The 72,089-nt window shown below is 42.9% G+C and overlaps 1 protein-coding gene across 2 annotated transcripts; it reads right to left on the bottom strand.

Moving 5' to 3' along the window:
- Positions 1–25,740: 25,740 nt before the first annotated feature.
- On the bottom strand, positions 25,741–68,519 carry GPR139 (G protein-coupled receptor 139). 2 transcript variants are annotated; one of them, XM_030823177.1, is made up of 3 exons: positions 68,095–68,380; positions 65,533–65,631; positions 25,741–26,926 (listed from the first exon to the last, which is right to left on the bottom strand). In XM_030823177.1, exon 3 carries the CDS (start codon positions 26,772–26,774, stop codon positions 25,992–25,994), a length of 783 nt encoding a protein of 260 aa, XP_030679037.1. In that variant the 5' UTR covers positions 26,775–26,926; positions 65,533–65,631; positions 68,095–68,380; the 3' UTR covers positions 25,741–25,991. The 2 variants fall into 2 exon arrangements, with proteins under 2 accessions (XP_030679037.1, XP_003261528.1); XM_003261480.2 differs by lacking the exon at positions 65,533–65,631 and having other exon boundaries at positions 68,095–68,519.
- Positions 68,520–72,089: the final 3,570 nt, after the last annotated feature.

Raw genomic sequence — 72,089 nt, 5'->3', positions numbered from 1 at the left:
AAAGAAATTCTCATTATCCACTTCCCTCTTACTCCCCACCCTTCACAGTCTCCAGTGTCTATTATTCTATTCCCCATGTCCATGTGTACACATTATTTAGCTTCCACTTGTAAGTGAGAACATGTGGTATTTGTCTGTTTTTGAGTTGTTTCGCTTAAGATAATGGCCTCTGGTTCCATCCTTGTTGCTGCAAAAGACATGATTTCATTCTTTTTTAATGGCTAAATGGTATTCCATTTTGCATATGTACCATATTTTCTTTATCTACTCATTGATCAATGGAAACATAGGTTGAGTCCAAATCTTTGCTATTGTGAATAGTGCTGCAATAAACATAAATGCAGGTATCTTTTTGATATAATGATTTCTTTCTCTTTGGGTAGGTATAATATTGTATCTTATATTTATATTATGAATAAAAAGCCTATTATCAATGGCTATAAATAGAAAACAGCCATGAAAATAAGTAGGAGGAAAACAAACCCATGACATTAAATTACATGCAGAGACTCTTTCCTGTTGGAAGGTCTGTCTGACTTGTTATATGGGAAAATGGCATGTTTTAGAGAGGTGTTACAGACATACCTGTGCCAGATGGAGACTTTTATGTGAGGCAATCAGAAAGGTAGAAAGAAAATGGAGAAGAAAGCACTGCCCCATTATGTGAATTGATATTATTTAATGTCATGTCTGGGTACCACATAAAAACCAATCTCAACTCTCATCAGTGATAGTCATTCCTTATTTTTGGAAGCCTTGATGATTCTAAGGTTTCTCCCTGCTCACACATTTCAGGGTTCTTAAACACCCTGGCGAACTGGCTTTATTTTCTCCACACTCACCACCGCCTGGTGAGCAGGTGGCTTTGTTTCCTTTTTAAAATGAGTTAATTAAAGCCTCAGTGAGGTTGGTCCCCATGCCTTCCATTGCTCAGCTTTCTTGCCTATTGTCCAAAAAGGCAATTTCAGTCCTTTTCCATTCTCGTGCCTCCTGCTATTTACCATTCTCTCAGCAGATGGTAACGGACACCATCAGTGAAATGTGTGCCATCTTTTCCAACCCAGCCTCTCATCATTCCCCTTCTGTGGCCCAAGGGACCTCTCACCTGTTCTTTGGAATCCCCCTCTTGGGATCTCAGGGTCTTTACTCCATCAATCATCCCCAATATCTCCAGCATTTTCAACTTCTCTCCTGTATTGGATCATTCCCACCTACATTTATCAGAGTATATAAACTTTTTTCACTATAAATGTACAGTTTATTGGGCAATAAACAAGACTCTAAGGAACCAAGGTTATTTGACAAAATACCTCCTACTTCTCTCTTGAGGACAGTTACCTATGTTTTGACAAATAGTTCAATCTGCCAGAGCAGGGGTCAGCAAAGTATAGTCTATGGCCCAAATCTGGCCCACTGTCTGTTTTTGTAAATAAAGGTTTATTGGAACACAGCCAGGCTCATTCAATTTATGCAGCATCCATGGCTACTTTTGTGCCACAATGACAGGGATTGAGCAGTTGCAATGGAAACAGTACAGCCTGCAAAGCCAAAATTATTTGTGGCTCTCTGCAGAAAGAATTTGCAGACCCTCATGCTAGAGAAGAACCAGTTGTGTATGTCAAGGTGAAGAATCCATCTGGGCTGCTCCAAATTTGTCACATGTCTAGAACTATCACCTCAATAGAAATGTGGCCACTGGTCAGAACAAACCATAGCTTGATGTTTCAAGAGTGGAATTGCACACTGGGTGAGACAACATTTGACCCATTCAACTCTTAGATTTTTGCCTGTGTTGAAGCAGTTTGGTGAGCTGAGCATTGTTATATTGGAGTAGCATGTGTTTTTGGAGGAGCAAAACTGGGTGGCGATGATGATATTTCATAAGAGCATACATCCACTCAACATGGCAATCACAGCACAGTTATGTGAAATGACATCCAAGTGAAAGCGCCTCGAAGTTTTACACACCATCACCTTCTCCCCCAGGAAATGCTTTGATGCTATCACTCCCTAGCCTGAGCTCACGTGTCCTTTTCATGTGACACATCTATCTACTCATGCTTTTTTTCCTGGAAGAAGCACATGCATTTAAATTACAATTTGGTTATCACGCATTCGGGATGCTGTAGTTAGTCAACACAAGATGAAATAGATATTTTAGGATGTTAAAACTAGAGTATTCTTGTCTTAGAATTTTGGATAAGTCCCCAGACCTGTGAGTAATAGAGGCCAAGGATTCCCATATTCTAAATGGAGGTGCTAGACTGTTTTGGTAACTTTTGTAGGCCCCCAAATTGCATTTTTCAGCATTAGCCCATCCCCAGTCTCCAGACTATGGGGGAGAAGGCTAAAGATTCATTTGTGAGTAAAAGCGTCTTTAGAAGTGTGTGTGTGTGTGTGTGTGTGTGTGTGTGTGTGTTTGTTGGACTTAAAGATATCTGCTTGAAAGGTTGAATTCTATCCCTTGAAACTTGAGGAATAGAGTAACTGTTATCTGTTGCACACCTAAACATTCAAAGCCAAGATGCTGGCTAGAAGTAAATGATGAAACAAGGTTGCCTGAAAGCAGTTTCCATTCGGCAAGGTTGCCTCAGAGTTACCCATGGGAGGGGGATGGCTGCGGTTAATCTTCAAATGTATGCCACACACGGGGATCATCTAGAGAATTAAGGCTATGCTAGGGTGAACTGCCAGGAGCCAGGACCGAGGGACAAATGAGTTGACAAAAGTTTGTTTCATGGGGCAATGGTGAAAAAAAAGTTTTCCATTAATTCCTATTCCCACCTTCAATCCCAGGTAACCATTAATCTACTTTCTGTTTCTATATAATTGCTTTGTAAAAAATATTTCATATAAATGGAACAACATAGTAGTGGCCTTTTGCACCTGGATTCTTTCGCTGAGCATATTTTTGGGGCTTATCCATGTGGTAGCATGTGTTGGTATTTTTGTTTTTGTTTTTTTTCTAGAGCATGATAGTTTTATTTATTTTTAAAATTTTTTGAAGTTTTAATTTTTGTGGATACATAGTAGGTGTATACATTTATGGAGTACATGAGATGTTTTGATACAGGCATGCAATGTGAAATAATCAAATCACGGAGAGTGGGGTATCCATCCCCTCAAACATTTATCCTTTGAGTTAAAATCAATCCAAATGCACTCTTTTATTTTATTTTATTTTATTTTAAAATGTAGACTTAAGTTATTATTGACTATAGTCACTTTGTTGGGCTATCAAGTAGTAGGTCTTATTAATTTTTTCTAACTATTTTTTGCACCCCTTAACTATCCCATATCCCTGTCAGGCCCCCCAACTACTCTTCCCAGCCTCTGGTAACCATCCTTCTACTCTTGATGTCCATGAGTTCAATTGTTTTGATTTTTAGATCCCACAAATAAGTGAGAACATATGATGTTTGTCTTTCTTTGCCTGGCTTATTTCACCTTACATAACGATCTCTAGTTCCATCCCTGTTATTATAAAGGTACTACATTTGTACTGGTATTTTATTTCTTTTTATTGCTGAATAGTTTTCAATTGCATGGATATGCTGTGTATGGGGACTATTTGAAAGATCCTCAGGTGATTATAATGTGCAGACTGGGTCGAGAGCCATTGAACTAAACCATTCTGTTATGAATAAGAACATTTGAGACACCCAAGCAAACATGTTTAAGTTTCTCCTGGTTTATAAAAAAAATCAGCGAAACTCCCCCAGCCTTATACCTCCATGCAGTGAGTGGCTTTTTCCTTGAACCTTCTGTCTTGATAAACTTCTTGGCCAGTGTCCCCAGTTTCTCTCTCCTACTTACTTCTCAGCCTTCTAGCAGCAAGCTTCTGATATGCCCACTGCTTGAAAACTGCTAAAGCTGAAGGAGATATCTCTCTGTCAACCTTGGTCTTAGCCTTGGGAGCATTTATTCCAGGAATTGCTTCCTCCTTCTTGAAACTTGGACACCATGTCATCAACATTTTATGTTTTTCCTCTGAACTCCTGTTTCTTTTCATAAATATTTTATTTGTATTAGTTTTCTACTATTGTGTAACAAATTACCACACAGTGACTTAAAACAACACACCTTTATGATCTCAGTTTCTGTGGATCAGGAGTGCAGGCACAGCTTACCCTGGTCGTCTGCTAGCATCTGTGAAGGCTGGAATTAAAGGGTTGTCCGTATTTGGGCTGTGTTCTCATCTGGAGTCTTGACTGGGGAAAAATAACATCCCAAACTCAGTCAGGTTGCTGCCAGAATTCATTTCCTTGTAGCTATATGACTGAGGGTGAGGCTTCTTGTTGAGTGTCAGCTGCGGGTGGCTCTTAGGTCTTAGAGGGTCACTCATGGCTTTCTGCCATCTGGCCTTTTCACAACAAGGCAGTTTATTTCTCCAAGCCTGTAAGAGTTTCTCACTCTAGTCAGTTAAGGCAGAAAATTATATAATGTAAAGTAATCACAAGAGTGGTGTCCATCGCCTTTGCCGTATTCTATTGGTTTGAATCAAGTTACAGGTTCTACCTGCACTCAAGGGAGGGAATTATGTAAGAACATGGCTTTCTTTGGGGTTACTTTATGGTGTATCTGCCACATCATTATAAAATATTTTAAGGCACAGAAACCCATAGGAGATAACAGGAAGGATACTCATCTTTAAAATATCTTGACACTTTGCCTTGTGTGTTTCAGAATTTTCTAAAGTAATAAAACCCATCAGATACAGTTGCAGTCCCTTGTGTTTGTCCCCTTCTTATTTCTCCCTCTTGTCCAAGAAGTAACCACTATAAAAAATTTGGAATTGCATATTTTTGTTCATGTTTTTATACTAGTTCTATAAATGTTTGTATGCCTGGAAACTATATATATGTATAGTATGGAACTATATATATAGTATAGTGTATATATATATATATATATATAGTATAGTATGTATAGTATGGAAACTATATAAATGGAATCATACTGTACATGGGCTTCAACTTTCAATATTCCCTTTTTGAGGTTCATCCGTGGTGACACATGTGGCTTTAGTCTGTTGATTTGCTTTGTGTCCTAGTATTCTGTCTCTCTCTCTCTCTTTTTGGGACGGAGTCTTGCTCTGTCACCCAGGCAGGAGTGGTACGATGTTGGCTCACTGCAGCCTCTGCCTCCTGGTTCAAGTGATTCTCTTGCCTCAGCCTCCCAAGTAGCTGGGCCTACAGGCACCCGCCGCCACACCCTTCTACTTTTTTTTTTTTTTTGTACTTTTAGTAGAGATGGCATTTCGCCACATTGGCCAGGCTGGTCTTGCACTCCTGACCTCAAGTGATCCGCTGCTCTGGCCTCCCAAAGTGCTGGGATTACAGGCATGAGCCATGATGCCTGGCCATATTCCATTTATTTATTCATTCTCCTATTGATGGACATATAGATTGCTTCCAATTTCTTTTTGCTGATGCATAAATCATGCAAGAAACATTGTCATACCCATCTCTTTGAGCATGTGTGTGAGAATTTTTTTCCTAAAGGACACACCTGGAAGTAGAATCGTTTGGTTGTGAGGTAATGCATCAGCAATTTTAGAATATATTTCCCAGTTTCTCTTCATAGTAGGTATAATCATTTTCACTCCCACCAATCGCCCTTGTCTTTTTCATATCTGCCCAAGACTTGAGGTTGTCTGTTTCAGTCACATTCCTGATTTTTAGTGAACTAGAACATGATTTTTATTTTTATTCACCATCCAGGTTTCCTCTTCTAGGAATTGCCTATTCATAGACATAAAATTTATCCTTCTTTTTCCAAACATCTGTCAAGGTGACCCGACCTGGAAGAGGGACCTGTTTCTACCTGTGGTTAGAATGTGGCACTGCTTTAGCCCCTCACTGGCCTTTTCATGGTGGCTTTTGTCAGGAATGGCAGCAATGAGATCCTCTGAAGTTCTTCATAATCAGGAAATGTCAACAAGGAAGACCTGGGACAAGAGGGGAGGAATGGGGAGGACTCCACGTGGAGATGATAGCTGGGCAGCTGAGGATGCATGAAATGTACGCAGAGACTCCCAGAAATATTGAACAGGGGACCTGCGTGAATACATGGAGGCAAGCCATGGAAAATGTAAGACACTGGGATGAATGGAACATTTTCAAGATAGCTCTTTCTGTGTTCATAGGATGATGAGGCAGGGGTATATTTGGATTATTACACAGTTTAGCCTTTTCTGGACTTGGGCATACTATTGGCATCAGTTAATTCATTTTATAACTTTAGCAGCATATGTGTAAACCAAAAAGAAAAGTTAATCTTCCAAAAACAATATTGCTTCCCCAGGCATGATCTCTCATATCATAAGGTCTCCTTCTGTCTCCTTGATTCATTTCTGCATTTCCTTCATGTCTTCAGGAATAAATCACAGAAGCCTGGCTCTGGGATCATCACTTAGGGATTATTTGGAACCCATGTATGGGAGAGTTTTGTCTTAAGCTAAGCAGAGCTCTTGTAAGCCTTGTCCATCCACATCATCTGGATCCCTCCTCAGGTGTTTGTGCATAAGGACCAGACTCCAAAAGCCATGGTAGCCAATAATCCTGACATTTTTGGAGGACCAGCTACTTCAGAGTGACTTTCAATCTTGGATTATTTAGGTCACTAATTAAAACAACAACAACAACAAAATGCCTTTGTTACCTCAATATCCATCCATCCATCTATCCATCCATCCATTGATTTATTTATCTATTCATCCCCAAACTATTTAATGAGTACAACTACTAAGTACTGGGCTTAAGGTTTGCAGAAGAAAATATTTTGTATTCTCCTGAGTAATGTGAACTTATTCCAGGATTCAATACCCTCCTTTTCATACTTATGCATAAATCATCTAGAAGAAAACCCTTTTGTTTTATTTTATGAAGTGTAAATGTTGTTTTCTGATCATAAAATTGATGTATAATTGTATTAGTTCATCCTTGCACTGCTATAAAGAAATACCTGAGACTGGGTAATTTATAAATAAAAGAGGTTTAATCGGTTCACGGTATAGGAAGCACAGTGGCTTCTGCTTCTGGGGAGGCCTCAGGAAACTTACAATCACAGCAGAAGATGAAGTGGAAGCAGGGATGTCTTACATGGCTGGAGGAAGCAGGAGGAAGAGAGAGAGTGGGGAGGTGCCACATGCTCTTAAACAGATCTCGTATTAACTCACTCACTCACTATCATGAGAACAGCACCAAGGGGATGGTGCTAAACCATTCATGAAAGTTCCAGTCACCTCCCACCAGGCCCCACCTTCAACATTGAGGATTACAACTGACTATGATATTGGAGTGGGAACACAGATCCAAACCATGGCAATAATCATTGAAAAACCTTCATTAAATCAGATATTTACAACTTAGATAGTGAAAATTCTTTTAAAACAAGATGGAATTATACTATACATGCTATTTTCACTTAAAAATCTAAGGTAGATATCTTAGCCATGAATCCATACAGATCTAACTCATTATTTTCAAATAGCTTCATAATATTCCATTTTATGGAGGTACAATAACTTATTTAACACATTTCTTATTGATGAGCATTTAGAACAGTTCCAATAATTTACTGTTATCAAACAAGGCTGCATACCTTTGTTCAAATATATTTGTATGGTTTGTCAACAATTCAAAACATGATAAATGCCTAGAACTAGGATTGTTGAGTCAAATGGTAGGTGTATTAATAGCTATTGCTAACTTTCCTTCTAAAAAGTTTATATGAATTTAAACTACTACTAGCAGTATGTATGAGTGTACACATTTCCCCACACGCTCACTCACACTATGTGTCAGTGACATCTGGCAAGATAGAATAACCTCATGTTGTTTAGTTTGCATCTCTTTAAGTAATAGTAAGCTTTAATATGTTTTCAGATGTTTATTATCATTGGTGGTTCTTATTTTATAAATTTCCTCTTCAAATTCTTTGCAAATTTTTACAGGGGTGTTCTTCTTTTTCTTTTTTATTTTTAACTACTCTTTATAGATTGAGTATGGATATGGTTTGGCTGTATCCCCACCCAAATCTCATCTTGAATTGTAGTTCCCATAATCCTCATGTGTGTGGGAGGGACCCGGTGGGAGGTAATTGAATCATGGGGGCAGTTTCCCTCTTGCTATTCTTGTGATAGTGAGTTCTCATGAGATCTGATAGATTTATAAGGGGCTTTTCCCCCCTTTTGCTTGCACTTCTTTTTGCTGCTGCCATGTAAATAAGGATGTATTTGCTTCCCCTTCCACCATGCTTGTAAGTTACCTGAGGTATCCCCAGCCATGCTGAACTGTGAGTCAATTAAACCTCTTTCCTTTATAAATTACCCACTATTGGGTATTTCTCTATAGCAGCATGAGAATGGGCTAATACAGGGCATGAACTCAGTATTTTGTATATGTGTTCATGTTTTTTACAGTACACTTGCTTTAAATATATTGACAATGTCTTTTATCATGAAAGAGTTTAAACTGTTTATATGATTAGGTCTGTTAGTCTTTTCATTCCTTTTCCTCCCTGGTTTTTGGTGTTATGCCAAGGAAAGCTACTGTTAAAGTAAATTAAAATGAAAACCAAGTGGGAAGAATCTCTGAGCAAACAAAGCCAGTTTGGTCTCAATAAGTGACCTTAACCTTGTTTGATTTGCAAACATAAGTGAAACTTGAGCTATTTCTTACAAAAGAATTACTGTATTAAAGAATAACAGAGCTGAAGCTCAGCCAAACAGAAGCAGCCAACAAACTTATAATTATATAACTAGAGACTTTTCAACAGTATAGACTAAATAAGACAACTGTGTACTGTAACCAATCAAATATTTCTTTGCTTTACTTTTATGTTTGTCCTATAAAAATTCCCCCTTCCATTCCCTTGGCAGAGCTTCCAAACCTCTTTTGGTTTGGAGTTGTCTAATTCATGAACTGCTGTTTGCTCAAATAAACTCTTCTAAAAATTTTGATTGTGACTCAGTTTACCATACCTACACTCAAGATAATAAACAGTGTCCCTTCTCCTTTTCTACAAAGGAAAATATCCCTTTGGCATATTTTCCTTCTTATGTTTAAATAAATTTATCATGGATTTGTAATCCATTTTGATCATGTCCTAAATTCCTACGTATACATGAATCTATCTAGATTCAACCTCCTCATTTTATAGATGGAGAAACTCAACAGAGGAAGGATTTAGTGACTTCACTCAGGCAGTTAATGGCAGGGCTACAATTAGAACCCAGGACTTTCCCTTTCTTAACCAGGGCTTTTTTCAACTTTTCCCCTTTGCCATTAACTGATTTATATCATAAATGCCTTCTTATTTCTAGGACATTTATAGCAATATCTAACCCAGTGGTTTTCAGCTGGTATGCCAAAGAAAACTTCTTAGATCTTCCCTCAAACTGGAAGCAATAAATATAATTTTATTTCAGCTACAGTTGAAGATGCATACTGTAAATCAGTGTCTATCAGGCTGGGCACAGTGGCTCATGGCTGTAATCCCAGCACTTTGGGAGGCCGAGGCAGGTGGATCACTTGAGGTCAGGAGTTTGAGACCAGCCTAGCTAACATGGTGAAACCCTGTCTTTATTAAAAATACAAAAATTAGCCAGGCATGGTGGCACACACTTGTAGTCCCAGCTACTGGGGAGGCTGAGGCAGGAGAATCGTTTGAACCCAGGAGGCGGAGGTTGCACTGAGCCAAGATTGCGCCACTGCACTCCAGCCTGGGTGATAGAGCGAGACTCTGTCTCAAAATAATAATAATAATAATAATAATAAATAAAAAATCAATGTCTATCAGATGAGTGTGCATGGGACTTACTGTGGAGTAGGCATAACTTCCTGGAAGAAAGAAGTAAGACGTATAGTGTAACATCATGCTGGTGACAAAGAAAGACAATGCTTAAAATGGTGTTGTATTTTACACTATCTGGAATCACTTTATTACAAATTCATCCAGAAGATCATTAAGTGAATTGTTCATATTAAAACTCTCAAATAAGTAAAAGTTTTGTATGTTATGAATACAATATATCTTTAAGAAGAACTTAGTTTACTGTGGAGTCATTTACCTCAAATGGTAAAACTTAAAAAATATTGTTGATTTCCCACACTAGTCATTATTTTCTGAGTGGAGTAATTATCCGAACAATCTTTGAAAAGCTTTTTAAACAATCAGAGAAAAGGTGTTTAATGTCCATAATATAAAAGTAAAATGTGAAATCTATTAGTGTCAGGATAATTGCTATTTGTGTCAAGAAAACTGTTAGTAGCTCAATCGACAATACCTACTCTATCATGATGTTGGGAATATGTAAACATTTGAACTTATTTACCATCCTTAAAGGAGAAATTAGTGTTTCTGATTTAAATTCTGCATGAATTAAGAGGGACTTTAAAAATCTTCCCTTGATAGAGATAAGGTTCTAAAATTAACAAGTAAGGTGGAACTGAGTATAACAAAAATTGCCATTGAAAGTCCATCAAATCATTAATGAAATAGAGTGTGGTATAAAGCAGAAGCATCCTCTGGCATTGAAATGTCAGAGAGAAGCCCTCTAAAAGAAAATGATATTTATTCAGCGCACTGCCATGAGAATACACATGCCACAGTAAACTGGGTGTGTATTCAGGGAGGTAAAGGAAGGCAAAGAGTTTTAAAGGAAAACTGCAGGAGAACTATGTGATTGTTTTGAGATAATCATCCTTGGCTACAAGGGTCAATAACAAGGGTGATACTGGTCTGAGATTGGACAGACAGTTGCTGGGCAGATGTCCTCGCAGAAGTATTTTTTGTGTAAGGCTGCAATGGCGTTTGTGCAAGATTGCAGATTTTGTGGGGTCTTTTATCCTAGTTTCGTTGTCAGGAATACAAGCGTGAGAACCCTGTCTTCATAGCCTTCCCTGCCCTATTCGTCAGGATTTTTGTTTGTTTTTTTAAACACAAACGACTCCATTTTGATTCTTACAACTTTCACAAGAACAAATATTTATTCAACTGAGGACCAATTAAAGTAGTTGGCTTGTGTTTAGGGGTCAGTTACATGAAAAAACCCATGTTTTCAGGCACGAGATCACTCCAGGTCGACTGAGATGCTCACACTCTGAGAGGCATGTGGAAACAGAGACTGAATCAATTGTAGATTTGTGTGTCCCATCTCAAACTCATTCTCATGTTGCAGAATGCAGAGGGTGACTCTTACTATGTATATTGTTATGATTATCATTGCTATGTCTCATTTTATTTCTTCCTTTGGTTCAGTTAAATATCGGTTTGTTGAAATTCCACTAGCACAGATTTTATAAGAATTTTACTTTGAGAATAAGTAAGAAGGCACAGGTAGGCCAGTGAATGTTTCTAGTAAAACACAGCGAGTGCTGAAGGGCCACTAAACAGTGAGTTCAATAAATTCAAATGCTGTTTTAATTTTTATTTTGAGATGGAATCTCACTCTACTGCCCAGGCTGGAGTTCGGTTGCAGCATCATAACTCACTGCAGCCTAGAACTCTTGTGCTAAGGGATCCTCCCACTTCAGCCTCCTGAGTAGCTGGGACTACAGACATGCACCACCACACTCTGCTATTTAAAAATTTTTTTTTTTTTTGTAGAGATGGGGTCTCACTATGTTGTCTAGGCTGGTTTTAAGCTCCTGGCCTCAAGCAATCTTTCTGCTTCAGCCTCCCAAAGTGCTGGAATTGTAGGCATGAGCCACCACAACTGGCTAGATGCTTTTGTAAAAGGACCAAAATATGACTGTTTTGTAGCAACAATTGCATTGCAATTACCGTTGACTTTTAAAGACTTGGTTTGATTTTGTTAATCCCTTCAAGCATGTTCCTGAAAGTTTTGGTATTTCAAAGTGGGCTGTAAACAAAAAGAACCTGAAGAATCTCTGCTTTAGATTTATTTTAATTAATTTAAAATTATCTAAGTTAATCTGAAATTTTCCCCCTGATTAAATTGTCTTCCTCACTCAGAAAGAATAGATAAAAGAAACAGAGTACTAGCAATAAAGTTATCTGTGGGTGGTGGAGAGAGTATTGGTGCTTGCGGTATATTTGGAAAGAAGCACAATTGGAGAAAAAAAAATGCTAGAGGAAATGTAAGAGTTACTGAAGTCATTTAGATTAGAGAAGAACTCTGCAATTTAAGAACCCCCTGTAAGTTTAGGCCAGATGCGGTGGCTCACACCTGCAATCCCAGCACTTTGGGAGGCTGAGGTGGGTAGATCACTTGAGGTCAGGAGTTCGAGACCAGCCTGGCCAACATGGTAAAACCCCGCCTCTACTAAAAATATAAAAATTAGCCTGGTGTGCATCAGAGTGAACAGGCAACCTACAGAATGGGAGGAAATTTTTGCAATCTACCCATCTGACAAGGGGCTAATATCCAGAATCTACAAAAAACTTCAACAAATTTATAAGAAAAAAAAACCCCATCAAAAAGTGGGCAAAGGATATGAACAGACACTTCTCAAAAGAAGATATTTATCAGCCAACAGACACGTGAAAAAATGCTCATCACTGGTCATCAGAGAAATGCAAATCAAAACCACAATGAGATACCATCTCACGCCAGTTAGAATGGTGATCATTAAAAAGTCAGGAAACAACAGATGCTGGAGAGGATGTGGAGAAACAGGAATGCTTTTACACTGTTGGTGGGAGTGTAAACTAGTTCAACCATTATGGAAGACAGGGTGGCAATTCCTCAGGGATCTAGAACTAGAAATACCATTTGTCCCAGTGATCCCATTACTGAGTATATACCCAAAGGATTATAAATCATGCTACTATAAAGACACATGCACACATGCTTATTGTGGCAATATTCACAATAGCAAAGACTTGGAACCAATCCGAATGTCCATCAATGATAGACTGGATTAAGAAAATGTGGCACATATACACCATGGAATACTATGCAGCCATAAAAAAGGTTGAGTTCATGTCCTTTGCAGGGACATGGATGCAGCTGGAAACTATCATTCTGAGCAAACTATCACAAGGACAGAAAACCAAACACTACATGTTCTCATTCATAGGTGGGAATTGAACAATGAGAATACTTGGACACAGGGCATGGAACATCACACCCCAAGGCCTGTCATGGGGTGGAGGACAGGGGGAGGGATAGCATTAGGAGAAACACATAATGTAAATGATGAGTTGATGGGTGCAGCAAACCAACATGGCACGTGTATATCTATGTAACAAACCTACACGTTGTGCACATGTACCCTAGAACTTAAAGTATAATTTTAAAAAAATTAGCCTGGTGTGGTGGTGTGCGCCTGTAATCCCAGCTACTTGGGAGGCTGAGGCACGAGAATAGCTTGAACCTGAGAGGTGGAGGTTGTAGTGAGCCGAGATTGCGCCACTGCACTCCAGCCTGGGCAACAGAGCAAGACTCCGTCTCAAACAAACAAACAAACAAACAACGAAAACCAAAATAACTCCCTGCAAGTTTAAAGAGGATTCTGAAATAAAGAGCAAGACTGTTTGTTATTCTGTAGAAGAAATACAGAAGAAACAATTAGATGTTAATGGGTGAAGGTTGGTCTTGCTACTTGGAAGAATTTTTAAGTTCTCGTCCTATTCTTCTACTTTCTTTCCCAATACCATTCATTAGTCATAGCGTTGTTAAGTTTTCATGGGTATTTGTAAGCTAAAATATTGTTCCACAAGCTTTGGGAGAGAACTGACATTGGCTCTGAAGGATGTGTTCACATGTGGTTAGTTAGGGAAGGGCAATGGGAGGAGAGACATTTCTTCGGGGTCTTCTCCAGCCACTTAGGAAAGTGACACATGGCTAGTCAATCTTGAAATCCGATGACCAAGAGTCACTGGATAAATTTGGTAAAGCTTATCCATCTCAGAAGTATTTAAAAACTCTGTAAGATAATTCTGTCACTTTTGAGAGAGATAAGCCATTACATCAAAGAGTGCCCACAGATAGAATCTTTTGAGGAAAGAGTGATGGGACCGTGGGGTCTAACTCTGTGCTGGATTCACTTTCCCTTTTGGGGGGTTCCCACTTCAAGGTTGTGTTGGCTTTGGTTGGGGATACCCGCTTATTTAATATTTCAATTCAACCAGTACAAGATGGATTTTTTTTTTTTTGAGACAGGATCTTGCTCAGTCACCTAGGCTGGAGTACAGTGGAGCAATCACTGTGACCTCGACCTCCTGGGCTCAAGAGATCCTCCTGCCACTGCCTCTTGAGTAGCTGGGACTACAGGCATGCACCACCATGCCCAGCTATTTTTTTTTAAATTTTAATTTCTTTTTGTAGAGATAGGGTCTTGCTATGTTGCCCAGGCTGGTCTTGAACTCCTGAGCTTGAGCAATCCTCCTGCCTCTGCCTCCCAAAGCACTGGGACTACAGATGTGAGTCACCACACCTGGCCCAAGATGGAATGTTTAAACAGGACTTTACTAAAGCTCTGGGTCTATGGCAGAAAACCAACAAAGAGAACCTTAAGGAGACAGTCAAATTAAAAGTAGAGTTGACTCATCAGTAGGGTTTCAAGAAAAACAGCCAGTTTTCTTTCAGCCCCACCTTTGTCTTATCCTCCCTAGGAAAACTAAAAGAAGCAGAGCACTCTCTCCTACCTTCCAAGGCTCATTTGCCTTTCCCTGTTTGATGACCTGCCTTTTCTCTTGATGACAGATACTATGATGACCTCATTCTCTGGGAAAGACCCTGTACTTTCCCTCATGGAGATGGCCTTTCCCTTGCAGACCTGGCTGGGGCAGCCATGTCAGAGCATATCACCATGCCCCAGACAATCAAATACACTAAGAGGCACACACATTTAGCAACAGGGAGTCATTTCCTTACAGCGTCTTAGAAATCAGATATTTACAAGATTAATTTACAATAACAGGAAGCCCTTGTCTGCAGCTGCAGAATATTTGTGGCCTCTCTCAGAGCCCGGGAGACACACTTGACATAGTGAGGACAGGTCACCTGTATCAACCCTCCCCCACCATCAGGTTGCTATTAGTTGACTGCAGGGATATTACTTACCTCTATCTGATGAGATGGGCAAGTGACCTTTATGCAGCTGCCATCACATCACCCTGAAGGCTGAAGTTTAGCTCCAGAGACTAGCAGTGGATGAAAATGGAGAGAGAGAACTAAGGTAAAATAGGGAGCCACATTTCATGGTATTGAAATTGAATATGGAGGGACTGATGGTCTGCCTTCTTTCTTCCAAATTCTTGATGTTCTGTCTTTTTCAGGGACTCTCACTGGATGACTGAAATAAGTGATATGCTTTCTCTACTTTGGAAAAGAGAGACAGCTGGGAGCATGGCACTGCTAAACTCTTTCTTTCTGGGAGTGGCCTTGTCATCTCAAAGTGGATGCAATTTCTCAGAGAAGTCCCAGAAGAGGCAAAGTTCTTCTTGTCCCTATTAGAGAGAACTAAATAATAAGAGAGTTTATTAATAATGTTTCAGATACTTAAAATTATTATAAATAATTCCCACCATCCTATTTTGAAGTTGGTACTATTGTTATCTCCATTTTGCAGATGATGCAATAGTAGCTTAGAGACTGGAAGTGACTTGTCCAACATCACTCAGGTGAAAAGTGGTGGCATCAGGATTTGAACTCAGACCTGCATGACCCACATCCTTTTCACATCAGGAGCCGCAATGCTTTGAATGTGTAACTACTTTGATTTTGGCACCAATTTTTTCACTTTTAGAAGTGCTATTTGGTGTCCATATTGAGTCAATTACAATTATTATTATTATTTTTTATTTCAGAGCCTTTAGAGAACTGTGTGACAGCTGGGAGAGATGGGTAGGGCAGGGCTGAAAATCTCTGACCCTGAAGATAGAAATATGCTTTTACAGGCACCCAACAACCGTGCTTTGAGGACAGTGAGGTGCTGAGAGGACCAGGAGGATCTTTTCTTGCCTTGCTTCTTTAAGTATTTTAGTCATACAGCACACCTGACTGTTTGCCTCCATGCAGGTTATGGAATTCCCTGAGCCACTTTTATAAATTCCCTAGGTCATGAGGAGGTGAATGTAGGGGGAACCATATTCTCTTCCTAGTAGTTTTCCATTAGCCCATTACTTAGGAATTCTTGTTCTTAATCTTTCAGAAGCATTTGGAAGGTAACTTCTCTCAACATTCCTTTTTTACTGCACTCCCAATGGAGAATGAAGGTCTTGACTGATTTGTAGAATTGGGAGAAGGTACACAATATATGTGAATAAACCTCCCTCCCTCCCTATTTCTCAGGCCAGCCTGACCCTAGGAGGCAGGAATTCTTCCTATGCTCCCATCTTCCCTGTAGGACCCCCTAACTGGGTTGTGGTCTGTGCCTGAGGCTTGACTTGGAGGCAGAAAATCTGCTTGCAACAGTCTGCGTAACTGTTTTCTGTGCAGTCCCAGACTATCTCATGGGTGTCTGGCTGAAGACTGAAACTCACTGGGTGGGAAATCCGTTGGCCCTGGGTCCAGCTGAAGTTCTCCAATCCACCCTTACAGTAATAGAGCTTAAAATTGATATCAACCAGCCAATTCCTTCATTTTATTTCTCAACTTGTTCCAAAGCCAGAGTGGGGGATAGATGGCCGGGATTTATCAGCACCCTGAAACCTCAACAGTGAGATGTGCACACACTGTGGACTCTCAAGCGATTGTGAAGAGTCTGAATTTGTGAAATGGCCAAATGACGATTATTTGGAAGAGCTGTATGGTTTTTTCCCAGTTAACCAAGTGTTACCAAGTAGCCAAGTGGTTCTCAATCCTGGCTGCGTGTCAGAATCACCTGGGAATGTTTTTAAAAATTCTGATGACTTGGGCTCATTGCTGGAGGTTCTAACTTACTTCATCTGGGAATAGTGTTTGAATATAGGTTTTAATAAAAACTCCAGGTGCGTCTAAAGTGCAGATAAGAGCTGCTGAAGCCTCCTTATTTAACAGATCAGTGTTTCCCAAAGTATAATGCTTGTAACACTGAGTGTGTGAGTTGGCTTAGATAGCACAAAGTTTGGCTTTGATAACACTAAAACATTGTGAAAAAGTTTACCTTTCTAATTTTCTATTAATTCTTCTGATTAGATTAAAAAGAATGTCTCAATATGGTGGCAGTAGATGCCTAACATCTTTTAAAAGAGAGTAGATATCAAGTTCACACAATAGTATTTATTGAAAATTATTGATAGTCTTTAATCTTTTTTTACAATTTTTATCTATTTATGGTAGGTGATACTAGCTTTCCATTTATGGTGGGGATATGAAGTTTTCTTTAAAAAATCAGTGGCTCTCTATCTTGGCTTCACATTGAAATCATTTTAGGAGCTTTAAAAAATAATGATACCTGGATTTCATCTTAGGCATTGGGATTTTCAAAAGCTCCCCAAAGGTGTAAAACTGCGGTTTTAAAGTGCATCAGTTTAGTGCTCCTCAAACTTTGATAAGTGTATGAATCACCTGGAGATCTTGTTAAAATTCAGATTCTGGTTCAGCAGGCTGGGATGGGCACTATGATTCTACAGTTCTTGCAAGCTCCCAGGTGATGCTGCTGCTGCTGATAGGTGGGCCATGATTTGAGGAGCAAGGCCCTTGTGGAACTTGCTTCTGTACTTTAAATATTTTCATAAAGTAAACAATGCTGTCTCAATTTATTTTTTGTGGAAGGAGTGCAAATCTTCTTAAAATGGGTATTAGTCTTCTTGTTCAACAGTCATGGCCAAATAGTTTCAGCACCTTGGACAGAAGCACAGGCAATTATTTTAAAGGGCTAGTGCCTAAGCTGGAGAAGGAAAAAGAGTTAAAAATCTCTTGTGTATTAAAAGCATTTGTAAAATAATGATGTTGAAAATATTATTGAAGATTGTGAAAGAAAGTTTAAAAATAATTATGCTTCTTTTTAAATGCCTACCCTGCTGGTAGACCCTGTATTATTTTATCTGCCATCTTGTAGGGCTAATGCTCTGCCAGGTATCATCAGACACATGAGTTGGGTTATGAAATAGAACCATACAGTATTATGCGCTGATGATTTCTGACTCCTCATTAATTGAACTAGAAGATGACTTTAGCCTAAATATCAACCTTGGATGATGAAAAGGCTAATGGGACCAAACTGCAAATTCAGGAGAGAGAGTGTGGAATGTCAACAACAGCATGTCAAAGTGGCCTGAAGTGAAGTGGCTCTTGGAGTCAGATAGAACTGAACTTGAATGCCAACTCATGAATTACTCACTGTGACCTTGAGTATGTTTAATTTAATCCCCATGAGATTCAGTTTTCTCATCTGGATAATGGAGGTAACAACACGGTCTTTCAAGAATTGTGAAGATTAAGTGACGTAAGAAGATCACATCAGTTTCTTACTTCAAACTTTTCAATGGCTTCCCACCAAATTCCTTTTTAGGGACCACAAAGCTCTACATGTGATATGGTTTGACTCTGTGTCCCCACCCAAATCTCATCTTGTAGTTCCCATAATTCTCATGTGTTGTGGGAGGGACCCAGTGGGAGACAATTGAATTATGGGGGCAGATCTTTCCCATGCTGTTCTCATGATAGTGAATGGGTCCCACGAGATGGTTTTAAAAACGAGAGTTGCCCTGCACAAGCTCTCTTTTTGCCTGCCACCATCCATGTAAGATGTGACTTGCTCCTCCTTGCCTTCCGCCATGGTTGTGAGGCTTTCCCAGCTATGTGGAACTGTGAGTTCTCCATTAAACTTCTTTCCTTTGTACATTGCCCAGTCTTAGGTATGTCTTTATTGGCAGCATGAAAACTGACTAACACAACATGATTCAGCTCCTCCCTATCCCTTCCTTCTTTTGTTCCATACCACTCTACCCCTGGGTCACTAGGTTTCAGCAATATTAATCTTCTAATTGTTCCATGAGCACCCAAGGTTATTCCAATCTCAAGGCTTTTGTACTCTCTGACCCCTTTGCCTAGCATGCTCTTTTTATGACTGTCTGCTTTTAATTTGGATTCCAGTTCTATTGTCACCTTCTCAAATAGACCTTCCTTGACTCATTTATCTATCTAGTGTTATTTCTGCCTGACCTTAGTCACTTACAATTATTTATTTCCAGCACTTATCACTACTTGAAATTATCTTATTTGCTTTCTTATGTACTGTCTTTCTCATTACAGTGTAAGCGCCAAAAGGTCCGGGGTCTTATCTATCTTGTTCATTAATGAATCGCTATGCCTAGAATAGATCTTGACACTTAGTGTATTTCAATAAATATTAGTCAAATAAATAAATGACTAGAGAAGTGCCTGGGACTTGTTAAATGAGTGCCTACTCTCTTGACTCTTTTCATCTCCATCTCTAAAGGTGTTCAAAGTGACAACCTGGTCATTGGAGATGCTAAGGAATAATATAAGAAACTTCTGGCCAGGCACAGTGGCTCATGCCTGTAACCCTAGCACTTTGGGAGGCCAAGATGGTTGGATCACTTGAGGCCAGGAGCTCGAGACCAGCCTGGCCAATATGGTGAAGCCCTGTCTCTACTTAAACAACAACAACAAAAAAACAGCCGGGCGTGATGGCACGTGTCTGTAGTCCCAGCTACTTGGGAGGCTGAGGCAGGAGAATTACTTGAACCTGGGAGGCGAAGGTTGCAGTGAGCTGTGAGCTGAGATCACGTCACTGCCCTCTAGCCTAGGCAACAGAGCAGGACTCTGTCAAAAAAAAAAAAAGAATAATATAAGAAATTTCTAACTATGAAGACTTCTAACCATGAAGGTTTAAAGCAAGCTTGCAGAGGTATATAATCGCTTCTATATTTCTGGGAACTGTACAGAAAGATCATTGGAAAGAGGATCTACTAACATCTAGGTTGTGTAGCTTTGGAGAAGGGGCTCTCTTGGGCCTTATCTTTCTTTTTTGATCTTTGAGTGAAATAGTCTCTAAGATCCTCTGTGACTCTCTAATGGTTCAGTGATAGTAAAAGAAGAATCTAACCTTTGTGGTTATTCTGTGTTTGCTTCCTGTGTCACTTTACTCTTGATCTGTTCTTCACTGCCTTATGCCCTGGGGTCTTCCCACTGTGGACTGCACTACCTGCTCTCTTTTTCTGGCTGGCTTCTGTTTTAACTTGGCCAGTGGGCGGCATCAGCATGATATCAGAGGTAAGGAAGAAAGAGGCATTCCTTCTGCTCTGGCATCATATCTCTGACTGTGGTGTGGCCCCTTCTTGCTGGAAGACTCCTCCTCCAAGGCTCTAGACCTCACTGAGGTCCACTAACATCCTTTCCTCTCATTGCTTCATTAGGAGAGGTAAAGCTTCCTGTTATTTCTAGTTCCAAGGTACCTCAACAGCTAATGGAAAGCTTCCTCTCAGGAAGCTTCACCTCTCACAAGTTCCCCCAATCTTGCTCAAGCCATTGTTAGCAGTTTTTTGGTTAAAGTCATTTCATGAAACCATCTGATTGAGATTTGTTTCCCTGTAAGACTCTGATCGACAACCCCTTTTGAAATATATCAAGAAAAGCAGATTCTAAGAACTCCCACTGAAAATCATTTGTGGTGTTAATAGACATTCCTGTAATGATTTCTTCTTTGGGTATAATCTGGAACTCTCATACTGCAGTTGAAGTCTCACATCCTCTTGTTCCATCTCCAGTGGAGAGAAATGTCATGTTACTGCCATTCTCTCAGTAACAAAGCTCCAAAGACATGGCAACTCCTCATGCAGAGTTGATGAGAAGACATCTCTCTTCCCTGTGGCCTTATTTACTCCTTTTAAATCAGAACATTCCCCCCATCTACTTTTTTTTTTTTTTGGCATGACAGTGACACATTCTGCCAATAAGCCCAGGAAATTCGCAGTATCTATTTATCCCCCTAGACACGAGCCTCTTATCCCCCTTGTTGTGTCTGGCAAGTACTTGGGATTAATTGCACACTCTCCAAAGAGGCCGGACTATCACATTTAGCTGAGTGCACTAATAAAAGGATTATTATTTAATGGTTCAACCTCCTTCAACTCTCCTTTGTCCTGCCTCCCTGAATTGGAAAACAAAATTAATGAGGCTGCTGTGGCCATGCCCAAGAGCTTCTGTTTGCCACCCTTTCAGCAAATTCTTTGCTTTTCTGCACTTCCCCCTCAACTCCTAAATCACTTTTATTCTCCAAGTTGATGCAAAGATGGATTGTGACAATAGTTTGTGGGTGGCTGTCAGAATTGATGGTGGTTTGTGTGGGAAAATGCATAGCAAGTTTGAGAGCTATGGTTAGGATTCCACATAGAGTCAATTAAAAAAAGTTCTACTCACAAGGAAAGGTCAAGCTGAGAGTTTTAATTATGAGGCTGTTATATATCATGCTTGAATGATCTGGGTTTGAAGAGTTGCAAAATTATGCAATACAGCCAGCTCTAAAATGGGCATAAAAACAATGTGATGTTTTGGGGGAGTGACTTAGAATTTTGCAAAGAAGATAATGAGGTGAAGTGAAAAGGATGGAGTGTTGAGTGACCTGGGTTCCCTTCAGGCCCAGATCATTCATTCACCTCTTTGGGCCTAGCATCCTCACCTATAAAATGATGTACAATCGGAGGCTTTTAAAAAAACTCTGCTACTAATAATCACTTTATAAATTACCTACTGGAATTATAATTAGCTCCATTTTATGGAGAGAAAATTGAGACTCAGAGAGAGAGATTGAAAACATTGCTCAAGTTCACACAGCCAGCAAAGTTATAGCCTGTAATGACTGACTCCAAATCTTCGGTTCCTGACTATAAGAGTTTCTACATACCTTGAAGACAATTGGAAAAAATTTAAATTGTGCACCATTTTCTAGATGAGGATAGTCCTTAGGAAATCTCCAAGGACTTGCTCAAGGCCATTCATCTAGTAAATGGTGGAGCTGGGACATGAACTCGTGACTGTCTGACATCAAAGCCCAAGCTCTTAGACATGATGCTGGATTTCCAGTTATGATTATTAAAAAATCATCCTTCACTGTCTCAAAGATGTACAGAGGATGTGATCAGAAGAGAATTCAGATTTATACCCAGTAAACTACCTAATTTAGGATTGTAGGGAGCACAGTTCAGTGGTCTTAAATTCTGAACTATATCTGCTAACCAGGAGGCAGATGGAACTCTGGTTTTATTCTAGCACCCAGCACAATATATAAGAAAGATGTCCACTTAAATGTTAAATGTTTAAACCAGCATTCTGCAGTTTGGAGGTTATGATGCTTAGTGAAATAAGCCAGGCACAGAAAGACAAATACTGTATGATTTCACTTATATGTGGAATCCAAAAGAGTCAAACTCATAGAAGTAGAGAGTAAAATAATGGTTACCAGAGGCTGGAAGTAGGTGAGAAGCAGGGAATGGGAGATGTTTGTCAAAGGGCACAAAGTTTGTTAGATGGAAGAAATAAATTTTGAGATCTATTGCATAGCAGAGTGAGTGGAGTCAGTAACAATGTATGTTTCAAAATAACTAAGATAATAAATTTCAAATTTCTCACCACAAAAAAATGATAAGTGAAGTGACAGATGTGTTAATTTAGCTTGATTTAATTATTCCACATTGTATACATATATCAAAACATCACATTGTATCCCATAAGTGTATACAATTATGATTTATCAATTACAAATTATAGTAATAAAAAATCAGCATACTGCAATTGCTTGAACATAGATGCAAATACCAAACACCAAGTGTGCACCGTATTATAATTTATTATAATACAAACAAGTCCAAACACAATATATAATCTAATTAAGAAAATATGAACATTTACTTTTTTTCTATGGTAACTTTCTATTCCATTCTCTGAACTGGAATAGCCAACATTAGAGTCTTTTATTCACTTCGGGTAGGCTCCCCATGTTGAACCAGGAGGTACCAACTGTGCAAAGTGATCTTTTCCAATAGCAGGGTATTTGCAACACACAAGTTCATGCCCATTCTGGTCTGTCTTTTATGGTTTGTCTGTCATTCCCCTCATTTCCTTCCCCATGAGACATTTCAGCCGTCAAGTTGTTCAATAAAAAGACACAGCATGGTGGTGCATATCATCATTGCAATGTCCAACCAAGGACACAAATCATATAGCAAGAGAGAAGCTAGTTAACCATCTTTGAGAGAGGTACCACAAAAACCCATGATAAGGCAATTGCTTTAGTGCCACCAGCAGCAGCCGTTTACGTGACAGGCTTCAAAATTCAAGGCTTTATTGTCAAAACTGGCCTGAAAGAAAAGGCTTACAAGTTTTTAAAGTTTTAAAGTTAAAAAAACCCATTTCATGATGTCCATAATTATTACTATAAATAATAATAAATTAAAAGTCCTTAGTCTGAAATAAATTTTAAGAGATATGAATCAACCTAACCCAATGGGCATTCATTTGCATTTTAAGCAGAAGACAGCAATTCACTGGAGTGCCTTCGAGAATTGGACGTCTTTTAAATATCATTTAGCAAAATATAAAATATATTCAGAGGAAAAGAGATCACAATACCACGTGGTAGAGCCTCTATCGTAGAGAAGTAATAAATTAAAGTGTCTGAGGAAAATGTTCCCAATGCACACCCAGTTTTTAAACATCAACAATTAATTGTTACACACAATTAAAAACATGGAGCAGAGAGCATGGAGAGTCACATACATATTTTCCATCTTATATACATTCTCAAAAAGGAATTGCTTAACCTTTTTAGATATTGCACTTTGACTCATTCATGTATAGCTCAAACTAGCATTTTTCAGAGCTACATGTTTAAAAAATATATATATATATATTAAGTATAGGTAGCCTTTGGTTAATGTCCATTCATAAGGGGGTGTGGTGGAATTGCATCATACACACATTTAATGAACACATGTTCAATTACACGTTCTTGGCAAAAAAGAGACAGAGAGAAATGCAATTTAAGGGAGGTGAGGGAATCTGCTTACCATTCCACTCAATGAGCATACGCCCTGGGGAGCGTGGGAGATGGGAGATCTGTCCCTCAGTCAGACGACTTCCATGAACTTCTTTGAGTGGAAGCATCTTGATGCACCAGGGTGGTCCTAATGTTCTCAAATACATTAGAATCACACAATATGGTCCCTAAATGAGAGCCAGTTCTGTCTTGTCATCAACCAGAGAAACAGCAACTTGTTCCAATGCTAGAGAAAAACTTAGCTGTGTTAGGTTTTGAAAGCAATGGAATATAATTTCCAACATGGCTCTTTTTTGAGGATCTTTTGCAAAGGTAACTTCGGCTCTGTATGGTTTTATCTTTTGCACTGACTTTAGAATCTAATCCTTGGCTCTGATGAGATTCTATTGCAATGCTTTAAAAGGGGTAAGAATTAGGATCACCAGGACTAATATGACCTAAGTTTGTATTGACTTAGAATTGAGAGTATTGGCTGAAGTTTAGGGTTTGTGTTGCCATGGGGCCTTTTCTTACCCCATTCATTTATTGCAAATTCCCTTAAAAAAGATAGACATGTCTTCCAACTTAGGGACAAAATGCAGTAAAAATCCAGCCTGAGGAACTAAATATTCCAGGTGGACTGTCTGCTGTTTTTTGGTCACCAAAAATGTCATGCAATTTCAAAGTCATTTTGGCAAATTTATTCCAAAACAGGGATGAATTCGAATACTGGGAATCTGAGAGAGAAGTTAAAAAAAGAAAAGAAAAAAGAAAAGCTAAATAAGAGGAATATAATCGTGTGTGTGTGTGTGTGGTGCACACATAAGTAGCAATTTCCAGGGATGCCCCTATTCATTACATCCTAGAAATGTTCTTGCCTTGGACAGGCAAGGGTAGAATAAATAAACACACTTATATTTTATAATTTTACAAAGGATCTGGGTTAAATAGCTTTACCAAGAACTGGCACCACCCTTTTGAGCCATGTGCGTCAAAGGGCAGACGAGGCGTCAGCATGGGCACCTTTTGTGTCTGCGTTTGTGGCGAAATGGCAATGCCAGCTGGGCTGTGAGACAGAGCTGAGAACACCTCCTCTCATACCCGCAGAGCTGCAGTTCCTGACCCTTGAATATTAAATTCAGTTCGGAAGTCACTTCAAATAAAACAATTTGGTGAGGGCCTCAGCAAGCAAGGAGGCAGGGTTGGCAACTTGACACTTAAAAAGGCTTCTCAAGGAAGCTCGAGTGATACCATAACAAGAAGCAATTTTGAGTAATGGGATTGTATGCAGCTGACACGGATGGGTTGAAACAATGGCAAGTGTGGGCTTATTTTTTTGTTTTTCTGGGCTCAAGAATTCCTCCTTTCCCCCTGCGCACCAGGCAGGGTCTTTGTTTTGGAGGAGACAGAGAAAATCTATACATAATGATAAATAGAAAACTGCCTTTTAGACCCCAGGTTTGAGATCACAGCTATGTGGGTTTGGAGATTTCCTGAAGAAGCTCTGGCCAGAGTTTGGATGGGATCCAATACTCTTCTATTCCCACAGTGTCATTCTGAAGCTAGGAGTGCCAGAGCCAATTCAACCACAACCCTCTCTAGGACAAAGGGCACCTTGAAAAAATCCTGAAATAGTCATTATTGTTAGCTCCTGGGAACAGCAGAGGGAAGTGATGAATGACCTCAGCTCTTGGAAGAAGAGTGCAGGCTCAGCTACGTGCTTGGTAAGTCACATAAATGAAGGGTTCCCAGTGACTGTGGATGGTACCAGGGCGAAATCACAGACTACTTCTCTACTTTGTGTCCTAACTGGTCACAGGATGATGACACAAGCTCCAATGGCATCTTCAAACTGGTAGGAACTTTTGCTGTCATTGCGACTCTGTGGAAATAAATGCATTAAGTAAAAACAAGCTTCATGCTCTCCTTTCTTCTCTTCCATCTCTTCTCATCTACCAGTCTGAGAATTGCCCAGTCTGCGGGAGACAGGAAATCGGATTAGCACTCTTAAGGAGAGCCGCTCAGCCACAGGATGGGACACCTTCCCATCTGGAAATGGATTAGACAGAGGCAATAGTTGCCACACCTATGGAATCACGGGGATACTTTTATAGGTTTTCCATTTTTGTCATACTGGTACACCAGCATCTTGATGCAGTGTGAGTTTGCCGGCGAGATCCAGGGGCTACTTGTTATGGAAAAGTTATGATTGGTGTAGAACTGTACAGGTTGCTTCTGGCACTTGAAGAAAGCCTTGAGCGTGGCGGCTGCCATGGTGCGGAACCGCTTGCTGATGAAGCAGTAGAGGAAGAAGTTGATGGCTGTGTTCAGAAGGGCTAGCATGTTGGCAATGTCGGACATGATGTGCACCAGCCAGCGGTTCTGGATGGGCGCCCCATAGAGGTGGTAAAGAATCATGATGATGCGGGGGGCCCAAAGTGTGGCAAAGATGGAGGTGATGGTGAACAAGATGGCGGTGGTCTTCCCCGTGGAGTAGCCACGGAGACGAAAATTGCTCTTCCTCCTGAGCTTGTACACAATGATTGAGTTCAAGATGAAAAAGATGGAGCAGGGCACCAGGTAGACGGTGAAGCAGTGGATCCAGATGAGGACGTGATGCACAGAGGTGCTGATGTAGTCTTCAGTCCAGATGTTGGGCCACCAGTAATAGGGGATGCTGGTAAGGAAGCAGGTGATGTAAACACTTACAATGACTTTCCGGGTGCGGGCTGGGTATGAGACTGTGTGGTACTTGAGCGGGTGGCAGACAGCGATATATCTGTCAATGGTTAATGGAACAGTAATCCATATGGAGGTGTGGATGGATGAGAATTCCAGCACTTCTATGATCTTGTCGGGGACCTGAGGCATCTGCATGTTCAAGATGAAATCTTCCAACAGGAAGTCCACAAACACTATGAAAAAGAGGACCAAGATGTCGGCAGCAGCAAGTGCCAAGAGATAGTTGTAGGAGGACTTCTGCCTTCTTGCCACCAGCTGGGAGAGGATGATCACTGTCAAGATATTTGCTGTGGAGAGAAGAAAAACTGGTTTAGCTCTGAAGCAAAAATGACTTCGTTGGCTCCTATGGGGGCCCTAGGCATATGTTTATTTTGCACTCCCATGGAAGTGAAAATGATTGACTCAATGCTTTTGAGGGATAACCTCAGCATTACAAGTAGCACCTCATACAATCAGTGGATACTATTTTAAAGTTATGCTTATATTCTAACACAACCATGAGAGGCGGTGCCTCCATTCTCCTCATCTTAGAAATGAAACTGGGGCTCTGAGAGCCTCACACAGCCATGAGAGGTGGTGCCGCCATTCTCCTTACACAACAATGAGAGGTGGTGCCACCATTCTCCTCACACAACTGTGAGAGGTGGTGCTGCCATTATCCTCATCTTAGGAATGAAGCTGGGGCTCTGAGAGCCTCACACAACCATGGGAGGTGGTGTTGCCATTCTTCTCACACAACCATGAGAGGTGGCGCTGCCATTCTCACACAACCATGAGAGGTGATGCCGCCATTCTCTTCACATAACCGTGAGAGGTGGAGCCGCCATACTCTTCACACAACCATGAGAGGTGGTGCCGCCATTCTCCTCACACAACTGTGAGAGGTGGTGCTGCCATTATCCTCATCTTAGGAATGAAACTGGAGCTCTGAGAGCCTCACACAACCATGAGAGGTGGTGTTGCCATTCTCCTCATCTTAGAAATGAAACTGGGGCTCTGAGAGCTTAAGCAACTTGCTTAGATCTACACAGTTAATAATTCATGGTGATAGGATCCCCTGATCCCAAATCTCATGCTTTTTCTTTTCTTCAATTGCATGAAGAATATGGGGCTGAGGTGGCATTTCCTGCTATATGTGTTCAGGAAAGAGACGGGACTCTATAACCTCTTAAGAACCTCTTCAGAGCTTGGATTTTAGGATCTTTCCTTTTTAAGTAGATTTAAAATTGGAGGTGCAGAGAAGATCATGACCTTCAGGTTAATTTAAAAATAAATTACACTTGTTTTTGGAATAGGTAATCTACGTACACGTACATAATCAAAAATAATAGCAAGGAAAAGTACATTTTCCTTCTACTCTTGTTCTCCAATCATCACATTCCCCTCCCTCAGGGAAATTACAGTTAATAAATAATCTATGCTTATATATGTCCATATAGTGTGCCTGTATTAGGTTGGTGCAAAAGCAACTGGCAAAAACTGCAATTACTTTTGCACCAACCTAATATATAGTTTTTGCATAAACAGCAGCAATGTTTTATTTTTTGTGGGGTCAGATTTGTCTTGAAAATACATCTATATAATTTCTGATCAGTTTTTTTTTTAAAGTCCCCCTGAATTAAGCATATTTAGAAAGTCATTAGGGACTCACTCTGAAATGATATTCCAATGGATAATATCTAGAAGTAATTCTACACATTTATTTTCATTCATTCTCACAGTCAACCCTGAAATTTGAACACTGATAACGCTATTTTGCAAGCTAAGTTCTCAGGAAGCTTACATTCCTTGTCTGAGGTCCAGTGGCAGAGCTAGAATCCAGATCTCTCACTCAGTCTCTCTCTGTCTCTCTTCCTTTCTTGGTAGCCATTTAAAATGTTATACAATAGTTCATATGGAAAAATTCTTATAATAAACACATCTGCAAAACCTGGTGTACTCATCACTCAGATTTAATACATTTTAACATTTTTCCATATTTACTTCAGCTCTCTTTAAAGAAAGAAATGACACTATAGATGCAGTTGAAGTCTCCTCTGAAGAAGCTCTGTTCTCATTCTTTTCCATCTTCTTTCTCTAGAGGCAACCACCATGCTGCAGGCTGTGCGCAGTGTCCAGTGCCATGTCTGCATATTCTTTCTTTCTTTCTTTTTTAGAGACAGGGTCTTGCTATGTTGCCCAGGCTGGAGTGCAGTGGCTATTCACAGGTGCAGTCATGGTGCTTTACAGCTTTGAAATCCAGGGCTCAAGTGACCCTTGCACCTTAGCCTCCTAAGTAGTTGGGACTACAGGTGCACATCACTTGCCCAGCCTTTTGCTTTCTTTTATACTGAAACTGCCATTCTATACACTGCTTTTGTCATTCAACATTGTATTTTTGAGGCCCATTTTTGTTGCTACATGAAGATCTAGTTCACTCATTTGAATTACTACATAGCATTTTGCTGTAGGAACTTACTGATTTATTTATTTATAATTTATTATATTAAATACGTTCATTCATTTAAATTGGTTCCAGGATTTTGCTGTTATAAACCAAAGTTAATATCTTGACATGACTCTCCATGAGAAGTACTTATATATGAAAATTTCTCTGGGGTAATGTATACACGGAAGTATATTTATTATGTTTTAGAGTATGTGCATCCTCATCTTTAACAGACACTGCTGAATTGCTTTGTAAAATTTTACTAATTTAGATTCTCAATAGCAGAGTATGAGAATTCTAGTTGCTCCATATCCTCTCAGTATTACCAGTTTTTTTTTAAGTCTATGCTGTTCTTGTTCTTGTCCTAAGCACTTTGAAATAACATTTTGAAGTGGTGGAGAGTTAAGGTACTGATTATATTAATTAGCCAGGATTCAATCCCAGGACCAATATCCATGCTCAAAACCAGTCTGCAATATTGATACTTATTCCCAGTGGGGTGGGGGTACCATGAAGATATGCTATACTGCACACAATGTAGAGAAAAATGGTGAGTATGTCCTACTTAAGTCACTACTTAAGAAAAGAGACCCACTAAAGGTCTTTATATTTGTAAACTTGATATTTCAAAACTGCATTAATGCATTCATGCATTATGTACCTATTCTGAGCTGTGCCCTTGAAGGGCATGGTGAACAAAATAGACATGGTCTGTTTAGCCTGCATGGAGCTTAGATTCTGTTAGGCAAGAAAAACATCAGCTGAAGAGCCACGGAAGAAAATGCATTAACTGCAAGCTGTAGTGAATGCTATGAAGGAATGTTTTGGAGTAGGAATCAGAAAAATCTTTACTGAGATTTAGAAGACCAGGAAGAGGTTAAAAGGCAGAAAAGTTGGAAGGAGAAAGTGTTTCAAGCAAAGGAAACAGCATGTGCAAAGGTTCTGAGGAGGAGAAGTATGAAGAGTTAGGTTTATTAAGACCAAGAATACTTATATTGAGTTCTGCTTGCTTTGTAAGCATCCTTGCATTTTATAGCTCTCTTTTATTAAACAGCCTTGCTGTGTTCTGTTGAAAAGCATTTCAAAATGTTTTATTCATCCAGAAATTTTTCCAAAAAGTACTTAACGTCTGCTTTCTGTAGGCAAATACCTGTGTATAGGCCTAAGGTGGATATACATTGGGTACTCTGGTGGATACACATAAAGTCTCTACTCAGAGAGTGGAGAAACATCATATAAGTGGCTAAGTATTAAAGAGATAAATGAGAACACAGTATACAGGAGCTGCTGGTGAACAGATACAGAAAGAAGGACAAAAGCTTTGGTGAAGGGTCCTGATTAAAGGCTTGGCTTCCAATCCCTGCTCCTCTGACCTAATCATATATAGTCAGAGTTTCATTGAACCCAAGCTGTAAAGAGATTGAGGTCTAAAGGTCTATTGAATCAAGGGTATAGGAGTTCAGTTGCTAAGAGTGCGGGATCTGGGGCTGGGCTGCCTGGCTGTTATTACCACCTTGACTTTAGACAAGTTTATTCAATATTTCTGTGCCTCAGTTCCCTTCTTTATAAAATGGGGTTATCAGTCTCTTCTTACACTGCCAATAAAGGCGTTTCCAAGATTGAGTAATTTACAAAGGAAAGGGGTTTAATTGACTCACAGTTCCACCTGGCTGGGGAGGCTTCACAATCATGGCAAAAGGCTAATGAGGAGCAAAGTCACGTCTTACATGGTGGCCAGCAAGAGCTTGTGCAGGGGAACTCCCCTTTATAAAACCATCAGATCTCATGAGACTTATTCACTATCATGAGAACAGCATGGCAAAGACATGGCCCCATGATTCAACTACCTCCCACTGGGTCCCTCCTATGATACATGGGGATTATGGGAGCTACATTTCAAGATGAGATTTGGGTGGGAACACAGTGAAACCATATCATGTGGTTAGTAAGACTATCCACCTCATAGGGTTGTTCTGAGGGTTAAGTGAGATAATTTTAATAAAGTGGTTTAAACAGTGCCTGGCACGTGAGAAGTGTGTAATGGATGGTAGCTATTGACTGAGAGTCCATTCATGCAGCAAATGTTAGCTGGGCATTGACTATGCCGGGCATTGGATGAGGCTTTGGAGATACAGGTATTAACAAAGTGGATAAGTTCCCTTTTGCCATGGAGTTTATAATATAATGAGGGAGACAGACAATAAATAAACACACATGCAAATGCACAACAGAATGTCAGATATGATACTAGGAAGAATAACACTAAGGGATGAGAGAAGTTTATGGGGTAGTAACTTTTAGATTAAAAGCGACATTTCGGTCCTATCAAGGATGAAGAGAAGGGAGGCCAGGCACTGTGGCTCACGCCTGTAATCCCAGCACTTTTGGAGGCTGAGGGTGGTGGATCGCTTGAGGTCAGGAGTTCCAGACCAGCCTGGCCAACATGGTGAAACCCCACCTCTACTAAAAATACAAAAGTTAGCCAGGCATGGTGGTGGGTGCCTATAATCGCAGCTACTCAGGAGGCTGAGGCAGGAGAATCACTTGAACTTGGGAGGTGGAAGTTACAGTGAGCCGAGATCGCACCATTGCACTTCAGCCTGGATTACAGAGTGAGACTCTGTCTCAGGAAAAAAAAAAAAAAAAAAAGGAAAAAAGAAGATCTAGGGATCTGTCATGCAAATATTTGTGGGAAAAGGATTCTAGGCAGTGGGATTGGCAAATGCAACAGCCTTGTGGTGGGAATCAGCTTCTTATGTTCATAGAACAGAGAGACATGAGAATGGTTTCCCATTTTACAGATGAGGAAACCAAGGCTTGGATTTTTAGATAATTTGCTCAAAGTCACAAACAGAACAAGTAAGGGAGCCAGAGAAAAATGAAAATGGTGACCCCAGCTCTGTCTGACTTTCTGGCTTAATAGATTCTGCTTTGTTTATTTTCAGTCATAGAAAAGCGTTCTCAACATAAAGAATGCGTTTCCTATTCCTTAGGTTGCCCCTGACTTAGAAAAGTGCCATATTTTCTTGCAACCTCTTTTTTTCTTTTTGCTGAGACTGAGTTTCGCTCTTGTAGGCCAGGCTAGCGTGCAATGATGCGATCTCGGCTCACTGCAACCTCCGCCTCCCAGGTTCAAGCAATTCTCCTTCCTCAGCCTCCCGAGTAGCTGGGATTAGAGGCATGTGCCACCACACCCAGCTAATTTTTTTTTTTTTTTAAAGCAGAGATGGGGTTTCACCATGTTGGCTAGGCTGGTCTGGAACTCCTGACCTCAAGTAATCCACCAGCCTCAGCCTCCCAAATTGCTGGGATTACAGGCGTAAGCCATCATGCTCAGCCACAACCTCTTTTTCCCCCCCATCCATCAAACAATGCCCACTTTCCTTTTCACATCCCTGCTTCCCAAGAAGGCAGGATGTATAAATGGCGGGATGTCCCCAGAAAAATTGCTCTATGTGTATATATATATATATATATATTTACACACACACATACATACAGGTTTAAGTTCCTGGATAATATATATATATATGTGTGTGTGTATATATATATATGTTCTATAGAGAGTGACTTTCCCACTTTTTCTTGCTCCCCAGCTGAACCCTGTTTGAAGTGTGATGCTAAAAATTCTCCATATCGAAGCTCTTTAAAAGTATTCCAGCCCCATCTAATTAATGCTTTAAGTCAGGCAAGTCATCAACTCCAAGTGAAATTGCTAGGTATTCATATTTGACATTTCCTTAAGTTTCTAGTGATTGCCTCTCTTGAGAAACTAACCCGCAGACACTGAGTTTCCCATTTCTTTTGTACAGGTAGATTTTCCCCCAAGGCAACATCAAGAACATGTGGGAGATCCTTGGGGTGGGAGAAAGAAGTGTGAGCTGAGGAGACCCAGAGGGGAATGGTGCGATGCCTGTGTATTGATTTTCTGAAAAAGAAATGAAAAGGTAGAGCCTTCAACTCTTAAAAGCTTGACATTTGCTATAACTTCCCATATTTAAAAATTCTTTCATTTCCACAGTTGCACATTTTCCCCAAAGGGAAAGAGTGATGTTGACAGGGTCTGTGTGTATTTGTAAGGGGTGAGTAAATGAAACCGAAGTTCTCACTGCCTGAAATTCCATTTCTGAGCCTTCCTGCCAAACTGATCCAAGGATTCCATTGTTGAGGAAACCCAACCAATCCCATCCAAGCAAGCCCCGCCGAACTTCACGACCAAAATGTCAATGCTTCTAAAAAGCAAATCCTTTCTGTCAATGGTGTCGTCGGACAGGTTTAAGTTCCTGGATAATAAAAAGCCCATGTTTTGTGACTGCAAATCTTCTTGGATATATTCTTGAGGGAATTCATTTCCCGCATTTTGCAGCTTACTGTGCTCAGGCTTGGGAGGATTTGGGGAGTGGCTGAGAGAACAACACAGGTTTTGTTGTCAGACCACACCACTGAATCGTCTGCAGGGTCAAGGTCTTCTAGAGGTATTTTCTGTGTCTGTGATGACTAAGGGGTCTCTGCAGGTTCCTTGGAAGAAGCAGCTGGACTGGGAGTTCTGAGTTTGTATCTTTTAGTTCTGCTACATTGCCTTTTTCTTGTCTTTAAAAACTATTTTTTCAATTACAAAAGTAATACACACTTGTCAAAAATTAAACATTATATCAGTGTCTAATAATAATAGTAATAGAATTTGTCTACTTTTATTGTGTATCCACTGTGCTCAGGAAACTTCTAAGCATCTTACACACGATATCTCACTTAATCTTCACAACTACCCTGTGTAGTGGGTACCATGATTTAAAAGCCCTGAGGTTCAGAGAGGTTAAGTAACTTGTTTGAGATCACACAGCTAGGTAGTGAGCCAGGACATTAAACCAAACTGTTAAATGTATAAACTCAGGAGAGTTTATAAATTTAATGACTATATTAGAAATTAGAAGGGGAAAGTCTGTCAAAACCCCGTCTTCCATGGATAATGTGTCAGCTAGCCTTATAGGTGAACCCTTGTGTACCAAGCCCCCTGTTACACATGCCTCTATGTAGTCTCCATGCCTTGAGTTGGAGCTGGCCCTGTAATTTACTTTTGACCAATACATTATGGCAGTACTGATACTGCATGACTTCTGAGGCTAGGTCATAAGTGGGTCTTTTGAACACATGCTGTTGGTATGCTGTTTCTTGGAACCCAGTTGCCTTTCTGTGAGAGGCACATGCCACTTAGGCCATGTGTAGGGCCTCTGGTTGAAAGCCTCAGTGAAGCTCATGGCCAATATCCAGCATCCACTGTCACCCATGGGAATGAGCCATCATGGATATCCAGCTCAATAAAGCTCCCAAGTGGGTATAGTCCCACTGCTCACTGGCTGCAAATGCATGAGAGACCAGAAGCAAGAACCGCCCAGCAGAGCCCAGTCAGCCCAGGAACCATGACAAATAATCATAAATTGTTGCTTCTAGCCTCTAAGTTTTGGGGATTGCCATGCTGCAATAGATAACCAGAAGTTTCTTGGCCACTTGCTGTTTATGTCTCCAGGATGCTTATATGCCCACAGTAATAGTACAACTAGTAATAATAACTATCCCCACAAAATGAGATTATACAATAATATTGTTGTGCAACTTGATTTTTTTCACTTAGACATGAATAATAGATTTTTCCATATGTCAATGATATTCATGAAATATTCACCTATTGCTGGACATTACTTATTATGACTATTTTTGTTACTACAAGCATCAAGTTCATGAGGCATTTTTGTGCATTTCTTTTCGATAAATTCCCAAAAGTAGAAATGCTGGTTTAAAGGGTAACACACTTTTCTTCCCTCTTTCCCTCCTTTCTTCCACTTCTCTCGTATTCTCACTCCCTCTCTCCCTCCCTCCTCAAGGCAGCTAAGAGAATTTGTAAGATGGAAACGAGCTCAAGTTGGAGGCTACAAAAGGATTTAGGATAGATGTCAAGAAGAACTTTTTTGATTCCAGTGGCAGTTATGTGAAGAAGAGCAGGCCACTCTTGAGCACAGTTGCTCAGTCCACAGGGGTCTTAAGAATAGAAAAGAGAATTGCCTATTTGGGATCATTAGATTCCTGGAGTGACCTTCTACAAATCCTAGTTCTCTGCATCCTAAATTTCTGAAAAAAGAAGCCACTCACCCCTTTCAGTCACAATCCCCTGTGACTTAAAAGCATCTCTCCCTTTGCTTGAGCCAGGGAGGCAGAGGTTGCAGTGAGCTGAGCTCGTGCCACTGCACTCCAGCCTGGGTGACAGAGTGAGACTCTGAAAAAAGGAAAGGAAAAAAAAGAAGAAAAGAAAAGCATCTCTCTCTGACAAAGTTGCCATCTTTTGCATCAGAAGAATCAGTGCTCATGTTATGCAGACTCCTGGCTTTGTGGACAATTGCAGCGGTGTTATTTTACCTGCTTCTGGGAGGTACTCCAAGGGTGGATTTTTAGGAAGATCAATTCCTAAGACTCCTACATAAGAAGTCAGCAATGCCCTTGTTTAGATCAGCTGAGGGGTAGAGACCGAATTGTATGATGGGGCACTGCCTCTGGTGGCTGCCACCTCCCTCACTGTTACCTGCCCCACTCTGGACCCTGGGATGGAAGAAGGGTAAATAAAAAGATGATGCTGACTAGACTCGGTGGTCAGTCTTTTAGCTTCTGCAGAAGGTGCTTGGAGGTCTCCAGGAGGTTCGATGTTGATCGGTCCCCTAGGAGAGAAGCAGGAAAAAGTTCCCCAGGGCTGCTGTCCCACCATACGTCTCCAGTATCAGGCACTGACAGCTGGCCAGTGGCCATCTTTGTTTTCTGTTGTTTCTCTTGCCCCAAGGCAGAAACCTGGGAATGTGGAGCTTCTTCCTGCAGTTGGTTAGTAGAGGCACGAAACTGGTTGTAGACTAGCGAGGTGGAGGTTAGGCAGTGGTATCCTCCTACCATGGTAAAGACTACCCCTTGGGAGGATGGCTTTCTGTTTCCCCAAAGGGCCATTTTTATTTTTTTGCAGGCTGACTCTTACCCAAAATATTTGGGTACCTAAGAACCTATCCTAGTTGGGAGCATAGTGGTTAAGAGTACACTCTCTGGAGGCAGCCAGCCCAGGTTCAAATCCCAAGACAGCCATTTACCAACTGTATGATGGTGAGCAAGTGAGCCGATGTCTCTGAGCCTTAGTTCTTACATCTGTGAAATGGGCATCATAATGAATAGTACCCACATAGGATATTATGAGGATATATAAAATAATATAGGCACAATAGGCACAGTTCCTGGTACATAGCAAGCACTCAGAAAACATTAGCTACTGTTACTTTTTAACATTTGGCTAGTTCAGTTCAGCAGACAATTACTGAGCATCTTCTAGAGGCGGGAACCTGCACTAGAAGCAAAGATGAGTAGGAGAGAGTCAAGCTCTCAAGGAATCCCAGCAAAGATTCTAGCTTCTCCCCATGGCTCATTCCATTCACTAACAACCCTGTTAACCTATCAGGAAATTCTTCATTGCCTCTACCCTAAGCCTTCTAGTTGCAGCTGTATTCCAAACCTTACCCTCAACTTTGTTTCTCTGCTTGGTGGAGAATAACATTGGTCATCATGTGTAGAATCAAACCCTTAAAAGCCATTATTGCATGATGATTCAGTTGTCTCTTGCATCCTCTGAAATAGCTTTTGTTCTCTTAAAATTTTAGTTCCCATTTTGATAGCTCTTTAATTTTCTTTGTAGCTTCACTATCATCTCCTCTTTATTATTTTTCTTGTGAAGACCTCTTTTTTGTGTTTTTCTTTTTTTTTTGACTACATTTTAGCACTTGAATGGATTCTTTTCAAAGCTAGAATCGGCATTTTCTGTTTCTTTGTATCTCCCTTTATAAGGGATCATGTTTCATCTTCAGTCTATTGGTAATGGCTGTCTGGGTGCCATGTTGAAAAGTATTCTAACACCATGCCTAGGCTTAGTGGTGCTTTGATGGATTGGTGATGTCTGCCAAGATGGAACACATGTTGTGAATTTGTCCTTGGGGTCTTGGGCCCTGGATCCGTGGTGCAGCCTCCCTGGCTTCTCCCAGAAATTAGCAAAGCAGTGGTTTCCAATGTAGACCAGAACAGTTGAGACCTAGCAAGTCTCCTCCTTGCTGATGAGTAGGCAGCAAGAGATAAGATGGCTGCTATCCCAGGGCAGTCTGACTCAGGGCAATGGAGAAAGGTGAGTCAGCAGCCGGGCTGCAGGGCTGGAGTCAGCCTTGCCAACCAATTGACCTCCTCTTGACAGCAGAATTGGTTCTGGCTTTTTGACCATGGACAGCTTCATTGGGTAACCATAATAACTGCCAGACCTCGATCATGAAACCACATCCAAGCCAGCCAACAGACCCAATGGTTTCCAAACTGTCTATCTCAGTACCAAAGTTCATTTTCTAATGACTGTCCTGTGTTGAGCAGCACCTACTATGTGCTGGGTGGCTTTGCATAGATGAGATCATTTTACATGATTCACTGATGAACATATTTATTTTTAAAATTATGCATTTAGTTTTAATGGTATTAGAGGAATGTTATTTCTCCATGTAGGGTAGTGATAAAGACATGCTTATATAATAAGGTCAGTTTATTTAAAAAGAGAGTTGATTAAAAAAAAACAACTATGAGGAGATGGCAGTGCAGGTAGAATATAGGCTTCTGGTCTTCATTTTACAAATGAGGAAACTGGTATTCAGAGAGGGTAAGCCACCTGCCAAAGATGGCACAGCTGGTAAGATGAAGTACCTTGAAAGGACTTGATGGCACTATCTTGGGTCAAGTTTCATACCAAGTGATGAATGCAGTGGTGTTTTCTCAGTTCTGGGAGTTTGTCACAAAGACAGATGGGGTCAGGGCTTTACGAGAACAAGTCCTGAACATGCAGGTGGCTCTCCAGCAAACAATGAGCGGAGGAGTTACCAGAGAGGAGAGGATACTTAAAACCAGAGACATGGATTTTGGAGCCTGGCAGACCCCGATCTGCCCGAGCCTTCCAGATCTGCACTTTTCTAGCTGGTGCTTTTGGACAAGTTGTGTAAACATAATGAGATTCGGACTCCTTACCAATAAAATGGGAGTAAAAATGGTACCTGGTTCAAAGGGATGCTGTGAAGATTAGAGAGAATTGTGCACACAGACCTCTTAGCACGGAGTCTGGCCTAAAGAAACCACTCAATAAGCAGTCATGTTATTAAGGACACATAAAAATCAGTCCTGCTAAGGTGATAAATTGAACCAGGCAAAGGCTCAATGAGAGGGAAGAAGCACTGGTAATTCTGGGAACAGTCTTCTGGCATATTTCTTGATTTGTGAGAACTAGCTCTAGAAAAGACCCTATTTCTCAGACTCAATCGATGAAAATGTCCTTAGACTTCCCAAGTTTGTCAGGAGATGCCACACTGTTAGGTTGGGCTCCGATATAGACCCCTGTCTGCTACTGGACAAGCCACCTTCCTTCTTAAGGCCTCAGTTTCCATATCTGTAAAATGAGCGAGTTCATAATAGGCAATAATAATGATAATGACAGCATCGTGGCTCACATGTAGGGAAGATGAGTAGGAGTTTAACAGGCAGATAAGACACAAGAGGGCTCTCCAGGGAGAGTGAACGGCAATGTGCAAAGGTAAAGAGGCGTGAAAGAAGAGATCCCTACTGTTCCCTCACAGTAGCTAATAGCTATTGAGTGCTTATATCGTATTAGGCACTGAGCTCACATCTTCATATACACCAAGTATACTGCATGTCTATAATATGATATATTACCTAACATTATAATATCAGGCAATACCTAATACCTACTGTGAAATATTTAGTACTAAATCCTTACTAGTAAAGTAGGCACTATTTTCATCCTCTTACAGATAAAAAAGACTCAGGCTTGAAAGGGTTAGGAAGTTGACTAAAGTTGTATGCAATGGTATCAAATGCCTCTTCCAGTTTTCCTGCTCTCCAACACCTGAGCAAGGCTGGTACATTTAACAATAACAGTTCCCTTTATTGAGCACTGACTGTTTGGCTCACTTGCCAGAGGTTTCACTTGCACTTTTTTTTTTTTTTTTAGACTGAGTCTTGCTGTGTCGCTCAGGCTGGAGAGCAGTGATGCAATCTCGGCTCGCTGCAACCTCTGCCTCCCAGGGTCAAGCAATTCTCCTGCCTCAGCCTCCCAAGAAGCTGGGATTACAGGCATCTCAGCTGTATTCCCACCATGCTCAGCTAATTTTTATATTTTTAGTAGAGACGGGGTTTCACCATGTTGGCCAGGCTGCTCTCGAACTCCTGACCTCAGGTGATCCACCAGCCTCGGCCTCCCAAAGTGCTGGGATGACAGGTGTGAGACACTGCGCCTGGCCACTTGCACTAAATTTTATCCTCATGCAACATCATGAGATAGCTACTATTAATATCCCTATTTTAAAGACAAGAACACTGAGGCTCAGTGAGGTTAAGGAATTTGCCGAGATCAAACAGTAAGTATGTGCTAGACCCAGGATTCAAAAACAATTTGTTAGACTCTAGAGTGCATTTGATGCACTTGCTTGTCCAGATACCTCCATAATCAGTTCAGGGAACTGACCATTAAATAGAAATGGGCCAGCTGTTTTCTTTTGTAATATATTATTATTATTTTTAAACAGTGTCCATCGGCTGGCACGTATGAGGCATGAGGGAAGTTGAGAGAAGAATCAATTTCAGAGCAGTCATATGGCCTTTGAGAATGCTCGCCACTCCCAGCCCCCGGGAATCAGTGGGGATAAGGAGATCTGGGGAGCTAATCACCTCCTCGAAATCCAGGGCATACAACTGAGCTCCTGCCCATTGCCCCTTTTCAATAGCAAATGATGCTCCCCACTGGCTGATTCTCCATTGTTTTTGCCCCACGTGCTCAGCGTCTGCCAGTCCTGCCCATCTACTGACTTCCAGCTAGTGACTGCCTTGGCCAGGGGATACTTATTTGTTTTTGCTGTTTTGTGGACCCAGGGGTGATGGTTATTGGGTGCGAGGGACCAATAGGAAATCAGAGGCTTCTGTGCTCTTCATCTGGAGTTCGCTGGGGTGTCAGAGGCTAATTGAGGCTCTGCCTCGGTTGTCGCTGTTTGATTAAACATCTTGTGCTAAGCATCATCCATCTGCTTCTCCCAATGGCTGCCAGGGTAGGTATTTTTAGCTGTGGGCAAATAGCTTATCAATTGTGCATACAAAATGCAGCCAACACAAAGCCATCATTTTCCATTACCCTGCCTCATTCTCCCATGAAGACAAGGACAAAGGAAGAATTAAATAAGATGGGCATTCTCTTATTCATTCAACAAATGTTTACTGAGCTGCTCACTGTGAATCAGGCACTGTTCCAGACACAGAGATGCAGCGATAGACAAACACACAAGTGATTTGCATCCACAGGGAGCTTACAGTCCATTCTGACCCATTAGAATTCTGCTCTGCCGCCAACTAGCTCTGTGGTTTGGGTAAGTTTCTCATCTCTCTGAGACTTCTTTTATCCCCATAGCATGTGCTGAGCGTGTATTATGTGCCATTTTCTGTGCTGGGGCTGCAGGTGAGGGATGGCAGATCTATTTCACCCTCTAGTGAGGGAGGCAGAGAGGGAAAGAGGCTACATGACCAAGTGGTAAGTGTAAGCCAGGAGGCCGAGGCATTTTCTTGGGCACTTGGAGAGGAAGCAGCAATGAGTTCTGGGTTTTGAGTTTATGGCAAGGGAAGCCTTCAGAGAAACATGCAGGGGAAGATTGAGGAGAACGGCACTCGACGATCCGGGAATGGTAGGGACTGTGAGTAACACAGTGAAGAAACAGAAGCATTAAAAGAAAAATAAAAAAAATGGCCAGGCTCAGTGGCTCACACCTGTAATCCCAGCACTTTGGGAGGCCGAAGTGGGAGAATTTCTTGAGGCCAGGAGTTTGAGACCAGCCTGGGCAACATAGTGAGACCCCGTATCTCTACAAAAAGTTAAAAAATCAGCTGCGTGTCATAGTGCAAGCCTGTATTCTCAGCTACTTGGGAGGCTGAAGCAGGAGGATCGCTTGAGCTCAGGAGTTGGAGGCTGCAGTGAGCTATGATCATGCAAAACAAAAACAAAAACAAAAAACAAACTTTAGTCAGTGACTCAAGCTGTCTTTCTAGTCTTAAAACTTCTCTTCTTAGGGATTTTTTTTTTTTGAGGTGAAGTCTCACTTTGTTGCCCAGGCTGGAGTGCAGTGGCGCCATTTCGGCTCACTGCAGGCTCTGTGTCCCAGGTTCAAGCGATTCTCCTGCCTCAGCCTCCCAAGTAGCTGGGACTACAGGCACCCACCACCATGCCTGGCTAAATTTTGTATTTTTAATAGAGATAGGGTTTCACCATGTTGGCCAGGCTGGTCTCGAACTCCTGACATGGGAGGCCTGGCTTGGCCTCCCAAAGTGCTGAGATTACAGGCGTGAGCCACTGTGCCCAGCCCTTAGGGATCATTTTTAAGGGACAGCTGACCTGTGTGTCCTGCAGCTAAGGCCATGTATAAATTGCAAACAGCAACTATTGACTTTGCATCCTCTAGCTCCTTCCTCATATTAGGTCTGCATCCAGTGTCTCCAACTTAAAAGAATAAAAAGCAATAACACGTGACATCAGGGGGAAAAATGAACTAGTCTATATCAAGGTTCCAGAACATGTTTTATGGTTCATTTACATACCCAGGGTTCCATGGCAGCAGGTGTCATGAAAGCTGACCACAATTATAATGACCACCACTTTAAGGATTCAGAAGGCATGTCAGGGGCTTCTAGTGTCATCTCAGAAAGACAGGTGGCAGAGTACAGATTCTGTAGCCAGGTTGCTGAGTACAGATTCTGGAGCCAGGTTGCTGTGTTTCAAACTTGCCCCTGCAGCCTTCTAGCTGTGTGACCTTGAGCAATTTACTTAAGCTCTCTGGGCCTTCAGTTTGCTCATCTATGAAAAGTATGCTGATATAGCACCTATCACAGGTTTTTATGAGGATTAAATAAATTAATACAGGGAAAGTGCCTGGTACTAGGCATGCTATACACTTTTTATCTTCATTACTATTAGACAGGGTAAAAGTTTGGAAGGGCAGGAAGTGTGCCTGCTTTGCTGATTATTATTAATATATTGCCAAGCTCTTACACAGTTCCTGGCATACAGTAGTTTCTCAATAAATACCTGTTGAATGAATAAATGAATGAATAACTATGAATATAGATTAACTTAACATTGCAGACAAGCAAAAGGCTGGTTAACAGTTTTGAATATACTTAGGGTTTACTGCAGAAAATGAATCAGGTGATGTAATCCAGGGTAATTGGAAATTAATTGGAAATTAATTTGGTGTTCAGTGTGTGGGAGAGATCTTTTTGGGACCGTTAGCTCTCTGAGAAGAGGGTTTGTGCCAGAATCTTCCACATGAATCCAATTCAGTTCAACATAAATTTAGTGATGCTCAACCGTGTGCCAGAGCCTGGGTCAGGCTCCCAGAGTACAAGATCCGTTCCTTAGGCTCAAGGTGCTGAGAACTTACTAAATAGATTGTCCCAAGGCAGCATGGGGCGTCATTTCAAACTCCCTCCTCCCTTCAACGGCACCACGTTAGGTTTTGCAAACTCAAATGATGACAGGGCCTGGGCAGGAAATATAAATGCGTGGAGTGGGCATGCCATGTGGGCACCTCCAGTGGGCAGGATATCACATGCCCCATTGCAGGAGGGTGGTCACCGTTTAGCTCCACTTGGTAGTTTCCCATGAGGGAATGACAGCCAACTGTAGTCAGGTCTTCCAGTGTTTCAGGAGAGGCTTGCAAGCAACACAGTTACACACTCCATCCCAATACACAGTGTGGTCCATGGGTTGCAGGTTTGAGACCTCTGCTTTATCAGCCAACATCCAAAATCTTTGCACAACCCACAAGTTACCTCCTGGACCATCAGCTCCCTTCCGCAACCCCTGCAAATGCACCTTGCCACTTCATTTTAGGAGCCATTGCCTGAACGTGCAACACACTTTCCTACCTCCATAGCATTGCATGGGCTATTTCTTCTGCCTGAAATACCTTCCCCACCCACAACCCTTTGCCTAGAAGACTTTATTTTTAAAGCCTTTTCTGATCTCAATGCATTGAGTTAAGCACCTCACTGGCCAGAGTATTTAACACATTTTTCTGATGATATCCTTCAAGATCTGTATCACCCATTCACTGGGAGCCCCTGGAAAGCAGGGACTGTATCTTTTTACTCTAAACCTTGAGGACCTATCACAGGGCTGTCAAAGAGTATGCACTCCATCAATGTTTGTGGAGTGAAAGAGTGATGGATGGATGGATGAATGGATGGATGGATGGATGGATGGACTCCCCAAGGCTCTCTCTGTGTGACATCCATCTGTTTGCTGTCATTTTCATGGTGTTCCCTTATATGTGTGATGACTGATCTCACCCCTTTCCTCTGTTTTTTTCTCTCTAAATCCAGTGTCTATGTAGCTTCTTGGGCACTCCTTTCTGTTACCTTCTATAATAGCTATTGAATCAAATTCGCCATTTACTGACTTGGGCATAACACTTAAGTCAGTTTTCTCATCCGTGCAGTGGGGACATCTTTCCAAAGTGCTGTTAAGAAGACTGAGTAATTTAATGTGCGAAATCATCTGTACCATGCTTGGCATGGAGTAGATGCTCAGAAATAGAATTCATTTCCCTATTGAATGTGATTGACAGTTTTGCTCTTAGAACACTTTTCCCTTGTTGAAATGAGGAAAGGTTAAGAGCTCTGAGAATGAAACCAGACTTCATGGGGTTGAATTCCAGGTTTGCTGATTCCTAGTCTTGTGACCATGGCTAAGTTACTTGAACACTCCATGCCTCAATGTTCTTCATCTGTAAAGTGGGGATAGTAATGCCTATCTCATATGATTCTTGTGGGAATTAAATACATTAGCACAAATGAAGTGCTTAGAAGAGCACCTGGCACGTGGTGATGCTCAAATGTTATTTTTGTTGTTCACCAACCCAACCTAAGTGAGGAGGATTTTGCATTTTCATCAAGCCCACTCAGGCCAGCTTCCTTCACTTTCTTTCCATTGCAAATAGTGACTCCCTAATGTGTTCAGGCACCTTGCCACAGGTTGCAGATGTCAGTAAACCTGAAGAACCAGTTTCTGCCCTCCTGGAGGCTCTAGCCTGGCAGAGAAGCCAGATAGATACTCAGAGAGAAGCTCCATGATGGAATAAGACAGTATACTATGGGAGCACTTAGGAAGAGGGAAGAATCTAATATAGAGGATCATGGAAGACTTCCTGGAGGAAGCAGCATGTGTGCAGTGATGGGAGCAGGGAATAGGAGCCAGTCGAGTGACTGGGAAGCAAAGCATGCCAATAGGAGGGAACGAAATGTGCAAAGGCCAAGAAGCAAGAGATGGGATGGCTGTTGAGCAGGTAGAAGTTCAGCATAGAATAGAGGTCACAGACCGACTGCTTGTGGGGTGCATTCTTTGCAGGGGTGGGTGGGGCTAGGAGGCAGATGCATCTGTAAGGTTTCTGAATTAGTTGCTGTATTTATAAACTGGAGTATTTCATATCCAGTCCTGGATTTGAGCTTCTTTTGAAAATCAGAAGGAAAGGCCATGCTAGACTCACATTTCCACGTATGGCTTCCATCCAGTTCACATCCCCATGAGGCTTCTCTCTTTTATGTCATCTGCTCACCCTCACCCAAGAGAGAGTAGGGAGGGAGGCCTGGCTGGAGACAAGGTAGAGAAGTAACAGTCCCTGATTTCAATGGCTTTGCAGCCCTATTTGAGTTGGATCTGTTGGGAGGCAATAGGGAGTCATTGAGGGGCATCAAACATTAAAGGGTTTTACTAACAAGAAACGTATTATTTGCCAAGTGCAGTGGCTCATGCCTGTAATCCCAGTACTTTGGGAGGCTGAGGTGGGCAGATAGCTTGAGTCCAGGAGTTCAAGACCAGCCTGGGCAATATGGGGAGACTCCATCTCTACAAAAATACAAAAAAATTAGCCAGGTGCAGTGGCACGTGCCTGCTGTCCCAGCTACTTGGGAGTCTGAGGTGGGTGTATTGTTCGAGCCCAAGAGGTCAAGGCTGCAGTGAGTGGAGATTGTACCATTGCTCACCAGCCTGGGCAACAGAGCAAGACCCTGTTTCAAAAAAAAAAGAAAGAAAGAAACTTATTATTTTTTCCCCCAAACCACGGACATCCCTGAAGGGACACAAGGTGGGAAGTGAAGAACAGAGGGTCCTGTATACCTCAGTGAAACTCTCAAATAGGGATTGGTATGAGAGCTTTTTTATTTATAAAATTTGACAAGAGACAGCAGAAATGCTGAGAGGTAACAACCTCCTACACAATGCACACCCTCCTCCACGTCTTGGGTTAGCAGAGGGAAGGTCCCACGGGATCTGGATGTCCAAGAACATTAGAAAATTCTTTGGTTCAAATGGCCCAGCTGCCCGCTTCCCAAGGCCACCTCCCTAATGGACATTCTGTTCCACCATGGGACCCACGTTCTCTGGCAGATGCAGGGTTGAAGTGGCAGCATCTGTACCAGGAGACGTGGACAGGCAGGGAACAGGCCATGCCCAGAAGACAATGTCTAATTACCCAGGGGCCTCGGGAAGCAATTTTCTGTGGTTGGAGAAATTGTTTTTTGTACCTCCAGCCCAAGCACACAGCCAAATGACATGTAGGTCAAGGAGGCGTAATTATATGGAAATGGAAATGGTTTTATGTTCGGGAACTTCTAAAAACCCACCTCTGCACCCTGGGAGGAGGCACAGAGAAAGCGGCTTCCAACCTGCTCCAGCTGAGTTCAGCGGGTGAAGGTAGTTTGCTTCCTCATGACTCTGGAGGAGTTTGCTTCTTTTCTGGTTTCAGGACATGTGCCTGTGTGTCACAGAGAAAAAGCAGCAATGCCTTCTTGGCTTAGTGATAACGAACATGGGCGCTGGATCCAGAGCTGATACATACTTGCTGTGCGATGTTGGGCAAGTTACCCACCTTCTCTGTGCCTCTGTTTCCTCACCTCTAAAATGAGACTAGTATTGGGGTACATAATAAGCACCACTGGAATCTTGGCCCTTGTGCCAGTCTCCATCCCATTTTACTTGCCCCTCCTGCCACCATATGTGGGCTGAAAGAAACTACTGTCTTTCAAGCTCCCTAAACAAATCACACTCCAGTCTCTGGGCCTTTGCCTATGCAGTTCTCTCCTCTTCTAACACTTCCTCCATCCACTCTGTCTGGATGACTCTTGTCCGTCATTCATGAACCAGGTTGTTCGGCCATCAGTGATGATAGGTTGATGCCCCCAGCCTTTGCTTGTAATCTTGCCTATGACAAAACACACCAACTTCCTTTTTCCTCTGCAATACCGTTTCCAAGACAGGACAGAGAAAGTGTCAGTAGGAAAAGCCAGCATTTCTCTGCCCCACCTTAGAAATAAGAGAACATGGAAATCATAATAGCAGAAGCAGCAATCATAGTGATGATGATGATGCTGCTGCTGCTGATGAGACATGATTCTATAACTTTTTCTTCCAGAAGGGAAGTAATCTTTATAATAAAAAATAATAGTGGCCGGGCGTGGTGGCTTACGCCTGTAATCCCAGCACTTTGGGAGGCTGAGGTGGGCGGATCACGAGGTCAGGAGATTGAGACCATCCTGGCTAACACGGTGAAACCCGGCCTCTACTAAAAATACAACAAATTAGCCGGGCGTGGTGGCAGGCACCTGTAGTCCCAGCCACTTGGGAGGCTGAGGCAGGAGAATGGCATGAACCGGGGAGGCGGAGCTTGCAGTGAGCCGAGATCGCACCACTGCACTCAAGCCTCGGTGACAGAGCAAGACTCCATCTCAAAAAAAAAAAAAAAAAAAAAAGCTTCCATTTAACAATCTCTTATTATAAGCTAGAAATGGTAATAAGTGTTTTTAAAAATTATTAATTTTAAGTTCCAGAGTACATGTGCAGGATGTGCAGGTTTGTTACGTAGATAAATGGTGCGTCACGGTGGTTTGCTGCACCTATCAATCCATCACCTAGGTATTAAGCCCAGTATGCACTAGCTATTTTTCCCAAAGCTCTCTCTCCCCCAAGTGTTTTATAAGCAATAGTCATTGCAGCTCCTCTTGCTTTGAAGGTAGGTGTTAATGGACTCTATTTAGGAGGGGATTTAGGATTGGGTTTAAAAACTTGCCCAAGGTTACATAGCTGGTAAGTGGAAGAGCTGAAATTTGAAGCCAAGTCTGCTCAACTCTAATGGGTTACTTGTTAGACTTCTATAAGAGGAGGCATGGGGAACGTTGTTTTCACTGACACCCAAATCAGATGCAGGACAGAACTTGTGCCCACCGGCCTGCTGGTCTACCCCTGACATGGGCATCATTGTTGGGTGCTCCCTACTCCAAGGTGCCCAGACCTTCCTAGCTGCCCCAGGAGGAAGAGGATCTTCCCTGCCTGCCCAGGGTTTCCTTGAATAAATAGGACACTCCTTGGATGGGCAAGGATGGGTTTCTTTCTTGGCAGAGGGAGCCGCAAGTGAAAAATCAAGGAAGTGTGAAAGCATGCTGTGTTTGCAGAACTGTAAAACGACAGGCTTGGCTGGCTTGTGGACTGCAGGGAAATGAGGGATGAGAATTCAAGAATCCAATGTGATAACTTCAGTGAAATTGCTTTGCAAACTCCCAAGGTTGTTGTGGGGACCTAAGGAGATAACGTATGTGAAGCGGTTTTGCAGAGTGGATAAGCATTAGACAACTGTTAATTATCACGAGATATTTCAGAGGTAGCCTGATTGGTATCAAGAGTGAGATAGCAGAAAATTAAAATATCTGCTAATTTCTCTTGAATCCGCATTCTCAAAAGTATTCATAGATGAAGAATTCTAATTTCATTGCTCTCATCTTCTTTTTTTTTTCAGATGAATAGATTGTAATAGATTTCAGAAGCTAATAAAAATTTAGCCAATTTCCTGGTCATTACCAATTACACAACCAGGTTTTGAGACATGGAGTAATATTTTATTGCCTGCCTGTAAGATCACATCCAGAAAATTCTTCATCACATTACCTCTCAGATGCATTCTGTCTTGTTTCTTTCTGTGGTCATCCTGACTCTGGGGACTTTGGGAGGGCAGATGTGTGTCAGTCTTGTTTAGGGCCACATTCTTAGTCCCTAGCACAGTACCTGACACACAGTAGGAACTTGACAAATATTTGTCTAGACTCAGCGTCTGAGTCTAGATGTCATCATTTTATACTTGGGTCACTGCAGGGACTTCTTAGCTCTGTGTTACCAAAGTCATTCTGTTTGTGCTGAAAAACTCAGTATGTGTTCCTTATTCTAGTAAAATACTATTGGTAAAATTAACTAATCCCAAATACTAATGCTACTAGTAAAGAATCCAAACCTGCAGGTTAGCCAAAGTCATCAGGTAGGAAACTAAAATAAGAGGTGTAGCAATTGGAGAAGGCATAATTGTTCTTATCGGTTTTTTTTTCCAGACAATATAATCACATGCTTAGAAAACCCAAGAGAATTAACTGAAAAGTTATTAGAGCCAGCAAGAGCATCATCAAGAGGACCAAAGCCCAGACGTATCAGTAATGGCTAGTTAGAAAATAGAATGGGAAGAAGATTCCATTTTACAATGTTCTTTTTTTTTTAACTTTTATTTTAAGTTCAGGGGTACATCATGTGCAGGTTTGTTACATAGGTAAACTTGTCATGGAAGGTTTGTTGTACAGATTTCCTTCCTTCCTTCCTTCCTTCCTTCCTTCCTTCTTCTTCCTTTCTTTCCTTCTTTTCTTTTCTTTCTTTTTTTTTTTTTTTTTGACAGAGTTTTGCTCTGTCATCCAGGCTGCAGTGCAGTAGTGTGATCTTGGCTCACTGCAGCCTTGACCTCCCAGGTTCCAGTGATTCTCGTGCCTCTGCTTCCCAAGTAGCTGGGACTACAGGTGTGTACCATCATGCCCGGCTAATTTTTGTATTTTTAGTAGAGATGGGGTTTTGCCATGTTGGCCAGGCTAGTCTCGAACTCCTGGCCTCAAGCAATCCACCTCAGCTTCCCAAAGTGCTGGGATTACAGGTGTGAACCACTGTGCCCAGCCCTAGATTATTTCATCACCCAGATGTTAAGCCTAGTACTTATTAGTTATTCTTTTCTGATCCCCTACCTCCTCCCACCCTCCACCCTCTGATAGGCCCCAATGTGTGTTGTTCCCTTGTATGTGTCAATGTGTTCTCATCATTTAGCTCCCGCTTAAAAGTGTGAACATGTTGGTGTGCTGCACCCATTAACATGGCACATGGGTACATATGTAACAAACCTGCACATTGTGCACATGTACCCTAAAACTTAAAGTATAATAATAAAAAAAGAAATATTCCCAAATGGCAATAAACAAACATAAATTTGTATTAAGTTTAAAAAAGAAAAGCATGAACATGCAGTATTTGGTTTTCTGTTCCTGTTTTAGTTTGCTAAGGATGATGGTCTTTTCTTTGCAGGGACATGGATGGAGCTGAAGGCCAATTATCTTTAGCAAACTAACACAGGAAGATTTACAACATTATTAATGCCCATAACCAAGGCAGGCTACACTTGGAGCAGAGGTGGGGAGAATGGCCTCCTTTCCAACTCTGGGCTGTGCACTCTGTCTCATGGGTCCCCAGACAGCTCTACATATGTCCGGGTCTCACAAGATCTCCCACACAACTGTTCTGCCAATTTCTGGCTCTTTCCAGTGTAAAAAACAGAGCTCAAACCTAGTCCACCCGATGGAGAATTAGATGCCACCCTCATTAACAATTTCAACCTCCTCTCAGAAAAAACAGTTACTACCTGGTTTGTGGAGATGTACCTTTATCTCCATCATGGACAGCCTTTACCATTCTATCTCCCAGAAGTGGGTGTCTCAATCCCACGTCTCCATTTCAGAAGACAGAGATGACTGCTTTCATGAAAATACTCACTTGACTGAGCTTAGAACCAGAGAATTTCCTTCCCCAAAACACTATTAAAATCCTCACCTCTTGCCGCTGTTCAGCAGATGGGAGCATAGGCTCTAGCACCTGCTGCCTGGGTCTGAAGCTTGGCTTTGAGCCATTTAGTAATTTGCCATGTGCCTCAGTTTTCTCATCTGTAGAATTGGGTAATAGCATCTACTTCATAGGGTTAGAAGGATTAAATTAGTTAATTCGGGTAATGTGTTTAAAACAGTATCTAACATGTAGTAGGAACTCAATGTTAATTATAACTATGGTAAATGACTATTAGTTTAGTGTCTATCATTAAGAAGTCAGCAATCTTACTATCCATGTTTCAGCCATGGATACTGTGAAATGAGGGGATGTGGTGGTAGAAAGGCATGAATGCAGTATTTGGCCACCAATCTGGGGCTATGCCATCATGCTGTCAACCCCACCCTTTCCCCAGCACTGCTCCCCAACCCAAGACTGGGGTTGATGAGCTTCCATTTTTGTTCCATGGTACGCTGGGCTTTCTTTTTGCACATCACACATCAATCTTCACAGTAATGTGATTTACTTTTGCCTCTCTCCAGCTAGACTCTGCCCTTCCTGAGGGTAGGAACCCCGATTTATTTGCCTTTATGGCACAAGTAGCCATCACAATTTACAAACGAATGAACAATGGAAGGTCCTAGTAGGATTCAGAGGGGTGACTTCATTTTGGAGGTCATTCCTGCCTTCGACAGCTTTGTGTCTATATGGGAATGATGAGCCCTGAGTTTGAGATCCAAGAATGTAGCTTCGGTTTTCAGTCCTGCCTACTAGTAGTAGCTTGGGAGAGTCTCTTAACTGTTTTGAGCTTTCAGTTTCATAATGGATGAGCTCTTTGTAAATTTTAATTCACTTTGCACATTGGTCAGCACTTTATTAACATTAATGGTTATAATTGATAACTCTTTTTAAGCATTAGGAATAGAGTCTGGCACATAATAGGTGGTCAATAAACATTCACTATGTGGACTGGATTTGGAATTCTAAGTACTCGACTGAAATTGAGCCCACTTAAGGCTGAGAAAGCAAACCTTGGAAGGAAGGATCTGGAAGAGGAGAAATTTTTTTCAGGGGGATTGTTTCATCACAATATTCTTTTTAAGGAAGAGGGAACTCAATTTCCATTTTGTAGGTTAGGTGTGGGGTGTAGAGGAAATTCACCTACCTGTCCTTGATTAAAAATAATCTCAAGTAATTAAAACATCTACTTGGGGAGAGGGTAATGGGGATGATGTTGGGAGAATCTTCAATCAGAAGGAAGACACAGTTCCTTGAAACAGCTGCAAAGACCATGCTGGGAGGATGAACCAAGACAGAGTGGTCTGTAGACACAGCATTTTTCTTGTCCTGTGCCCTGAATACCAATGTCTGCAGTGGGCCCAATGGCAAGCACAGAACATAAGCAGTGACGTGCAGGCCGGTCGCATCTCAGCTCTGCTGCTCACTGGCTGAATTACCTTGGGCAGGCCACTTTACTTCTCGAAGCCTTAGTTTCCCCATATGCCAAATGAGCATGATGGAAGTATCAATCTCACAGGCACTGCTGTAAAGATTAAATAAGGCAACGTGGAGCAACATTTTGGTCTAGTGCTTGGCTCAGAGTAAGTAATCAAATGGTAATGGTGGTGATGATGATGAAGATAATTATGATCAAGACGTTGTCTTCAGTATTCTTAGAGGCTAGTATGAAGATTATATTTATGGGATTAAGAAGGTAGTCATCTATCCATCTATTCCATCCATCCATCCATCCATCCATCCATCCATCCATCCATCCCTTCCTCCCTCCCTCCCTTCCTCCATCCATCCCTCCACCCATCCCTCCATCCACCTATAAATCCACCCATCCATCCATCCATCCAATACCTATCAGGCCCCCTACCATGTGCCAAGGCCCACCAGAGGACACTGGAGTCAAGAGTTGACTTAGACTACATGCCTACTGTCAAGGGTACACAGTCTAATTCAGCATCTTTTCAATGTTCCTATGCAGAGATAAGCCCTTCCTCCAGTCCCCACAGGAATTTAAATGCCCTCACCCCTCACCACCCTCACCTCATTGTAGAACTAGTCTCATTTTATTATGATGATCAATTTTCCTTTCTACCTAACTAGAGCGTGACTTCTTTTAGGGCAAAAGCCATTTCATGTGCATCTCTGTCTTTCCCTGCATCATTATCCCCTGTAGTCGCTGGCCCAAAGTAGGGCCTCATGAAATGAAACCTGGTCCTTGATAATGCAGCCTAAAGGGCCCAGGGGAGGAGCCACTAGGAAACCCTTGACAGTTTTTAAAGAAGGAACTCTTCTATTGGTTAAATGCCTACTATATGCCAAGCACTCTATGTATATTACATTACATATTCCCTTCAGTAAGGTGGGCACTCATCCTTATTTTACAGATATGCAGAGGTTCAGAGAATTTAACTATACCCAGCAAGAAAGTCCAGGTGGAACTCAAATCCAGGTCTTACAGCCCTTCTTTCTTGCAGGAAAGGCATTTAGAATGGCTGGAGAGGAGATAAGGCAAATAATATGATGGTGTAAATGGATGTGGAGTGTGTGTGTGTGTGTGTGTATTGTATACATAGTCAAATTTGAGGAAGGCATGAACATAGTAAACTCAAATTCCTACAGGCGCAAGGCAGGGAACAGAAGTGAGAGAAACAGTTTCGGCGTAAGAAAAATCTTTGTGTTGGTGGAGGGAATAGGGAGAGGCAGACCCATCCTTCTCTGGCCTGAAGGTCTGTTTTGAGAAGATCCAAGAAGCAACCACCTTTTTCTTCCCTCTTTTACGAGCTATGTCTGCCATTTTCAAGATGTCCTTGGAATCTCCACCTTGGACTTGGGGTCATTATTCCCTTTTCCCTGCTAGACACTATGTTATCAGCACTGAATGCAGTCACAGTGACAATGTCCTTCCGTCACGCTGGCCAGAACTCAATCCCTTTTATTTGTCAAACGACAGTGCTGAAGGTGACCTTTTTCTTCTTGTTCGCCTCTGTCGGACAGCAGCCCAGCCCAGGCCCTTGTTTTCTCTCTGTTCAGGATTCTTACATGACAGCTAGGTCATTAGCAGGATTCACCCACTGCTACGACCGGGAGGATCGCTCTCCACTGTGCCGTGGGCGCTTCCCACAGCCCTCGAGAGCCGGGCACAGATGTCCTTGGTGTCTGAGAACATCATTATCCTGCTCATTTCTCTGGGCTGTCTATATTTTATGTGGAGACTGAAGGTGATGGTGGCTGGGGTGGGAGGAGGATGAGAGAGGGTGGATGTGAACATGACCTCTGAGCCGTACTCCTATTGGGTGCCAGGCCCTGTTCTGGGCACCCTGGTGATGCTCCTGTCTCTGCCCAGCGCCCGTTAGAACCTTCCTACTGCCACAGCCACCTCCCTCTGTTTGCTATGCCCCTCTCATCTCTACCATTTACTCTTTTCATAGCAGCCAGAGAGACTTTTGGAAAACCCAAATTAGATCACATCAACGCTTCAAAGGGCTCCTGTGCCTTCTTGCAGCATGTAAGAAGTCAAATCTCAATTCCCCACCATCACCCACCTAGCCCAGCCTGTGCCTATCTCTTCCCCATCAACTCCTGCCCCTTCTCCCACTTTTTCATTGTACTCTAACCTCACTGGTCTTTTGTGCCAGCTCATTCTCACCTCTGGGTTACCCTGGCTGTTCCCTCTACCTGGTATGTCCTTCCCCCTATGCCTACCCTGGCTGATTCCACCCCATTATTCAGGTCTCTGCTCAAACATCACCACTTTGGAACACCCTTTCTTGACCACCCAACCTAATGGAGCTCCCTATCACCTTATCTTGTATGGTCTCCACGGCACATGTCAGTATCTGAAATGGTTTTGTGTGTGCATTGACTTCCCTGCCTGCTGCTTGTCTCCTTGGTTATGCAGGGACTTCTTCGTATTTTTCTTTGCTTTTCTCCCACTGCTTAGAAGAGTGCTTGGCACATGACAGGGGCTCATGCATATGAGTTAAGTGAACACAGTTGATCTTATCACCCTCATTCCCAGACGAGGAAACTGAGGCTCAAAGAAGGGGAAATTACCTGCTCACAGTCTTGCAGCTAACAATGTTGCAGCACTGAACTCAAGCCCAGGTGTGCCCCATCCCTAGACCATTGTTGCCTCCATGACGTCCTCTGCCAGGAAGAAGGGGTGTTCTGGAAGGGTCGTGGGTGCAGATGGAGGACACAAGGCGGAACCACGGTCTGTGAGGGTCAGGAGTGTGGGTCCCTGATTCCTTTAAGGGATGCCCACCCCAACCCTCCTTATGACTCCAACCCTCTTGTGCTCTCTCTCCAACCACTGCCCATTCTACCACATTCCAGGGAAGACACTGCTTTCTTTCAGGAGGCAGATGATGGTTCTTGTGCAGCTCCGTGGAGCTGAACTGTGGTGAGGCTGGAATGCTAAAAGTTAAAAGCTGCAGCGAGAACAGAACCATGGCCATTCTACACCTTTGGCTGCAGGGTGTGTGTGTGTGTGTGTGTGGTGTATGTGTGCATCTGTGTGTCTATATGTGTATCTCTGTGTGTGGTGTGTATCTGCATGTATGTCTCTGTGTGTGCATCTCTGTGTGCACGTTGATGTGTGCTTTTGTGTGTCTATATGTGTATGTGTCTCTGCATGTGGTGTGTGTCTGCATGTGGGTCTGCATCTGTGTGTCTGTGTATGCACACCTGTGTTTGTGTCTGTGTGTCTGGGTAGAATCCCCCAGTTGAAATGATGAGGCTGATCACTTGCTTTGCACTTAGCTGAAAATAGGAAATGTCTGTGGCTGAAAAGCAATTTCCCCCAGCTCTACCCATGTTTGCCAAACAAGCGGGGAAAGAAAAGAAGTCACTAGTGGACACATCAGTTCATACTCTGTAGAACGTGTTGTCCCAACTCAGGGTCAATTTACCTGCTTTTATAAGGTGCTGGCCTCCTCTTTCACTCTGCTTGTTTCTGGCACCATGCATCCCCCTTCTCCTTTTTTGGTCACTCCAGACACTCTGACCCTCTTGCTGTCCTGATATGTGTGTACCAGTGCCCTCCTGCCTCAGAGTCATGGCACAGCCTGCTCCCTTTGCCCCCTCCATTCCACTCTTTCCTTCCGTGTCCTTCAGATTTAGATCACTCCTTCTTGAGGGGAGCTTTCCTTGAGTTCTCTTGTCTGGGTCAATTTCTTCAGTGATAAGCTCTCACAGCACCAAGTCATGACATTTTCCCAGTTGAACTTTTACATTTATTTGGGTTTCTGATCATGCTGGTCTTTCCTGTGTGTGTGTGTGTGTGTGTGTGTGTTGTGTGTAAATCCCACAAGGGCAAAAAAATGGGTCTTTTTTGGCTCACCACGTACCTAGCATGGTGCCTGGTACCTAGCAATGCCAGGCCCAGAATGGATGGATGGATGGATGTGTGGATGGATGGATGGATGGATGTGTGGATGGATGGATGGATGTGTGGATGGATGGATGGATGTGTGGATGGATGGATGGATGGATGGATGGATGTGTGGATGGATGGATGGATGGATGGATGGCTGTGTGGACAGATGGATGGATAGATGCATGGACATATGGATGGATAGATGCATGGATGGATGGATGGGTGGATGGCTAGATGAATCGATGGGTGGATGGATGGATAGATGGATAGGTGGATGGATAGATGAATGGATGGGTGGATGGATGGATGGATAGATGGATAGGTGGATGGATAGATGAATGGATGGGTGGATGGATGGATGGATAGATGGATAGGTGGATGGATAGATGAATCGATGGGTGGATGGATGGATGGATAGATGGATAGGTGGATGGATAGATGAATGGATGGGGGGATGGATGGATGGATGGGTGTGTGGGCGGATGTATGTATGTATGGGTGAATGGATGGCTGGATAAATGAATCAATGAATGCAGGTGCATTGTCTGATTGTGCTCTCTGATTTCTCTTCTCATCCTCTTTGCCATGGGGCAAAATGAAAACACAAATTTGAGGTTAAAATTCCTAGCTTCCTCTCAATGCAGTCCAGCAGGTCATGACCATCACTTAAGAAAAGCACAAGCCATTCTGCTTCCACTTTATAGAAAAACAAAGATCCTGGGTCACCCATACAGTAAAATTCCCTCCCTTTGAATTGTACTAGGATCCAAGGTAGTCACCTCCTCCCCACGCCGGACCCTACCATCTTTACATTTCCCTTGGTAGAGGTGGAGGCAGGAAGCTGATCGCTTGCTTTGCACTGCTGCTCTGCTGCAATGGCCAAACTGCAGCAATGGCCAAAGCACACTGGATTTGGAATCCCAGAGATTTGGCGTCAAGGCCCGGCTCTGCTGCTAATTAGCTATGTATGCATCCCTGGGGAACTTCCTTTCCCTCTAAGCCTCAGTTTTTCCATCAAGGGCATTGTAGGCCAAGTGCAGGGTCTTCTGCCTGTAATCCCAGAGCTTTGGGAGACTGAAGCAGGAGGATTGCTTAAGGTCAGGAGTTTGAGATCAGCCTGGGCAACATAGTGAGATCCCATCTCTAAATTAAATATACTTTTAAAAAAGGACATTGTATTAGAACAGTGTTCCCCAGACTTTAGTGATTGTCCTACTGCAAAGGATTGAATGTGTTCCCCACTGAACTTGTATTTTGAAGTCCTAACCCCCAATGTGATGGGATTAGGAAATGAGGGTTATGGGAATTGATTAGGTCCTGAGATGGAGCCCTCATGAATGGAATTAGTGCCTTTATAAAAGGGACTCCAGAGGGCTATCTTCCTTTCTTTCTCCCGTGAGAGGATACAACAACAAGTCAGGAATCTGCAACCTGGAAGAGGGCCCTTCCCAGAGCCTGACTGCTCTGGTGCCCTGATCTCAGACTTGAGGGGAAAGAAAAGAAGTCACTAGTTTATAAAGCCACTAATTTATAAAGCCTTCAGAACTGTGAGATGTAAATTTCTGTGGTATATAAGCCCCCGAGTCTATGGTACTTCGTTACAGCAGCCCAAACAGACTAAGACACCCACCAACTTTGTGATTTTTGCTGCATTCTTGTGTCACAAGTACTATCATTTATTTAGCATTTTGTTTGAAAGTGATTTGCCTTTTTTTCCTTAAATTTATACTTTATGTAATCGTGCTGCCCAATATAAATGTGAGTCACGTATACAATTAAAATTTTCCTAGTAGTCACATTAATAAAGTAAAAAGAAGCAGAAGATAATTTTAACAATATATTTTATTTAACTATATACATCCAAAATGTAATTTATGTAAACTATTGATGAGATATTTAACTTTTTTTCATGCTAAATCTTCAAAATCTGCTGTGCATTTCATGCTTCCAGCACATATCTCTATGGATGATAAATTTTCATTGGAAGTCTCTGACCTCTATTTAGATGTCATAAAATGTAGGATTGAAAGAGTAGATTCACATACTCAAGTTGTTCCAAGTATACAGTTATTTTCTAACTGAATTGAGTATGCGATTTTAGTTGTAAATTAATTGAAATGAAATGAAATAAAGAATTCGGTTCCACAGTTGCACTAGTCAAATATCAAATGCTCAGTAGCTACACACAGCTAGTGGTTATTCTATTGGACGGCACATGTATATAACCAACCCAGATCACAAATCAGCCTCCCTTCCCCGTTGTAAACAGGAGGTAGCCTTAAATAGAAATGTAATGACAATACAAGAGTCACATTAAACTCCAGCTAGGTGCTGCTGCCTGCCAAAGTCTGGGCCCAAGGCCTGCTCTGTGTCTATTCAAAAGAGAGATTTAAACTGAGTGCAGTGGCATGTGCCTGTAGTCCTAGCTACTCAGGAGGCTGAGATGGGAGGATCACTTGAGCCCAGGAGTTCAAGGCTGCAGTGAGCTATGAGTGAGCACTTCACTGCACTTCAGCCTGGGCAATAGAGTGAGCCCCTGTCTAAAAAAAAAGAGGGAGATTTAGCACATATTTAAAAAGGTGTTCAACATATACTAGCACCAAGCTGAAACTTTCCCTTTGATGGAATCAGAAGGATTAAGACAGCTGAAAAGAGATTCAATGCTACAGACTTGTACCACCTAAAATAATCCTATATACCAACAAAACAAACCAAAAATATCTAGGCAATCATTCTGAGCTCTAAAATCTCCCAGCCTCTTTTTCCTTTACTCCTTTTGCTTCCTCCTAAGAGACTGCTAGCAGTGTGATTTTGTGAAAAGTGAACTGAGACTTGGGAAAAGTAAGTTCTGGTTAAGACTGCTATTCTGTATTAGTACGTTCTCACACTGCTATAAAGACATACCTGAGACTAGGTAATTTATAAAGGAAAGAGATTTAATTGACTCACAGTTCCACATGACTGGGGAGGCCTCAGGAAACTTACAATCATGGTGGAAGGTGAAGGGGAAGAAAAGACCTGCTTTGCATGGCGGCAGGAAAGAGAGAGCTAGCAAAAGCAGGGAAAACTGCCTTATAAAATCATTGGATCTCATGAGAACTCACTTCCTATCATGAGAAAAGCATGGGGGAAACCACCCCTTAATCTAATAATTTTCCACCAGGTCTCTCCCTAATCCCTTGGGGATTACAATTCAAGATGAGATTTGGATGGGGACACAAACCTCAACCGTATCACATTCCTAGCTCTGCAGATTCCTCATTTCATAAAATGGGGATGTTTGGACTCATAGAAAACACAGCAGCCATTACTGCTCACACCTGTAATCCCAGTACTTTGGGAAGCTGAGGTGGGTGGATCACTTGAGACCAGGAGTTTAAGACCAGCCTGGCCAACATGGTGAAACCCTGTCTCTACTAAAAACACAAAAAATTAGCTGGGGACGGTGGCTGTAATTCCAGCTACTCGGGAGGCTGAGGCAGGAGAATCACTTGAACCTGGGAGGTGGAGCTTTCAGTGAGCTGAAATTGCACCACTGCACTCCACACTCCAGCCTGGGCGACACACTGGGACTCTGCCTCAAACAACAACAACAACAGTTAAATAAGTTAATGCATTTGAAGTGTTTTGAAGAATTCTTAGCACATAGTAATGGCTAGTACCAGACATTGTGCCACACGCAACCCTGAATTGTTTCAGCTACACCATGAACCCTGTGAAAAAGGGATTCTTATACCCATTCTGCAGATAGGAACACTGAGGCTCAGAAAGGGTGAAGCCACTTGCCAGAGCCCCATTAACAGGAAACGACGAGGCTGGAATTTGAACCCAGGTCTGGGGACCACAGAGCCTACATCCTGATCCACCATGCTGGCAGGTTCTAAGGACATTTCCTCTTCCAAAACAAAATGGTGGATTTGTGTTTCAAGATGTTGTTAGCATGCAATTTGTGGTATTTTTTGGAGCTCTTTATTCCAGCTTATCCCAAATCCCTGGTTTCAGGGGTTGGCATGCTTTTCCACTTTAGCCACATATTTCTCTGTGTCTCCATCCCTGTTTTTCCTCGATCCTCCCTCTGGATTCTTCTTCTTTTTTCTCCACCTGCTGTGACCCCATTGGTGTTTTTTGGTGCTTCTTGCAGCTTTCCCAACCCCTGAGTTTGTGAATTGGCAGCGTGGTGGGCCATATCAAGCCTGCAGATATGTTTGGTTTGGCTCACAAAGTGATGGCTCACATAGTGTTTTTGAAATTTTTGAATTAGTTGCCAACATGTGAAACAATGGACATTTCATATAAAAATCTGGATTTCTAGATTTTTTGAACAACTTGGCAACACTGAACCACCGGCTGGAAAGCGGAGTGGCAGTGGCACTTTCTAGCTCCCTCAGTCCCTATCTTTCCTGTTGTGGTCACTCCCACTTCTCTCGACCTGGTCTGAATGTTGGTTATCATTGAGGAGCGTTTGCTGCTGTTTTCTTACATGAAAGCTGAGAAGCAGTACTGAATACTGCCCTGTCATTTCTTCACTGTGTGACCTTGGGGAAGTGTCTCAAAGTTATCACCTGAAAAATGGGTGTAATACATGCCTCAAAGAATCACCAAAGAATCATAAGTTAAATGAGGCCAGGCGCAGTGGCTCATACCTATAATCTCAGCACTTTGGGAAGCTGAGGTGGGTGGATCACTTGAGGCCAGGAGTTTGAGAACAGCCTGGCCAAAATGGTGAAACCCCATCTCTACTAAAAACACAAAAAAATGAGCCGGGCATGGTGGCGCATGGCTATAATTCCAGCTGCTCAGGAGGCTGAGGCAAAAGAATCGCTTGAACCTGGGAGATGGAGCTTGCAGTGAGCTGAAATTGCGCCACTGCACTCCACACTCCAGCACGGGCGACACGGTGAGACTATCTCAAAAAAAAAAAAAAAAAAAGTTAAATAAGTTAATGCATTTGAAGTGTTTTGAAGAATGCTTAGTACATAGTAAGCACTATAAGTGTGTTAGCAATTATTAAGAGAAATAGTTTTTTTTTGTTTGCTTTGTACATCTGTCTCTATAACTGCGAAAAAATAAGAGATGAGGAGAGCCACAGCCTTTCAGAAAAACAGCAGAGAAGCATGATTCTTTGGGTAAGTGAAGCATTTCTTAAAAACTAGACTACTTTGTTCATTTACATTATCTGACTGCTCTTTTAAATATTTGAATTCAAGACACCTGGCCACTATTCTGTTTAAATATTTGAATTCAAGACACCTGGCCACTAAATTTCATGGTGCCCTCTGCAGGGCTGGCATTGGCTATCACCATTTGCCAATATGTTTCAGATCCACTTGGAGGTTCAGCGGCAGGACCCTTTCTGTTCATGATTCTGACTGCATTATCCAGGACAACCTTGCTGGTGGTGTTTGTTGGTCTCTGCCAGCTGTAGCTGAAGGCCATTTCATGTTCTGCACTGATATTATTTCTGTGAGTTTCACTGAATCACAGGCAACTCTTTTAGGAGGACAAATTCCCTAGGCTTATGATGGAATTGATTGCTTAATCCATTGGATCATTCTTTTCTAGTTTGCCAGGGCATGTTGTTTCATTTCTACTTTGAGTGAAATTGTGGATTCATGGAAAAGACCTATGCACAGAGTGATGTGTGGCTACAGGGCATTTACAAGGCTTGAGCACGTGGACATGTTAGACGATAAAACAGTGCGAGTTACTATTTGCCGAGCTCCTACAATGTGCGAGGCACTGTGAGAAGCCTTTGCATATTTTATTTCTAATTGTCACAGCAACCAATCCAGGGCACAGAAGGTTAATAGCATTTATTGAACTCTTACTCTATGTGAGAGTGAACATGTGCCAAGAATAGTGCTAAGCATTCTTGTAATTTCATTGAATCCTCAAAACAGCCCAATGAGAGAAGTATTGTTATTCCGTCTCACAGCTGAAGAAACTGAGGCTCAGAGAAGGTGAGAAATTTGCCCAAGGTCACAGGTTAGCAGTCAGGGGCACAGGATTCAAACCCAGCCAGTTTGACTTCAGAGGCCACTGGGATTAACTGCTAAACTCAACTGCCCATTTCTTGCGGATGGGAAAACCGGGGCTCAGAGAGGTGAAGTGTTATACCTGTGATCACACAGCAAACATGGTTTAGATACAGGATTTAAATCCACATCCAGTTCCAAAGCAATGTATTTTACACTCAACCTCACAAAGCAAAACTAACATGATCGTTACAGAAACTAAGCAGGAGCGAAAACTACAAAAATGCTGTACTGGATCCCAGCCCAAAGCCAGCCCAGGCAGCCTCCAGCATAGCTACATCATTGGTCTATGCTCACGTCCTGTCCATGGGGCCATGTCTCCAACTACAGCAACACAACGGAACCTGGCTCTCCTGGGCCTTTGAGAGACCCATTAATAATAACTTGGCCAAGGTCACACAGTGATTTATTGCCAGAGCAAACCTGGAATGATGAAGTGCTCTTTTTTCACTGCTATAACAGGAGTCCTATGGTCAAATGTGCCTAAGGATGAGTCATGCAGTTTACAAAGGTCAATTAGGCATACCATTAGGGACTGTTCAGAATTGGAGTGCTGGCCAGGCACAGTGGCTCTTGCCTGTAATCCCGGCACGTTGGGAGGCTGAGGTGGGTGGATCAGCCGAGGTCGGGAGTTTGAGACCAGCCTGACCAATGTGGAGAAACCCTGTCTCTACTAAAAATACAAAATTAGCTAGGCATGGTGGCACATGCCTGTAATCCCAGCTACTTGGGAGGCTGAGGAAGAAGAATCGCTTGAATCCGGGAGGCAGAGGTTGCAGTGAGCCAAGATTGCACCATTGCACTCCAGCCTGGGCAACTAGAGCAAAACTCCATCTCAAAAAAAAAAAAAAAAAAAAAAAAAAAAAAAGAATTGGAGTGCCTATGTGGTTTTGAAAGGGGCAGCCAACCAAGAAACTATGATTCAAATACACAATGGAATACAATACAGCTGTATAAAAGAATGAGAAAGCCATCATGGATGATTAATATATTAACTGGAAAAAGAGTAAATGTGGGACAGTGTGTATAATGTGCTCATTTTAGGGACAGTGAAAAAAAAAGGGAGAGTTGAAATCCATAATTCATATTTTCTCGGATATGCATGAAGATACGCTGAAAGAATACATAAGAAACTAAAACACTAATAACAGTGGTTACCTCTGTGATGGTGGGTTTGAGAAGTGGTGAACAGGAGAAAGTGATGGAAGGGAGACTTTCCAATGTGTGCCTTTTTATGTTTTTAGGCTTTGAGTCACATGAATATCATTATCTATTTAATGCAAAAAAAAAAAAAGAAGAAGAAAGGAAAAATAAAATAAAGCAAGCAGCTATTCCTCAACTCCAGAAAATTGCTGTCTTCTGGGCATGTGAATCTAATGTCAATTCTTCTGGTGTTTTTAAGGGAACTTGGAAATCTATTTTTTAAAATTTCCAATTTTTAATTTCAAATTATTCACTGGTAGTATATAAAAATACAATAGGTTTTTACATACTAACCATGTATCCTGCAAACACACTGAACTCACTTATTAGTTCTTAGGAGTTTTTTTGGTGTGGAGTCTTTGCGATTTTCTAGGAAGGCCATTGTATCATCTGTGAACCGAAGCTACTTAATTCCTTCCTTTCTGTATAAATTTTATTTCTTTTTTCTTGCCTTATTGCACTGGCTAGGACTTCTTCTAGTACAATGTTTAATAGGAGTGGTGAGAGCAGTCATCCTTGCCTTGTTCTGGATCTTAGGGAAAAAGCATTCAGTTTTTTCATCATTAAATGTGTTGTAAGACATAAGTTATTTATAGATGCTCTTTATCAAGTTAAAGAAGTTATTTTTCTTTTCCTAGTTTGATGAGTTTTTATCACAAATTGATGTTAAATTTTATCAAATGCTTTTTCTGCATCTATTGAGATGGATCATATGCCTTAAAATTTTTTTTTTTTAGTTTGTTAATATGATGAGTTATACTGAGTGATTTTCACATGTCGAACCAGTGTTGTATTCCTGGGATAAACTCAAGTTGATTCTGACGTGTTATTCCTCTTATATATTGCTGGATTAGATTTGCTAATATTTTGTTGATGATTTTTGTGTCTATGTTCATGAGGAACATTGGGTTGTAGTTTTCTTTTTTTGTAGTGTCTTTGTCTGGTTTGGATAAAGCTGGTGTCACAAAGTGAGTTGGGATTTTTTCCTAATTTTTAAATGATGAAAAAATAACTTACAGAGTACTTACCATATTCCAGCCATTGTGCTCAGGGCTTAGCCCATTTAATCTTCACAGCAACCCTATGAACTGTAGACTATTCTTATAATCACCCCCAGTTTAAAGATGGAGAAACTGAGGCACAGACTGGTTAAAGTCACTTGCCCAAGGTCATATAACTTGTAAACAGCACAGCCAGGACTCAGACCCCAGAGCTCCAGCTCCAGAGTGTGTCCTTTTAACCTGTTTATTCCATTTTCTCTCATTAAAGATGTTTACAAGGTAAAGAAAACATATCTGCAGGCCTCAGTCCAGCTGACAGATCACCAGTTTTCTACTTCTAGTTGACAACAATGGTAACTACCATGTGTCAGGCTTATTTACTATCTGCCAGGCTACAAACTCATCATCTGCCTTCATCTTGCACCAATCCTCAAAGGCAGATGTTACAGATGTTATCATCCTCACTTGGCAGTGGTGGAAATGCACCCTTCTGCTGGGCGACATGCAGTTTCAAGCTATCATTTCTTTCCTCACCTTGTCTTTCTGCACATCCATGGCACTCTTTAGAAGGTAATTTTTTTTTAAATCTCTCAAATCTCTGTTTAATTTCATACTGCTCCTTCCTTATCAAGCTGGCCCACCCATCCTCCCTCTCACTGTCTTCCCCCAGGGGCTCAAGTTCATCATTTTCTCCTGCATTGCTGTCTCTTTTGTACTGTCTCATTCCAGTTGGCCCAATGAGTGTCCCAATCCTTCCTTTTTGGCTCTGCTGACTTATTTTGTTTGTCTCGAGAAGTGAGAAACATCTTGCCTACTTAAAAAGGAGGAGGAAAGAGGAAAAGAGATGGAGTTTTAGGAACAGGTGGGACACTGATTTTCTCCACAGAGCACAGAAAACAGGGACAGAGGTTAGTTCAAACAACTGCCTGGCAGTAATGAAGGTGAAGCCATACAACAAAATTGCACTGTTTGCCTTATTGCACTGTTTAATAAGGCAGCATGTATGCATGCTGGCTTGACTGTGCGACAGTAGATAAGATGCTTCGTTTTTCTGAGTCTCAGTTTGTTCATTGTAAAATGAGTTTGAAGACAGGTATAGGTCGCAGAGGTGTGGCAGGGATTAAGTGTAATACTATAGGTGACAGAGATCCAGTGTGGAGAAGGCACTGAGTGAGGAATAAGTGCTTTTCTTGGACAAGGCACTGTGCTAAGCCATTTTTACGTAGATGATCTTATTTCATATATACCACCTGTGTGGGTAACGGGTACTACTGTTGCCCCCATTTTGCAGATGGGGAAAATTATGATGAAGAGAGGTGAACAGTTCTTAAGTGGCAAAGCTGTACCCATATTTCACATTAGAATTCCTTCAATCCTACACCAACCAGTTAAAAATTAGACTGTCTGGGGCAATCCCCTAGCTCTTCTTCCCAACCTAGAGACTGAAGGTAGTCAGAGACATCCACCACTTTCCTGTGATACTAGCTCTGCTGTTGCTAAACATTCAGGCACTCCCCATCCATCCCTCAGTTCCCACCCACGTCTCCAACCACTACTGCCAGAATTTGGGAAACTTGGGGTGAGTCCACTGCCAGGAATAGTGATTCAATTAAAATCTCAGTTTTCAACAATGTGAGCAAGACCTGCGGTCTGTTACTCCACACCCAGCAAAGCTGTATCTCCCAGTCAGTGGTGGAGTAATGAGAGTTTGCTAATTGCTAGTGAATGGGGAAGGGAGGTGATGGGTGGGGACCACTGTGGTGAGCTCAACACGAGGAGTTACATGCTGACCTGAATGCTTTCTTCTGTGTATCTCAGTCCCTCCTCTGGTCACTGGTGGGGCTGAGCAAGCAGACCCCCCTCCTTACAACTTGATCAGCTTCATGATAACTATGACTGCAGCGGTGCAGTGTCAATCAATGAATGTCAGGCACCAAGGTGAGCGTTTCACTTGTGCTATCATCTACAGCAACATCCTTACTTCTCAACACCACTCCAGGGGATAGCTACCCTCATAATTCCCATTTTACAGTTGGGGAAACTGAGGCACAGAGACATGAAAAGCTTGCAACCTCACCCCAGCAGAACCTGGATTAACACTCACTCTTCATTGCCAGGACATGCTTGTCTCCCCTTATGGTTTTAAGAGAATGACTTAAAGAATTCACCTTTGAACCAGCCTTGTGGGCTGTTAACAAAACTGCTAACAGACCAAGACTTTTGATTAAGCCTGGCCTCCCCAATCATTCTTCTCTAGGTTGCTTGGTCCTTATGCATCCATCTGCTGTCTTTGGAATCATGCGCTTCCATTTGGGAGCTCCTGGAACTCAGAGACTGCATCCTAGGTGTCTTTGTGTCCTTTTGACACCCAGTTAATACTTGGCATACCATAGTGGCCAAAACTATTAGTTGAGGGTATGAAGACATCAACAACCGCTAAATCCTAATCCTAGCTTCATACTTTTAAGTTCCCAAACTCTGGGCTAAGCCTGTGGCTAGCACAGTGCCTGGCATACAGTAGATGTCAATGCTGTGTGTCAGGAAGGCCCTAGCTGGCATAGGAGTTGGGATGTGAAGGTGCGAGGTACCTTGGCTTCCACCTTGAGGTCTTTGAAGGCCTAAGCTTTTCCTCATTTTCTCCATCCTCTTGTCCCTGCTTTGAACTCTTGAAGGGTCAACCTCTGCTTGTCTTTGTTTCTGTCCCTTAAATGGTTTCATTAGAAAAGCCTGGGATAGTGAGTGAGTGAGTGGCTACCTCACTCAATAGAGGAGGTGCAAGGGTGGGTGGATTGTTGGGGGGACATTCTGATGGGAAGGCTGAGGGGGAAAGAGGTTCTGACACTTTTCCGGTTCAGCAAGCATCACCAAATAACCAACCTTCTCAAAAACTCATTTCCCAAAACAGTGCTCTGGGGAGAGAAGCTCGGAAGGGCTGAAGAGGGGAGGTGGAACCTGGACTGAAATCAATCCCAGCTCAAGGTAATTACAGGACATGTGCTACCACCCCGGCAGGGCAAATCAGAGGCTGAGCTGCTCTCCTAGGGCAGCCAGGGCGATTAGTTAGGAATAAAAGCCTCATCACTGGCTTGGGGCGAGAGGCTCACACTATTAAACTTGCGCTTTCTCATGCCTGCCAAATTTGGGAGGGGGGATTTATTGGAACAATCTCATCAGGGGCCCTGACTGCCAAGCCGAATGTTTGGGAAAGGAAATCTCAGCCAGGCTCTCAGAAATCCAGCTCCCAAGTTCCCAGGATCGCAAGATACTAAGGTTCGCAGACTAAGAGATGACTAGGGAGATGATGCTAAGATTTTAGGCTGTACACTGGATTTTTTTCTCTTTCTCTCTGCTTCTTTCAGTCCCTCTCTCCTCTCTGCATGCAAGTAATCTTTAGGAATCTATCTGCCACTGAGACTGCCTGCAAGGAGGGTCCACCCAAAGCTGGAGCCCCAGGAAAAAAACCTTTCTCTCTCTCTCACTCTCTCTCGCACACAGCCCAGGCAAGCACTCCCTCCTTCTCGGCAGCTCAGCTCTCTTCAGGAATTCAGCACAAGTCTCAGCCACACTTTGGAAAGGACATTAAGATGTGGGACCAGCCAGACATCCACAGCAGCCGTGAGCTGCCCAGGGTGGGTAGACCTGGAGGCCAAGCCAGGGGGCCAGGCATGTCCTCAAGGAGACTGTGACCTCCTGAGGTGGCAACCACCGCAGGCTGCCCTGTGTGTCTCTGCACCCTTGCCCTGGCCAGGACATGGTCCCAGAGCCAACCCCTGATTCTCCTTAGCCAGCTGGGAGACCCTTTTCTTGCTAGGCATCCTTTCTCCATTCCAGTGCCCCCCGAGCAAGAGAGTGCTCAATGTCAGGGTCTCCAGCTTCATCTCGTGTCAGGCGGGGACACGCAGAGGGGCAGAGGTGCCCCAAGTGGGGTGGACGTGCAGGGGCCACGAGAGAAGGGAAGCCTCCACGAAGCCTTCTGTCCAGAACATGCAGTCAAGCCAAACACACACAAAGCCCTCTACGCCCCCACCCCATGAAAGCCGCCCCCTCCAGACGCGCGCACAAATGCACCTTCGAATCCATGCTCACATGCCCAGCCCATCGCCCGCCGTCACAGTCATGACACACACGCGCGCGCGCGCGCACACACACACACACACACACACACACACGGTCCCCAGCTAGGGCACAGCAACTTCCTTTCCCCCCGTGTGGAAATGTCCATAGTTGCCCTTAAAGCTTAAACTTTTTCCGACGGGGCGCCACGGAACGCACGGGGGAGGACGGGGGATTCTGGGTAGGGTTGCCCGGCACTCGGGGGTCCTGGCTTCCCTCCCTCTCCCCCACGCCCCTCACCTGGTAAACCGAGGCACAGCAAGAGGCTGTAGTAGACCACGGGCACGAAACCCAAGCCGCAGGCCGAGCCGGGGGACCACCAAGACAGCGAGCTGTTGGCTGCGAGGTGGGCGTGAGTGTGCTCCATGAGCGCGCCCCTCGCTCCCCTTGCCGCTTCGCGCCCGGCCTGCCAGCCCGACTCTGGTCGCCGGCTAGGTGGTGGCGGCGGCGTAGGCAGCAGCTGGAGCAGCAGCGCCTCTCTCCCCGAAGGACTGGCTCCTACCCTTGGCCGTGATCCCCTCTGCTCTCTCCGCACCTGCCCGCCCGGAGTCCTGGCTCAGCCCTCCCGCAGGGCGCGGGGAGCAGGGTGCGGGGCGCGCGGCGCGGGGCCTCGGGAGGGGCTCCCGGAGCCCGTCTGTGCGCCTCCCACCTCAGACCCGCTCCACTCCCGCCTCAAAGCCGGGGGGCTGAGACGCCGCTCCCCGCAGCCAATCAGCGGCTGCCTGGACGCGGAGTGTTTGTGGGGTGGGAGGGATGCGGAAGAGCAGGGGGTCCCAGCCGCCTCGCTTGGCTCCAGTTTCAGGGGAGAAGATGCTGTTAGACCTGGGAACCCCGAAGGAAGACCGGAGTGGAAAACAGGCTACCCCCCATCTCCAACCCCGAGGGAGGGGCGTGGTGTGGGTGGGATCTGCCTCTCCCGCAGCGGTTCCTCACTCCTCCAGCGTGTCCTCAGTTTGCCTTTCTCCACTCTCCTCGCAGCCACCTCTCTTGCCCCTCGCCAATGCTTCCCGGCCATCTCCAGATAGAGGATTCTATACCTAGGGCAAAGAACGGGGTAAGGGGTGGGGCTGTTGGAGCAGCGAGGATGCTAAAGCGTTGTCGGTTTTCCTGGACAAGGGAAGCTGAGCTTGCCGGCTCTGGAAAGAGGGGTGCGTGCATCCCTGTGCGTGTGTGTGGCGACTCTGGGGGTGGCCGCCGGTGGACTGTCCCCTAACTGGAGTGCGTTTGAAGAGGATACAGACCGGCTAAGAGAAGCCCCTCCTGCATGCCGCCCTTCAGTCAGGAATAAGGATGTTGCAGCCACTCAAACACGCACTCGCCCACGCTCACACAAAGACACACAATACCCAGGCATGCGGTGTACTTACACGCTCACTCAGGCACGGGTATGCCCTCCCATCGCACACCTAGACCCTTGAAAACACGCAGGCATCTTCATCACCGTGCACGAGACCACACTCACGGGACGCTCCAAACATACAAAAACGCACGCGGGAGTCACGGGGGCTTGTCTAGAGTGCTTGAAGGTTGTGTGAAGGGTAGCACTGGTAAAGCAGGTGGGATCCAAGCAATGTGTGGGTGGGTGGTCCTTTCTCCTCTGGGCAGGCAGGCGGAGGGTTCCTGGGGTGGCCACCACAGAGTTGAGGAGAAAGAGAGAGAGATAGAGAGAGAGAGAGAAAGAGAGAGAGAGAGTCTGTCTGGGGCTCAAGACAGTGAGTGTGAGAGAGTTAAAGATTCTGCAGGAATACCCAGGCCAGGCATCCCCAGGAGCAGACTGTAGCAGCTGCCTATGCAAAGAGCTGTGATGGGTCTGAGAAGCCTAAGACCCCCCCAACCCCCCCCCCCACCCCCGCTGCTTCCCAACGCCCCTCACCCCTCTATCACGTCCATTCCTGGAGACAAAGAACTGGCTGAGCTTTCCCCAGCCTCTTCTAGGTCTCCCAGCGTGGAGCAGACCCCTGGCCCTCAAGACCAACAAAGAGCATGTATCCAGTTCTTGTCTTTGTTAGGGGTTACCGCAGGCAGGGATGGGGGACAATCTAGGGCAGAGCGGAAATCCCCAAAGCATACAGAGTCAGGCAGTCTGCATAAGGGGGGCATCTACTGGATCTAGCTGGGTCTGTGGTAAGCAAGGAGGCACGTGGCCCCACAAAAGGGCAGATTACAGAGTCACATGGACCCAGCCCAGTGAGGCCAGGTCTGAGATTTCAAGCCCCATTAGATACTGAATTTTTATTGTGACCTCTCTTGATTAAATATGACTACTGCAAACACAAAGAAAACAAGAACACCGCTGCACTGATGAATAAAGCCGTGGCTGGCCATTGTAGAAGCTCAATAAATAATTGTTCAAAAACCTATAGACTGGATTGGTCTGCAGGCAGCTAGACTGAGATGAGAAGTTGGGGATAGCCAGGGGCGAGGGGAAATGTATGTGATCTGACAAAGCCCTCCTAGTCTCTTCAAAGACGCCCTCTGCATTGGGAATGATGGATAAGGCTTCTGGGCTTTTGCACTGGCCATTCCCTTTGCCTGGAATGTTCTTCCTCTGCACAGCTACAGGAAGCTCTTTCCTCACCTTCTTAGGGTCTTTGCTTATACATCATTTTCTCTTTGAAGCTTTCCCTTATAATCCTATTTACCATTGAAATCTCTACTCCCCTCCCTATTGAAATCTCTATTCCTCTCTGACCTCAAAGTATTCACATCCTCTGTCCCTCCCTGCTTAATTTTTCTGCATAGCGTATAGCGCCATCAGCAGACCATACACGTTGTATTTATTTACTTTACTTTCTCTTAGAAAGGCAGGGTCTTTTGTCTGTGTTGTTCCTGGTTGCATCTCAGCTTCACGCGGTGCCTGCATGCTGCAGACTCTCAATAGACATTGAAAGAATGAAAGGACTCAGCACCCAGGGCCTGCAGGGAGATGAGTTTATCTTTGCTTGTCTTTGCAGGCCAGGGTCTCAGAATGCTGTTGGGGTTAGGGGGATTTAGCATATAATGATCATGTATGACTAGTCACTCCAAAAATGATTTGAGTGGTTTGAATTCACAGAACTACAAACTTGGCTAGGCAGAGGGACTGGACTGCATGGGAAATCTTGATGGACCTTATTGTGTCTGAACCTTTATTTCTCCATGTAAAATGGGGATGAAAGAAACCAGGTATGCCTTTGTCCCAGGAATGCTGAGCTGGGAGAAAAAGAGGGGCGTGGTGTGAATGGTGCAGACTGCAGTTCTGGAGAATGGGGAATTGGATTGGGTCCTCTGCTGGCTCCGTCAGGAATGCTGGCAGTTTGTCAAGGTCCAAGTTTCCTGGAAAATGGATAGTTTGGATGAGAAGACTTTTTTTTTTTTCTTTGAAGAGATGGGTCGCACTATGTTGCACGGACTTGTCTCAAACTCCTGCCTCAGCCTCTCAAAGTGCTGGGATTATGGTCATGAGCCAATGCACCTGGCCTGGATGAGAAGATCTTTAAAGACTTAGGTCAAGCTTTGAGTGTTCCTGGGTCCCAGGGAATGGGCAGGATGAGTTAACAACAAAAGTCTGTTTAATTTTGCTTAAGGGGCTGATCCACTTGATTGGTTCTGTATGACAATGGCAGACTCAGTTCAACAACAGTGGTTGGCTGAATTCATTCATTTATTCATTCTTTCAGCAGAATGTTACTGGACACATAACATATGCTGATCAGGAGCAGCCACATAATTTGCAAGGCCCAGTGCAAAATAAAAATGCGAGGTCTCTTGTTCAAAAATTATTAAGAATTTCAAGACACCAAGAGTAGAGCATTAAACCACGCATGGAGCCCTTCCAAGCATAGGACCTTGAGTGACTACATAGGTCACACATCCATGAGGCCAGTCCTGCTTAGGAGACACAGGTGAGTGATAAGAGTTAACATTTACTGAGGGTTGTTAAGAGACAGCCACGACTTAACTCATTGCATCTTCATTATCACAATGGAAGGAAGGTACAATCATTAGCCCCATTTCACAGATGAGAAAACCAAGGCAGAGAGAAGTTTAGTAATTTGCCCAAGACCACCTGGTTGGAATTGAATCCAAGGCAGTTGGCTCCAGAGCCTGTGCTGAAACCCTCAGGAGCTCAGACTAGTGGAAGGATAGGTAAGTGATAGCAAACGTCACACACTGTCATGTAGGCTCTTTGTAGCATGAAGGCAGGATCTTCATCTGTCTTATCCTTCACTGTATCCTTAGTGCCAAGAGCAGTG

Source organism: Nomascus leucogenys, chromosome 2 (genome assembly GCF_006542625.1).
Source record: "Nomascus leucogenys isolate Asia chromosome 2, Asia_NLE_v1, whole genome shotgun sequence".
NCBI classification, from domain to species: Eukaryota; Metazoa; Chordata; class Mammalia; order Primates; family Hylobatidae; genus Nomascus; species Nomascus leucogenys.
This window is presented reverse-complemented; position numbering and strand designations above follow the sequence as displayed.

Excerpts from the sequence above, each read along its gene's own strand:
- GPR139 (XM_003261480.2), bottom strand. The coding sequence starts at position 68,221 with ATGGAGCACACTCACGCCCACCTCGCAGCCAACAGCTCGCTGTCTTGG. Across the intron at positions 26,927-68,094 it reads GCTGTGCCTCGGTTTACCAG|CAAATATCTTGACAGTGATC; the intron begins GTGAGGGGCGTG and ends TTCTCTCCACAG.